The sequence below is a fragment of the Protopterus annectens genome, chromosome 9.part0, assembly GCF_019279795.1.
Source record: "Protopterus annectens isolate FY-2018-M chromosome 9.part0, PAN1.0, whole genome shotgun sequence".
In the NCBI taxonomy this organism is placed as follows: Eukaryota; Metazoa; Chordata; order Ceratodontiformes; family Protopteridae; genus Protopterus; species Protopterus annectens.
In genome coordinates this window covers 819065839-819137927 of record NC_056743.1, presented here as the reverse complement: position 1 = coordinate 819137927, position 72089 = coordinate 819065839, and positions in this window count along the sequence as shown.

Below are 72089 nucleotides of genomic sequence, written 5' to 3'. Positions count from 1 at the left end.
CATTAACATTACCATTACCATCACCATCATTGTCACCACTAACTGTATTTAAAGCAAGCGAACCATTTGCTTTATTGATTGATTGTAATAGTGGATTCTGGCATGCCACAAGCAACTCACTAAGAGTAAAGCTCGTTTTCACAAAACAGATTCACAAATAAAAACATAAAATGGAAAAGAATGAAGCAAATTTTATGGCTGTGTGGTAATACACAAGTACGTTTCTGATTTCAATAACGTAAAAAGTCCAACATACTATATGTAGGCAAAATAGAGCAGCACTCATATGATGTAATAAACAAAGCACAATAAAATGAAGCAAAAGTAACGTACCAACATACAATAAATGTCCAATGCAAAGCTTTCAGGTATACAACCCTTCTTCAGTGCTAGAAAACAAATTCAACAACCCTCATTTTATATCCTTCAAAAACATCACACAGCCAATAAAAGATGCCAGAAAATTAATCAATTAACATATAAAAATATATTTAAAGTCACACAATATAAAATATTAAACTTAAAAGACTATTTAAGGCATGATCATTTAAATTTAAGTACAGGCTTCTATGTTACAGTCTGGTTGACACCAGGAAAAACGTCAGCTTGTAACAATAAAATCCATTTACATTCCTTTCTTTCAAGTTTATTGTTAATGTCATTTCTCCTAATATTTTTATCATTAACCATACTGATGACCATAAAGCTAAACATGTGCAAAGGACCAGCTGCAGCAGTATGCTTGGCCAAAGAATTAGTCATAACTTGAAGTCTGATATCAGAATTATGCTCAATAATTCTCTCCTTCAGTCTTGAAACAAAGGAATTTAAATGGATACTGGAAAGCACCCAGGAGTCTGTTGATACCCTTTGCCAAACAGGAAAGGATAGACTTAACCTATAGGAAAGTGGAATCTGGTCAATAGAGGCAACTGAATGTCAGATGGAAGCAGATTTGTCAGGGGAAAGAAGTCTTTTCATTCTTTGAATCCTGTGAACATTTATTAGGGGAATCCTCTTGGAGGAATTTTTATGTTTAGAAGATTGTCATGGCTGCATCTGGACAAAGGAAGAGGGGTAATATCTCTGGAACCTATATATTGGAGACAGAGAGAGATTTGTTTCAGATCCTGCAAATCTTTCCCTTTGTCTTGTAGGGTCTTAAACAGCACAGACAAAGAGATTTTGGTTATCTACAGAAGACTCTTGGAGCTTTGATTTGATATCAGGGGGAGCATGCAAGCATAACTAAGCATACCATTTCTTCACAGGTCTTACAGCAGCTGCCCTAAAAGAGCCATAAGCATTATCATAATTGCACTTCATAGAATGACGAGCCATCTGAGAAGCAGTGCCCAACAAGGAAATGACAGAGGTCACTGTCTCAGAATCAGACTAACCAGAGTACCTCCAGGCTAAGACAGAACAGCCAGGACATTCCTAGTCATATGTCTCTGAAAGCTAAAGTGGCAGAAGTATACACTTTTTTTCTGCATGAGTGTCCTTGTCTGAGGGTGAAAGAATAGAAGGGGACAGCAATTTTGATGGTTTTTAGTAGATAAGGAAATCACAGCTGGGTCTAAAGAAGGTCTTTTATAAAAAATATTTCTGTGCTTCACGGACTTTATATTACTTGTCAGGCTTCTTTGGACTGGGAATCAGTGGCTTGAGAAGCTACAGAGAAGGTGTCCAAGAAGACATCCAACACAAGGGGACTGCAGAAGGACAGGATGAATTCATCTGAAAGGGCTCACAGTACCATTTTTGGACATAAGAAACTTGGGAACAATCCCATTTGAAATGCTCCATCATACATACCACAGTATCTCCAAAGAGTAATTATTCCACTGGAGAATCTGGATCTGGAGAAAGAATCCTCTTTCTCAGACCCTAAGGTCAGAGTAGAATGCAGTTGAAACAAGTAAGTCAAGGACTCTTCCCCAGAATCTAAATTCAACACTTCTTCAGAGGACTCACACCCCCTATGATGTTTAGATGGGGTAGAGGAAGGAACAGAAGAAGGTACAAACGAGCCTTGTGGAGGCTTTAAAGCCATAAGGGCATTAAAAAGAGGCTATGTGAAATCCTGCCATTTCTTGTGAGGATCCTTTACCACAAAAGGCAGATGTCTGGTCTTCTATTTCTTTTTCAAAGCAACATTAGCCCTAACAAACCTAGGCAGATCAGACCTCTGCCTAGATTACATACAAGTATCAGCGGATTCCTCCATAACTGGTATCTGGGGAACCCCCAGGCCCCTCTGATAAAATCTTAGGTTGGTACTAGGCTATTGGTCCTAGGGCCTATACAAGCCTAGCCATAATTCCCTGGATATTTCTTCCCACAATATTTACTTCCCTGGACCCCTGTCTAGCAGGGCGACTGATGTGATCCCTGGGGTGAATTTCCTATCTCCCATCCAATCGTCAAGGTTCCTTTTGAAGAGGGCCAAGGAGGTGCGCTGCTTGACATGTATGGGCAGTCTATTCCAGAGTATGGGGAGTCTCTGGATCAGGAGCCTATCCCTCCAGCATGTTTTGTTCATTGTGATGACAAGGTTTGGATCCCTGAAGCATGTGTCTCTGAGGGATTGGGATTTCTTTAAGTGGAGCATGTCCAACAGCTCAGGGTTTGATATGGCCTTGTATGGTAAGCAGAGATCGCCTCTGAGTATACAGTATGCCACAGAATATAGCTGGAGTTCTTTTAGACTGTCAGCATAGGGCATCTGCTTTAGGCTTGTGAGTCTGTTAGTGAGGTATTTCTGCGGCCTTTCCAGCTGTTGCAGATGTCTTATGTGGTACATACCAAACAGGGTGTTGTACTCTATAATGGGTCTAATGAGGGATGAGTACAGTGGGACAATGACCTCCTTTTTTTCTGAATGAAACGCCCTTAGTGATGAGGTGTGCCACATAGAAGGATTTCCTGACTGCTGTGGCAATGTGGTTATTGAAGGTGAGACCACTGTCCACCTGTGTCCCTAAGTCTGTCATCACACTTTCAGTGTTTAGTGTACTGCCACCTATGTGGTAATTCATGGGTACATGTTTTTTTTCCCATAGGGGATAACTATACATTTCTTGGCATTAAGCTTGAGTCCATGGCTCTGGCACTAAGCATCTGTTTCTGTAAGGCCCTTTTTTAGAATATCCACATCATTTGGGGATTCAGTAGTGGCTCCCAGTTTGCAGTCATCTGTGAGTTTGTTAGCCAGAGTCCCTTAGTGTTAGCCTGTACTTCAGAGAAGTAGATGCCAAACAAGAGCAGTCCAGGACTGAACCCTGAGGTACTCCGCTTGTCTGGAGCTGGATTTGGAGCAGGCTACATTTGCAGTCTGGGTTCTGTTATTAAGCCAGTTGGCAACCCATCGAGTGACATAGGTTAGTAAGTTTATCTATGATTCCAGAGTGGGAGATGGTGTCAAAGGCCTTGGCGAGGTCCAGATAGGCTGTGTGGACTGCCTTACTCTCGTCCACAGCTCTGGAAACTGATTTGAAGAAGTCAGTCAGGTTCAGGAGACAAGATCGGCCCTTCACGAAGCCAAACTGGGTGGGGTCCAGTGTTTGAAGTTTGCCAATGTCTTTGTTTATAAGTTCCACGATAATGCGTTCCATACCCTTGTAGATCAGGCTTGTCAGACTAATGGGAAGGTGGATCCCCCCCTTGTGGAGTGGGATAACTGTAGCTGTGTGCCACTCAGTGGGCATGAAGCCTGAGGTGAGGCTATGATTAAACATGACACTTAGATGAGGTGCCAGTTCATTTTGTAGTTCATTTAGTACACAGCCTGGGATGCCATCAGGTCCCTTGGATGCTGTATTCTTAGCTTTGGAGAGTGCGGTTTCTACCTGTATGGCCGGGATTACTGGAATGTGGCAATCTTTTGATATTGAGATGGGCCATTTAGGGGGTGAGAGGAGGATGAAGTTGGCACTAAATCGATCTGCCAGGATATTGACAATATCCTTGGGATCAGTGTATTTAATGCCATTTTGTTGTAGCTCTGAGCATTGCCGTTTGGATTCTTGACATAACTATAGAATGCCTTGTGGTTGTCTTTGGCAATTTTATTTTCGTAACTAGCTTTGGAGAATTTTATGAGGGATCTCAGCTTCTTACTGAGGCTGGTAGGGGATATTTTTGCATCCTGGGATTTTCCTCTTTTCTGCAACAGTTTCTTCCTTCTCTTGTATAGTTTTTTTTATGGCAGGGGACCACCAGATTGGCTTCCTTTTTTTGGAGGAGAGCGTCTTGGTTCTGTTTGGGATGGTACAATTCCTGCATGAGTGGGTGTGCTCGTACAGTGACTTAGTGTAGGATTCAGCAGTCAAACTTTCAGCTCCCATCTACATGGGTGTCATGAAGTTTGTCACTTCTGACTTGAGTAGCATGAAGTTGGCTTTGAAGAACTTTTTTACGGAGGTTTCCTTACTGGGGGTGGGGGGGTATGGATGTCGAGGATGATTTGCTTATGGTCAGACCTGACCAATGAGGGGGTGACCACTGGTGTGGACCATCTATCTCCCATGTTGGTAATGACCAAGTCTAGGATATTGGAGCCCCTAGTGGGGACAATGGTAGTTCCCCCTCCATGTCTGTATCAGACATAGACACAGCCTCAGTGGACATGTGAGTAGACATCCCCATGTCCTTCTCCAACTGGTTCGCGGCTGAGGGAGATGATTGCAACACTAGACATTCCTTGGGTTCTTCATCCAACCTGACAGGAGACTGGACAACAGTAGACTCAAGACATGCCTTCTCAGGCTTATTTTTTAAAAGATGGCTGAACATCAGATGGGCAGAAGCCATGATGCATCGTTTGGCCAAAAGCTGATTCTCCACGTAAACTGAAAGGAATGACAGACAACTGCAGAGAGTCTTTGGAACCAGTGCCTGACAAATCTTGCACTGGTTATGGTCATAAGAAGCACCTAAACAAAACAAGGCACTTGAAATGTTTGTCTTTATGGGGGGTCTGTCCCCCGCATTCAAATTTCTCCTTCCTGGATGACATGTAAAAATCCACAAAAGGAAATAAAAAAAGGAAGGAAAAAAACCCAATGGGGCACTTATCTTGTCAAGATTGTGGCTGAACCAACTTGGTGAACAACCTGCAGAACAAATTGAGGAAAAAACATTCAGACTGGTGGCAAAGAAGTTCTGAGGATTAGGTGCTCATATGTCACTTACGGACCTTACTCATTGGATGTAGGACATACATCTGATGTATGGCTCCTGGAAGCAGATAAGGCTTTGGTATGCTGGCTGTATGTATGGGGATCCTAGGCAGTATATTCCATCTGTAAAAAAAATACTCCAAAAGTTACAGGGAAGGACATCTATTTCTTAGCTTTTCTTGCATACTGCAGATAACAAATAAAATATATTCCATTTAATTCCATAAGCTTGTAAAATCGTCCATATTTTATGTTCCACACAATCAAGGGCTTTTGCTATACCTGTCCATTACACTATTTACTTACTATGCCATCCGCTTCTGTTATTAACCAAATTTCCTAACTTTGTTTCCCTCTAACTCCATATAATCCTTCAGTGATAAATTATTTTAATATTTTTCAAACCTTCTTTGTATCATCTTCATCAAAATCCAATAATCTGTATTGTTCAATGTAATAGGATGCCAATTCTTAATAAAACTTTTTCAAAAAAAAATAAAAAATCACTCTACACTCTCATACTTCCATGCTCTAATACTCTTTTCCAGTCTCTCACTCATAACTTTTAAGAAACCTCCTCTCCACTTACCCTTCATACATTCTGTAACTCGCACCATCTATTCCTTGAACTGAATTTCCATTTACAGTTTTTTTAATATCTCATATAATTATTTTTGGTAGCATTTTTCTGTGATATTTTTAAATAGCTCTTTTTTTATTCATTTTCTCTTTCCATCCTATAATACTGTCAAACGTACATCTCACATGTTAAACTACTATGCACATGATCTCCTGTTGTTTACATATTTCATTTCTTTCCATATCCCTCATTACTCTAAAATTCTCTTAATTTCTTACCCATTTTGCCAAAAAAGATCCTTCCCTCTCCTTTCCTTTCCTTTCATGAAATATCGCTGTTTATATAACCAAGACATTATTTATTTTTCTTATTTTATTCCCCTTCCTTTTCTAGGAGCAAGGCACTATTCTCTCCTAACAATCTATCCATATCAATTAATACAGCCACATATTCTTTCTTGCATGTCCTTCTAACAAATATTGCTGCATCTACATATTTCATACTTTTCTTTTTACACATGCTACCATTCTGAGAGTTATATAAAAACTTCTCATTGTTATGTTATTTCTCTAGAACTGCTTGATTTCTGCCTGAAATAGCTCATCTGAAGTATCACCTGCCATTTTCTTGTATTCTCCTGCTGCCCAAATTGTCAAATAATCTGGAAAAAAGAACAGTCATAAATGTCACCTTACCATAACAGTAGATGTTTGAATAGATTACTGCTGCAGTAGTGTTATATCCTGATTAGGATAGAATAGCCAGCCAGCTTCCAAAGCTTTAGGACACACACCAAGACCGCTGATGGCTCGAGCAGTCACTAGACAAAATTAGCAGTCTGGGCAAAAAACCCTTCATAGCTTTCATGACAACTGATGGAAGGAAGGATACAGCTCTGAAAAAAAGTCAATATTGGATATGTAAAAAGAAATGTCAACATCACAGAAAAAATATATAAGGGTATGGAGGGAGTGGCTATTGCAGCAGCGATTTATTCAAACATGTACATCATTTGGAAATTGTCTACTTTGACACTGGTTGTCCTTTTTTCTTACACTCATAAGAAATGAACTGATCAGAATTTCTGAAGGTTTTTATTCTATCAAGACATTACCCGAGTTGTCTGAGGACATCCAGGGTATGAAGAATTCTCTCTTCCCCCATTTTTAAATTCTGGAAAGCAGAAGGGAGATGGACAGCTTGACTCAAAGTAAGCTTGGATGTCACTTTATGCATAAATGAAGGATTACTTCTCAAAGTCCCCTATATTTGAGGGAAATGAGATGAGGTTGACCCACCATGTAAGTCTGCAACTCATCACCCTTCTTGAAAAAGTCAGAGCAATAAGCAACACAATTATCCACCCTAAGAACCTTAAACTATCCTGATGAGCTACTTCAAATGGAATTGCTAATTTTTCCTAAACAAATTATCTTTGGAGAGTTTGGAATCTATCTTCAAAATGACCCCTTCTTCCATATACCTTTATTCATGCCATTGCCACATCAATAAAATTCTATGTGAGAGTGTTCAATCTCGCCGTTTGTTCTTACACACAGGTTCGAAGCCGATCCTCGGCTCCGAGTCGGCCGCAAAGCAAAGCTCTGCATCTTAGAGAAGCTCGAGACCAGGCTATATCCCACAATCCTCCCTACCATTACTCAGATCTAGTTTGCTGCTGCAACGGATCACATCGATAAGAGAGCTCGGACCAGTGAAAATGTTGATATTCAGATAAGATAGTTATTATTTTTGTTTAAAGTTCTTATAGTTATTGAGAATTTAGTTTTTGATCTTACTATAGTGTGTGTGTGTGTGTGTGTGTGTGTGTAGTGTAGTTAGTTCTGTTATTTTTTCATAGGTTTCCCTTTGGGGCCTACCTCTTCTATAACTTATAGCTATATATATATATATATATATATATATATATATATATATATATCTTAATTATAGCTAGTGTTTAAATTTTGCTAATTATGTCTGAAAAAGCCAAGTCTGGTTTTAAAAGGTGTCAGTGTGGGCAGAAAATGTCCATCACTGACAACCACACTTCCTGCGTCTACTGTCTTGGCCCTCTCCACTTGCAAGAGGATTGCTCTATATGCCATTCCTTAAGTGAGAGGGTCATGACAGACAGACGCAGGAAACTTATAGACAGGGGACTTCTTAAGCCTGCTTTCCAGGAGGCTTTGAACAAGTCTGACCAGGCTTCTAAGTCCTCGAAGGAGTTGAAGATGTCGGAGCCCATGTCATCGGCTCCGAGTTCATCTTCTAAAGTTCGTTCGCCGGTTCCACAGACTTCGGGGCCGAGCGTCGAATGTTTATCTTTCACTGAGCCCCACCTTCCATTCTTCGGTCGGTGCCATCTTCGGCTCCTTCGACCCGATCTTCCAGACCGTTATCCGATACTGATGTGGATCGTGTCGTGCAGAAACTTATGGAGAACACGGCTCTTTCCAAGTTGATTGCAGTTTCCTCCCAATTGGTGTCGAAACTAGAAGGCCTCCCTTTATCTCCAACAGGTCCTCCTTCGAGACCCTTCCAGTCTTCGGAGCCGGGAGAGGATGAGCCGATAATAGTGGAGCCCTCGGTGCCGAAACCGTCCATTGCACGATTGACACCATTGACCTCAACTCCTTCGGAACCTATAGGTGAGTTGCGGAGTCGACGATCTCTCCTTGGTTCCGGGACCGAGAGTCGTACCGACCTTTCGGTGCCGACTCTCCCTCTCGGGGCCTCGGCACAGATTGACTCGGCCCCGTCCTCAGGGTTGAGACCCATGGGCCCCATGTCTGGGATTCTTCCATGTTCTAAGGAACCGGGGGAGTCCTCGACCCGAGGTTCAAGGGGTTTTGACCTTATGAGGAAGGTTTTGTCTACACAGACAACCACTTCATCAGAGGCGTCTTCTCCCTCCCCTAAGGAGCCGCTCTCTGTTTCTGTTCCCACGACACATCCAAAGTGTAGAGCACCATTGCCTCAGCCACCCCCAGAGGGTGCCCCCTGTTCCTCGGAGGCCTCACCGGAATCCCCCTCCGATGAGGTTCTGAGGAAAAGACTGTGCAAGAGGAGGCACTTGGATTCCCCGCAGGAATCTCTAACATCTGACACTGACTTGGGTGAGTCAGAGGGGTCCCCAAAATCCCCCTCCGAGGATGTCTCATTTGCGGACATCTTGGAGATTTTAAAACAGAGGGGTGATTGGCAGTCCCTAGCCCCCACTGAGGACGAGTCGGTGTTGCTGAAGGCTTTTGGTGCTCAACCTTCTACCTCATGGGTTACTCCGCCCTTCGATGAATTAATGGATTTGATTGCTCGAAGGGCGTGGGAGACAGTGGAACCGGTTCCTCGAAAACCAAGCAAATTTATTACCGCTCCCCAGGACAAGACTTATCTCACCAAAGGAGTTCCGATTGACGCTATGGTGGTGGCTGCAGCCACTAAAAAGGAGATGTCTGAGTCTTCCTCTTCTGTTCATCCTCCTAATAAGAATTCTAGGACTATGGACAGATACGGGAAGCGCGTTTTTAGTTCAGCGACTTTTTCCATGCGTTCGCTAAACTATTTGACACACTTTACACATCTACAGAGGGATCTCATCAAGGAGCTGAGAGATACCCTCCAGGGTAGCACAGATGCTGCTGTTTCAGATAAGGTAACAGCACAGCTTAACACCCTTACCTCCATGGTGAACTCGTCAATGAGGCTCATCTCGTATGCGGCTGAAGGGCCAAGTAGAGCCGCATCTTCAGCGATTGCTCTACGAAGACAATCCTGGATGCGGCTGTGCTCATTTGCGGAAGCCTTCAAGTCTTCCTTCGCCAACGCCCCCTTTGATGGTGCCACTCTTTTTGGGCCCAAAGTGAAAGAGACACTAACTCGGTGTGAGCAAGAAGGAAAGACTCTGTCTGCTGTCAGAGTCCGTTTTTCCGCTCCATCTAGACCGTACCCCAAAGGGCAACAAGGCGGAAAAATGTGGTTCCGTAAAACTCGGGGATCTTTCCAGGCCACACAGAGTGACCCCCCCCCAGAGGCAGGGGGGGCAGAAATGGAAGACGTCGCCCTGGCGGCAGAGGGGGTCCGCAGAACCAAGGCGACAGGGATCCTATCCCTGGTAAGCCTTTCCAGCACTCCTGAACAGGGGCCCGACTGTCCTGCTCTGGATGCAGTCGGGGGTCGCTTGGCTTTATACCCACAGGCCTGGCTAACTCTCACCTCAGACTCCTGGGTAAAAAGCATTGTAACCAGAGGATACAAAATCCCCTTCATGTCAACTCCACCCCAACAAAGAAGGTTTCCAGATGTGCCACCACGTCTGTGAGGCCCAGCAGCAATAGAAATTTCAAAGCTGCTCAAAAAAAAGAGTCATTCAGCCAGTCCCGGCGGACCAAAAAGGATCCGGAACTTACTCGAGGTTCTTTTTAGTTCCAAAAAAGACAGGGGACTGGAGACCCATTTTGGATCTCAGCAATCTCAATACCTTCGTGAAGAAACAAAATAAAACTCAAACCAAGAAACAAAAATCCACGGAAGGCTAATGACACACCAGCAACGACAAAAGAAGAACAAGTAGTGATTCAGGATGGTCACGCTTCAATCGATCCTTCCATTTTTGCAGAAGGACGACTGGATGTGCTCAATAGATCTCAAGGACGCGTACTACCACATCAAGATGGCCACACTGTCCAGAGATCACCTGCGCTTCAGGCTGGGAGCCAGTCATTTTCAATTTCGAGCCCTGCCCTTTGGGCTCACCTCAGCCCCCAGGGTATTCACCAAATGCATGGCAGTGGTAGCATTTCACTTGAGATGTCTAGGATTCTGGGTGTTTCCCTATCTGGACGACTGGCTCCTCACCGCCACCACCGAGCTTCGCCTCATACAAACTAGAGACTATACAGTCAACCTTTGTTCCCACCTAGGGATTTCCATAAACTTCGAAAAATCTGCCTTACTGCCCTCACAGCATATATCATTCATCGGAGCAGACCTAGATACGCGCTTAACACTGGTAAAGCTCCCTCCAGTAAGGGCTTCATCCCTCAAGGAACAGGTTCTTCTTCTACTGCAAAGCAGGAAAGCCCCGGCCAAACTGGTGTTGAAGGTTTTGGGACTCATGGCAGCGTCCCTGATTGCAGTTCCTATGGGGAGATTGCACATGAGGCTCCTCCAATGGCTGCTGTTCACGCAGTGGTCATTCCAGCAGTTACCCCTAACGCACGAGATTCTGATAACAGATTCTTGCAAGCGAGACCTCTCATGGTGGGTGTTCAGTCAGGATCTCACTATGGGTTGTCCATTTGTTCTACCGAATCCGACCGCCACGATAACCACGGACGCTTCCCTGATAGGGTGGGGGGGACTTTTTCAGGGAAGAACAGTCCAAGGGGAATGGTCCAACATGGAGTACAACATGCACATAAATGTTCTGGAAATGAGGGCGGTGTTCTTGGCGTTGCAACACTTTCAAACCCTCCTACCTCTAGGAACAGTAGCAGTTCAGACAGACAACATGTCTGTAGTCTGGTACATAAACAAACAAGGGGGATCCAGATCTTACCCATTATGCAGAGAGGCCATGAGAATTTGGCAATGGGCAGAGTCCACGGGACGCTTTCTGATAGCAACGCACATCCTGGGGTCATCCAACGGCATTGCGGACAGGTTGAGCAGAGCCATCCTGTTACCTCACGAGTGGTCCCTCAAACTACAGGTGGCGGAAAGAATTTTCCACAGATGGGGCCAGCCTTGCTGTGATCTATTCGCCTCCCCGATGAATACCAAATGCAGAAGCTATTTTGCCCTTCTACCCCCTCCAGGGGATGTCCCCAGGGACGCACTGATACACGATTGGCCCCTGGGTCTCCTTATATGCATTTCCACCTACCCCCTTGATTCCCAAATTTCTTCAGAAAGCCGTGAACCTGGAAAGGACAATTATACTCATAGCCCCATTCTGGCCTTGACAGATATGGTTCCCCTTTCTTCGAGCCCATCAAACAGAGGAACCGTGGATCCTGGACCCAGTACCAGATCTACTGACACATTCGTCGGGAGTTCCTCACCCGTCTCTTCTATCCCTCAAACTAGTAGCTTGGCTGCTCCACTTCCCCGCCTAGCCAGGTCTGATCTACTTTCTCCGGCAGTTCAACGCATTTTGCTTGCCTCTCATAAGGCTTCCACTACAAAACTCTACAGGAGTAAATGGAAACGCTTTGTGTACTGGGCAACTAGCCAACACTTGGACCCCCTGGTGGCTCCTTTACATAAAGTTCTAGAATTTCTATCCATCCTTTTCCACAAAGGAGCCTCTACTTCCACACTAAGAGTACAGTTAGCGGCCATCTCCAACTTCCATGTTGGTGAGGACGATACTTCTATTATGTCCCACAGGCTTTGTAAGGCTTTTATGAAAGGTTCCTTCCATCTTCGACCGCCCGTCAGAGACCCTTTATTCCCATGGAATTTAAATTTGTTATTGTCGCAACTAATGTTGCCACCCGTCGAACCAGCCTCTTCTTGCCTCCTGAAGTTTTTGTCGTGGAAGACTCTTTTTCTTGTAGCGGTTACTTCAGCTCGAAGAGTGTCAGAGCTGCAAGCACTATCAGTCAAACCACCCTACTTAATTTTCCACCCAGATGGAGTTACCTTACGAACAAACCCGTCTTTCCTTCCTAAGGTATGTTCTGTCATAAATATTAATCAGTCCATTGAACTCCCTACTTTCTTCAAAAACCATACCAGCAAGTTGGAATATATGCTGCACAAGTTAGATGTGCACAGACAGCTAAGATTTTATTTGGACAGGACTAAGGATTACAGAAAAACAGATCAACTTTTTGTTGCATTTGCAGACAATAAAAAGGGCGTGGCAGTTACAAAACCTACACTTTCTAAATGGCTTACTGATTGTATAGCTTTTGTGTATTCTAAGTCGAATCAGGCCTTGCCCACCAAACCTAAGGGCCATTCTACTAGCTCCGTTTCCACTTCCTTGGCTCATGCAGCTCGCCTGCCTTTGGACACGATTTGTGCAGCAGCCACGTGGTCTAAACCACATACTTTCATCGCTCATTATAGAGTTGACAAAGCCTCCAAAGACAGGACATCTTTTGGTTCCACTGTGCTCAGGAACGTTCTTCCATGAGTCACTCAGGGTGACGAAGCTAGGGATGCTACCCGTGTGTAAGAACAAACGGCGAGATTGAACACTCTCACATAAAGAAGTTATGTTCTTACCATAACGTTCCATGTGGAGTGTTCATCTCGCCTTTGTTCTTACATTCCCCCCTTCCCTCCCTCACGTGTTTGGAAGAACGAGTAGGACTAGAGTCTGGTCCACATGCCTTTACCTCTTCCAGGTATATTGCCTCTTACCTCATGGGGTATATTTCGTTACCCTTTAGTTAATTTATCAGTGAGATAGTGTCTCTGAATTTTTGTGGTTGTATGTAGCCTTAGCACCTCAGGTTTATGGTTGGTCTGGTTTGCTTGCAAACTAGATCTGAGTAATGGCAGGGAGGATTGTGGGATATAGCCTGGTCTCGAGCTTCTCTAAGATGCAGAGCTTTGCTATGCGGCCGACTCGGAGCCAAGGATCGGCTCCGAACCCGTGTGTAAGAACAAAGGCGAGATGAACACTCCACATGGAACGTTATGGTAAGAACATAACTTCTTTTTTCACCCCTTCATTCCTCCACTTTCAGACGTTCCTTATGTTTTTCTTTACAATCAAACCAAAACTGACCATTTTTCTTACATTCTACCTTACAATTCTGCATAGCATGCCCACTTTTCCACATCATTGCCATCTTTTTGACAATTAACCGTGTACTTCCTCTACAAAAATAGAGAAATAAAAATGCTTCCTCTTGGTTTGCCCTCAGTAACTCAACACAGCTATAAATCATGCAGTGAAAATAATGCTCGGTAAAATTTTAATTTTTAGTTTTTAGAACAACTTCACTTTCCCATCCACCATTCCACAAATTTCTATCATCACATTTCTTTAAATGACTTTTCACATCATACTTAATAATTTAATCAGAAATATATATGTATATTAATGTTTACCAACCTTTTTAACCGTGTCTGTATCCTGAAAAAGTAATTCCACAAATACATTTTTTTTCATATAAAAACTTTGAGGAACAGTACCAGTTTCAAATGTCACATTGAAAAAATGTCTCTCTCGCTAAAAGTTTAAAGGATCTTATATCCATTTTTTTAAATCCCACAGGCATTATTACCTTGTCTCACACAAAATATATTTAAGTTATGTACTTACCATAACTATGCTTCTGTGTTGTCCACTTTTATTTTTCCTCAACAGATGGGTTTGACTAATACTCAGACCTAACTCTGCCACTTTTCTTTTACAGTCTGGGATCTGACTCCTGAGCTCCTCCCTTTACCCATAATGTCCCTGATCATTGCTTCACCTCAGATCAAGTTTGCTGTCTCTAAACTATGTTAGAAAAAGGGTAATGCATCCATAACACTGATAGAAACAGATATAATAGAATGGAACAGGGGCTCAAACAGGAACAATGGTTCCTGACAAACTCCATCATGTAATTTCCAAAACTGAGGAAAAATGAAAGTGGGCAACACAGATGCATAGTTATGGTAAGTACATAACCTGCATATCTGATGTTGGGGTTTTCATTCATTTAACTGATGGATTAAAATCCCCAGCTATAGTAACCCTGGGAGGCCCTCATGAAAGGATGTTCCAGAGTGCAGCAGGACCAAAAGCATCTATATTCCTGGAGATGCTGTCCAGTTTAATGAGCTACAAAGGTATGAGCTTTAGACCAAGTGGCAGCTGCACAAATATCATCAATGAAAGTTCTGAACTAAAAAGCAGATGATACAGCCATTGACCTAGTGAAATGACCTCTTGGTTGTTTTGGTAAGGACAGGCCTTTTAAGGAATACACAAGAAATACAATCAATTATCCATTTGGCTGTTGTAGTTTTTGAGGCAGGTCTACCCAATTTGTTCTTAGCAAAGGAAACAAACAATTGATCAGTCTTTCTAATTTCCTTCTTTCTATGAAGATAGAAACAAAGATGTCTATGTATGTCTAAAGAGTGAAGCATGTATTCTCCTTTGTTCTCAAATTTAGGGAAGAAAACTGGCAAACTGATGACCTGGTTGATGTTTGCTTTTGATGCAATTTTGGGTAAGAAGGATGGATTTGTACATAGGCATCCCTGTCCTTATGGAAGATCAAATAAGGTGGTTTTGAAGAAAATGCTTAGAGTTCAGAGACTCGCCCTGCCGAAGTTATGGCTACAAGAAAAACTGTTTTCCAAGACAGAAACTTAAGGTCCACTTTTGCAGAGGGTTCAAAGGGTGACTGTATTAGACTCTGTACAACCAAAGTAAGATCCCAAGCTGGTATACGGGTTCTTAACAGGTGGCCTAAGTACAAAGATACCCTTAAAAAAGCCTTACACAGCCTAGACGAAGCCAAAGGGAAAGCATTATCTCTGATGTGAAAACTGGAAACAGCACTCACTTAAACTTTAATAGCAGAGAAGTTTGTCCCACTGGGGAAAATTAGAAGTTATGTTCTTAACATAACTTGGGATCTGTGTTGTCCGTTTTCATTCTTCCTCACTGATGGGCTATGGATCTGATCCTCAGATCTGATTTGGACACAGTTTTCAGACTTGGATATACATCTCGAGCTCCTCCTCCTACCCATAATGTTCTACACCATCCGTAACTCCTCAGATTGAGTTTGCTGCCTTATTACCCACTGGATAATAGAGACAGGACAGATAGAATAAGGACTGATGCTCAAACCTGGAACATGTGTGCCCCAAAACCTTCTAGGAATGACAAGGCTGAGGGATGGCTGGGAGGGAAATTGAGGAAGAATAAAAATGGACAACACAGATGCCAAGTTATGGTAAGAACATAACTTTTAAATCTGATGTTGTCCTTTTCATTCTTCTTCACTAATGGGTCAGAGTCCCCAGCTACGTGATTCTTGGGAGGCCGTCAAGGAAGGATATGCTGGAGCACTGTCAAGCCAAAAGAAGCCCTGCTTCTGGAGACAGTGTCCAATTTGTAATGTGTAACAAAGGTATGATGTTTTGACCAAGTGACTGCAGCACAGATATCGATTGACAATCTAGAGGAAAAAGCAGATGATGTAGCCATAGATTTGGTGGAGTGAGTTCTAGGAGGATGAGCCAATTCCAAACCTTACTGAGAGTAAATCAATAAAATGCCATCAGTAATCCATTTAGCCAAGGTAATTTTGGAAACTGCTTGACCTAGGCGGTTAGAGGAGGAGGACACAAATAGCTGGTCAGATTTCCTATACTGTTTTGTTGTGTGAAGATAGAAATGCAGTTGTCTATGAACATCAAGAAGCAGCAGCATATATTCACCCTTATTAGTAAAGTTTGGAAAGAAAACTGGCAATTGTATAGACTGATTAATGTTGGTCTCTATGGCCACTTTATGCATAAAGTAAGGGTTGGTTCGTAGAGATGTCCTATCTTTATGGAAAATAAGGTAAGAAGGCCTAACTGATAATTCCTGAAGCTCAGAAATTCTTTTTGCTGAAGTGATAAAGAAACTTCATATCACATTTGTTTGCCAGCTCAAAGGGTTTCTGAGTTAAACCCTGAAGGATGGCCGTAAGGTCCCAAGGTGGAAATGGATCTTTAATGGGCGGTCTGAGAAGGAAGATTCCCTTCATGAAAGCCTTACATAACCTGGAAGTTAATAAAGGGATTTGTTTCTAGCATGAAAATTGTATATGGCTGCTAGCTGAAGTTCAACAGTAAATAAACTTACTCCTTCTTTAAAAAAGAGTACTGAGGAAAAGGAGGCTGGCTGACGTATGGGCTGAAAAGGGATCAATATTCTCTTTGGAAGCCCATATATTGAATCTTTTCCATTTGCTTCTGTAAACTTTCTTAGTGGAAGCCTTCTGGGAGGATAAAATAATATCACAGACTGGGGAAGCCAGCCTGGACCATCTTACTATTACTGAAAGTGGAGGAACCATGCAGTCAGCTTGAGGGCATGGACACTGGGATGCTGGCATACTGAGAGGTGAGACAGGAAGTCCTTATTGGGCTCCAGTATCCATGGAGGATATCTGAGGTGAGACCAGAGGAAGGTGAACCATACAAAAGGGGACAATAAGTATGGCTGAGCTCTTCAGTCTGTTTCAATGGTAGAGGAGGGATTAGAGTGAAATAATTGCTGCATTTGTTGTTGAGGGGAGAGGCAAAAAGTTCACAGCAAGGCTGGCTCCAATGACTGAAAATCACGTTCACTACTGATTAGTTGAGGGACCACTCATGCAGAATCAGAATGGATCTGGTGAGTCTGTCTGCCAGCATGTTGGTTTTCCTGGTATAAGTTTTGCAACTAGAAATTGGTTTGAAGAGATCACCCATTCTCAGACCCTCATGGCCTCTCTGCACAACAGGTATGAATGGGTTCCTGTTTGTTTATTGATGTACCAAACTACTGACATGTTGTCCATATGGATTGCAGTAGTCCCCAGAGGAAGAAAGTCATGAAAGGCTTGCAATGTTAGAAGGACTGCTCTCATCTCTAGGACATTGATATGCAGCTCGGTCTCTGAGGGGGAGCACATGCCTTGGACCATCTTTCCCTTGAAATGCCCCCCCCCCACCTTAGTTGGGAAGCATCTGTGGTCAGTGTGGCTATGGGGGTTAAGAGAGAATGGTCAGCCCTAAAACAGATTGTCTGACTGTAATCAATTATTGAATATGATGTTTGCAAACTGGAGTGAGCTTGATGGAAAGAGGGAGAGGCTGGTAAAGAACAGACCACTGAACTGTCAAGGTCCACTGGAGGACTCGAATGAAGAATCTTGCTAGAGGAACTAGAATAATGGCACCTGACATTGATCCCAGAGCTCAAAACACTAGTTTTTCTGGAGGGGACGGACGAGACAGCAAGTCCCAATACCTGATTTCTCAGTGATGTAATACTGTGAAAAGGTAATGAAGCCACTTGATTCATAGTGTTCAGTTGAGTTCCTATGAATTCTAGATTTTGTACAGGAGGCAGGTTTGATTTGGACAGATTTATCGTGATGCCTAGGGAGTTGGAAATCTGAAGCAAGTAATCACTGGTTTGTAAAAGTTGATGCCTTGTTGGGGCAGTAAGGAACCAATTGCCTAGATAGGGAAACACTTGGAATCCTTTGAGCCTCAGGTGAGTTGCCACGACTGCCGTGCATTTGATGAACACCCAGGGGCTGTGTTGAGCCCAAAGGGCAGTGCCCTAAACTGGTAGTGATTGTCTTCCAGCTGAAAGTGCAGGTGTCTCCTGGAGAACTTGCCTATTTTGACATAATACACATCCTGGAAATCTGTAGAGCACATCCAATCATCCTTGTGCAGAAGCAGCAGGACGGACTGAACCATAACTATTCAGAACTTTGACTTCTTTACATAGTGATTCAGAATGCTAAGATCAAGAACTGATCTTAGGTCCTCTGTTTTGTTTGGCACCAAAAAATAGCAGGAGTAAGTTCTGAATCATATTTGTTTGGTTGGGACAGCCTGGATGACTTTTTTTTTTTAAGGAGCTTGTGATCTTTTTGAGCTGCATACTCCCTCTGACTGGGTGGAATGTCAGGAAGTTTCCTCCTGGGCCCTGGAGGTGGAAAGGAAAAGTGAATGTAATAACCTCTGTATATTATGTTCAACAAACTCCCAAGTGACGTTTGTCTAGGTGCATGAAAAGACAACCCCGACTGCCTCCAGAGATGGGCAGTCAGGCAGCACTTCAGGAACACTGATAGGACCTGTCATAGAAACAGTCTCTAAAGCCCTGGTTCTGTGGACCTCCTCTGCCTCTAGAGTGTCATGTACCATTGAAACCTCCTTCTCTGCCTCTGGAGGAAGTGTCCCAGTATGGATCCTGAAAAGGCCCCCAGAGATTTACAGAACCAAGTTTTCTTCCCTCCTTGCTGGTTTTTAGAAAAAGTCCTCTGAGGGGTAGAAAACTTGATTCCCACTGCAGACAGGGTCTTTCCTTCCTGTTTACTGTGGGTAAGCGTATTATTCACCCATCTCCCAAACGAGGAGCCATTGAATGGGGCATTAACAAAGGACGCCTTAAAAGAGTTCCGCAAAGTTGCATAGCCTCATCCAAGCACATCTCCTTACAGCTATGCCTGAACTGGCTATATGGGAGCTCAACCTCATTGAAGAATTAACAATAGATGAGAGATTAGCTATTTGGGGAGAGACCTTTTCAGAGGTCCTCCACTGACGTGGACTCGGAGAGATGAATAGCTCCTTGATCAAATATTTTTGGAAGTTGGTAAAGTATGCCAAATAATTTAATGACCACAGTGTGAATGTGGCTGAGGCGTACATGTGCTTTCCAAATCTATCTGGGACTCCCTGGTTGGTGGATGGACAGAGGAACTCTGCTCGGCTAGTTCCTTTTTAGTGGCTGCTGCCACAACAATGGCATCAATGGGGATACCTTTGCTCAAATGTGTCCTGCCTGCTGGGGGGACTAGAAACTTATCTGTATGCTTGGGGATGTGCTAGACCATGTCCGGTTCCTTCCCCGCCCAGCAGGAAACTAGGTCAGTAAGTTCGTCTGCCAGGGAGGGTCACCCAAGACGTAGATGGGCCTTCCCCAAAAGCATCCAGGAACACAGATGCCTCAGGAGAAAGAGATTGGGAGGACCAACGACCTTTCTGTTTCATGATTTCCAAAGAAGACATCAGATGGTGATCAAGGAGATCCTTCTCCTTTATCGAAGTCAGTGTCTTCAGTGAGGGACTCCAAAGGGGACTGCCTCCTCTTGCACATCTACTTCTGAGGAGACAGGTATTGGAAGAATGGGAGAATCCCTGTGGGGGATCCTTGTGGTGGCCTCCCTGAGCAGGCTGACCCTAATGGACAGAGATGATGTGGGGCGGGGGATAGGATGCAAGACTAGAGAGGACAGTTCTCTATGCATAGTTATTGGGTGGGTATCAAGACCTTCAATTAAATGCACATTTTCCTGTGAAATGTAAATTCTGTCTAGCCTAGCCCACTTTTATATCATGGGAATAATATGTAAATTCACTCCAAACTCCTATTACTGAATTCACACCTTCCATGGCAAATATGTTCATAAATTTCTTCAAAAATCTACTCTCCTATGTGATATTTTCCCTTCTGGGACCCCCAGACACATCTTCACTGCTGCAAATCAAGTTCCAATCCCCACCTATAAGTAATATTCCTTGCTGAAAACTGATTATTTCTCACAGACTTATCTTAAGCTCCATTACAATTTTAGGTAGAATGTAAATGCATGCCAGTGTAATCCTCCTCCCTTGCCAATAGCCCCTTAGCACTACAAGTCTGCCATTATTATCTTTTTTATCTTCTTCTGTCACTACTAGAGCTTCTCTTGGAATTAATATAAGTACTTATCCTTTCCTCTGTCCCAGGTATTCTGCTGAATAACCATCTTGAAAATGTTTCTTTACAAAATTCACATGTTCAGTTCTTTCTAAGTGTGTCTCCTACAACATAGCTGTTTGCACTCTACATTCTTTCATATAGTTCACTACTCTTTCTTGTTTGTATTTATCTGTGAGGACATTTACATTTAAAGACATTAAAGAAAACATCATTGTATTAAAAAGCTATTCTCACCTTTTATGTACAACACATTTTTTGTTAAATGTTTAGTTCTAGCTTTTGTGTTACATACATATACTGTTTGGCAGGTTGAACTTTTATACAGTTGTTTCTTGTAAAATACATTTGAGCCTTATAAAACATTTTGTTTTATTGAAAGCCCTTAAACAAAAGAAACAAACAAAAAAAAACAAGCACATCTCTAATACCTATTAACTTAATACCAACACACAAAACCATGTACACCTTCAAATATTGATGTTTTACCCTAATAGGAACAAAAGTCCCAATCAGACAGCCACACTCAGACTAGAATTAACCTAAAAGAAACGTCATCTATGCCAAGACACATGAGGCAGTCTGTGCTTCTACCAAGTGCTGATTGGTTTTGTCTTGTCTTTATAGCTCTCCCAGCTGAGAAACCATTGAATGTTTTCAGTGAACATTATCTACCCTGGGAAAGTCCCTGAATGCTTTCAGAGAATATTATCTACTTTGGGAAAATCCCTGAATGCTTTCAGAGAACATTATCTCCTAGCCAATTTCTCTTTTCTTTCTTTATTTCCTCAGTCAGTCACTCTCCAGCAGACTGTAGCCAGTTTCTCTTTGTCAGATTGTTTCCACAGAAACATGAAGACCAACTGCAGAATTGTTACTGAGCATGCATGTATTTGCTAGAAAAAAAGCCTTATAATATTCAATGTTCTTTTCATTTACTTGCTGTCTCTTAAAAGTTGTTACTAAATCAATCCAACTCTTTAATCCAGGCATTTTCCCCATGCAAGAATGAGAAAAAGCACATTATTTATTCTTATATAATGCTTTTTATATACACTGCAGTGGCTACATTTTGTAAAACTGAATAAGGAGAGAGAGTGAAGGGAGAAAGAAAAGAAAAAAGAACAGTAGCACCTGTTTACAATTACCATTACACTTAAAAACAGAAAAAAATGTTACCTTATAGGATGTAAAGAAAACCATACGTCACAAAACTGGTACTATTTAAGAAAAAAAAATCTTTACTTAGTTAACTTTTTCCAACCTCTTGCCTCCCACAAAGCAGTTTTCCAAACATTAATGACATGAAGTAGGGCATATGCTTTAGAGTCCCCCACAAGTCCAACAACCTCTGAAAACGTCCAATACTGTTATATTTCAAAAATATAATTGTTGCACTATAATCCCATGTTAAGTTACTGGTTTTATTACTGTTCATCTCTGAAATCCTGTCTTTGCTTCATTTCCAACATACTCTAAATTCTATTGGTCAACTCTCATGCTCCATTCCTTCTCTGCAACATTTTCTGTTGAAAATTTTGAAATGGTTTCACAGGTACAGTCCATCTGTGGTCTTTATTACCAGAAGAACAAGCAGCAGAATCTCCTGTTTCACAGTTTACTTTTTGGTGGACAAACCTTTGTATTTCCTCCTTAGTATGTACTTCATCAAAAAAAAATGTCCCTCCAGGAAAGAATACTTTGAAGACAGCTGGGTGCAGCAGTTTGAATCTTACACCTGCTTCTCAACATTCCCTGAACAGTGTAATAAATTTGCTCCTCTTCTGTCACTCTTGTCTCCCAGTTTTAGTACTTTGTCCTTCTGTCACAATTTTGTCAGAATCAACTCATTCTACTGGTAGTATTGCATCTTTACTATTAAAGGGCTAGGTAGCTTTCTATAGCCAGGTTTGGAGCATACACAAGATGTGCCCTTTCAACTAATAACTCCTGCTGTGGAATACCAGTCCAGTTGCTTATTTGTGCTTTAATAAAGTTAACGCAGTTTGTTTCTTCCAGCTTCTCTGGTAGAGCTGAAAATCTTAGGTTTTCCCTATGTGCTTTGTCCTCTTATACTACTATTTTTTGAAACATCTCTTCCTGAGCAGTCTCATATTCAGCTAGCCTTTTCTTTATTTCAACCTCTGATTTTTGCAGCTTTCTCATCTGAATATCTGTTTAAAGCTTCTTCCACTTTTTTCCAGCCTTTGTTGATATAACCTACTAGTGTTTTGTTTGTTAACCAGGTCTGTAAGCAGTTGTCTTGTATCTTCATGTAGGTTACTGGAAGTCACGTCTGAAGAGTGTATTGCTTTTTGCTGAACAGCTGCAGAACTCTCCTCAGTCAGTGTTTCTTCCCCATGTTTTCTAGCTGATTTTTTCCCAGGTCTTCTGTATTTCTTTATTCCTGGTATCTAGACAGTGCACTTACTAGCTAGTTATTGAAATTTACCCATAAACATAAGTCTACTGGTCTTCTCACTGGGAGAGCTAGAAATAAGCTGTTACCCAATATGCAACCATCTTGGAAACAATCACAAAGCTTCTAAGATCAGTTTGGCTAGGGAAAAATGAGGAGACAAGAGCTGATTGACATGTAACCTTAAAGTAAGAATTCTGCTCTGTTGTAAGAATGCTTGAAGATTTGCTGCATCTAGGCAAGCTCCAATGAACTCCAAGACTACTACTGCCTGAATTTTGGATTTTGCAAGATTCACTGTGATACCTAGAGAGAGTGAGCCAACTGGAGAGGATAGTCCCTGACTGCTATCAATAGATGCTTGGTTGATGCAACGAGAAGCCAGCTATGTAAATAAACACCCTGAATCCATGCAGTCTTAGATGAGCTGCAATCACTCCCATACACTTGGTGAACACCTTGGGGATTGTGGTGAGACCAAAGGGCAGGGCTCTGAGCTGATAATGACTGGCTCCCAACTGGAAGTGAAGGAATCTTTGAGATCATCTTTTCATTTTTATGTGATACTATACATCCTATGACATGAACATAGATGCGGTTCATGTAAAGCCTGTAATTTAATTAACTTTATGAACATTTTTGAGCACCCAGTGACTCATAGGAGGTACACATTTCATGGATTTGCAAACTGTACAAGTAAAAATGTCATTTATGCCTCCACATGTAATTTGTGCCCTTCCTATTATAGAGGCAAAACAAATAGAATGTTTAAGGAATGGATTCTCTGTCATCAACGAGACATCAAGAACAAAGTGAATATGAATGCTCTCTATGGGCATATACGTGGCAATTTGTGGCATTCCTTTAAATTTATGATGCTTTCCCATTTAAATGTCAACATGCATGGAGGAGATATTTTCAACAAAACAGAGGTAGAGGAAGTTAAGTGGCTAGTGGATCTAAGAGAGGACCAACCACCGGGACTTAACCAAGGTATTCCTCTGAAATCATTCCTAAAAGAGAGAAGCTTGGACAGGAAGAGCTGAGCTACTTTGATTAGAGAAAAGAAGGTTGTGTGAGCTATGAGTATTATGTTTGGTCCAAAATGAATTTGATTGACGCCATGCTTCCTGAATTGTTATTGGATGTTAAATTTTGTTTTAAAAGTCATGCTCAGGTTTTCACACTAGGATCCTGATGAAGGCACAATACTGAAAGTGCTTATCCTGACTTTTGACCTGAGAACATCTGATTTTTTCAACCACACATTTTAAAGTTTTCTAATAAAAGATAGCTGTTTTATTGCTTGTCCGCTTTGGTGGGAGTCCGTCTTCATTCCAATACATTTCGTTTTAGTAGGGCTTCCTTTGGAGGTGCTTATCATGTTGGAGGTTTTTTTTTTTTTTTTTTTTGTCATTTTTAACTAAGATGTGCAGTTACATTTTATTTAGTCATGCATTTTTACTTTGCATAAGTTTTATAGCTGTATCTTTTTAAGAATTTCAATGGATGACTGTGAATGTCTTTGATAGGTAGGGTATGTCATGTAATTAGTTTAAATAATAGTTATGTACTCACCATAACATGGTACCTGCATTATCCCTAGTCACCTTTATCATGTATAGGTCTAGGATCCAAGCCAGCACACTTAGGCAACAGCTTTGCTCAAGCTCCTCCCCTCCCATCTTGCTCTGCTGCCCTCTAACCCCTCAGATTGAGTTTGCCCTGGAGAAAAAAGACAGAGAAGACCTGCCACCAGAAAAGGTCCACCAAAGTCCTGCCAATCCCTCAGGAAGGGGGGGAAGGAGGGTAGGATTGTAATGAAGGGTGACTATGGATAACACACATACCAAGTTAGGGCAAGTATACAACTATTAATCTGATGTTATCCTAGTCACCATTCATCGCGTATAGGTCAGAGTGCCTAGCTATCCAACAATCTCAGGTGGCCTCATGGAAGAACATGCTGAAGAACAGTGGAGCCAAAGGAAGCCATTCCCCTAGAAACTAGGTCAAGTTTGTCATGAGAAATGAAGGTATGAGAAGAAGACCAAGTTGCCACTGCACAAATATCATCCAAGGACTGATGAGCTGAGAAAGCAGCTGATGTAGCCACTGACCTGGTAGAGTGCTCCCTAACTGATCTAGGCAAAGGAGAATCACAGGAGGAATATATGTAAGAAATGCACTGAGAAATCCAACGAGAAATGGTAATTTTCGAGAGAGCTTGGACCTTCCTGTTGACTGAAAAAACCACAAGCAATTGGTCTGAGTCAAAAGGACTTAGTTCTGTGCAAATAAAAATGAAGCTGTCAGTGAATATCTAAAGTATGAGAGTGTATTTTCCCTTATTAGCATAATTAGGAAAGAGCACTGGAAGTTGGATAAACTGACTGAGGTTCGATTCAGTGGCCACCTTTGGCATAAAGGAAGGATCAGGTCTTAAGGCCACTCTATCTTTACGGAATATCAAATAAGGGGGCTTAATGGTAAGAATCTTCAATCCTGATACTCTTTTCACAGAAGTTATAGCCACCAAAAAGGCAGTCTTCCAAGAAAGAAATTTGAGATCACAGGATGCAGCAGGCTCAAAAGGGGGCCTAGTTAGAGACTGCAGCACCAGAGCCAGTTCTCATGGTGGAGAAGGGTCCTTAATTAGAAGACGCAACAAAAAAAAAAAATCTTTTCAAGAAGGCTTTGCAGAGACGAGAAGAGAAGGTGTGTTCTTTATTGAGATGAAAGTTAGAAATTACTGCCAACTGGACTTGAACAGTAGAGAAATTAGAGCCCTCCTGAAAAAGGGAAGCCAGGAAAAAAAATGTCAGTAATAGGAGCTGAAAATGGATCCAGATTCTGAAATTTAGCACAAATAAAGAATCTCTTCCTCTTACTTGTGTAAACTCTCTTTGTAGAAGACTTTTGAGAAGCAAGGATAATGTCCTTCTCACAGGGAATGCAAGGCTGGACTTAGCAGGAATCAGTGGAACTGGACAAACCAAGCTGTCAGATGGAGGGTCTGTAGATTTGAAAGTGGACAGAGCGATGGATGGGAGATCAGATCCAGCACCGGATTGAGCACCTAAGGGAGGTGCTTCAGATGAGACCGTAGAAGAGGGAAGCACACCTGCCAAGGCCAGAAGGGGGCAATGAGGATTAACGGCATCCTGAAGTATCTTGCTTTTTGAAGAACCTTTGGAATCAATGGTAATGGAGGAAAGGCATAAAGGAATCCCACAGTCCGATCATGAGTCAGAGCATCCCTGGGGGGACTCTCCCTCTGGGGTGATCAGGGAGAAGTAGCTGCTGCATTTTGTGGTTGAGAGGGGAAGCAAACAGACTGCAGCTCAGTTGGCCCCACTGATGGAAGATCTGCTTTGCCACTAATGGATTCAGGGACTAATCGTGAGGGATCAGAATAGTCCTGCTCAGCTTGTCTGCCAGTACGTTGGATGCTCTGGGAATGTGCGTTGCAAGGAGAATGCACCCCAAGGGCATCACCCACTCCCAAACCCTCATGACCTCGTGACAAAGCAGATAAGAATGTGTGCCCCCTTGCTTATGTACCACACAACAGCCATGTTGACTGTGGGAACTGCTATTGTCCCTAGATGAAGGCACTCCTGAAATGCTTGCAACAAAATAAGTACTGCTCTCATCTCCAGAAAATGTATGTGCCGTTTGGTCTCTGACTGAGACCACATTCCTTGAACAGTCTTCCCCTGGAAGTGCCTCCCCACCTTAGGAGAGAAGCATCTGTGGTAACAGTGGCCATCGAAACTGGGGGAGAAAAAGACCTGCCTGCTAGGAGGTCTGGAGAGAGTATCCACCATGGTAGATGTCTTCAGCATACTGGAGTGAGCCATATAGGGACTGACAGAGGGTGAGAGAGAGAGTGGACCAATGAACTGCCAGGGTCCACAGCAGAGCTCTCATGTAATACCCGGCCAGCGGAATCAGATAAATAGCTGCTGTTATAGAACCTAGAGCCCTTAGAATGAGTGATACTGGATGATGAGTTTGCTCCAGAAGAGGCAGTACATGAGAATGGATAAGAAGCACTTGCTGGAGAGGAAGAGCTGCAGTCTCCGAGGTAGTGTCCAACTGAGTGCCTATGAACTCTAGCTGTTGAGATGAGGTCAAGGAAGACTTGGCAAGATTCACTGTTATCCCCAACTGATCAAAGAGACAAAGAAGAAAGTGTGTTGTCTCCACCAGTTGATGCTGTGTGGGAGCTGTGAGGAGCCAATCGTCGAGACAGGAAACACCTGGAATCCCTACAGCCTGAGGTGAGGTGCCATCACTGCCATACATTTGGTAAACAATTGGGGGGCAGTGGTGACTCCAAAGGGCTGGGCTCTGAACTGGAAGTGTTTGGCTCCTAGGCAAAAGCAGAGACATCTCCTGGAATGCCTGTCTATTCTGATACTATAGTAAGTATCCTGGAGATCGACAGAGCACATCCAGTCATTCTTGTGCAGAAGGGGCACAACGGACTGTACACTGACCATCCAAAACTTCAACTTCTTGACAGATGGACGCAGATCTCATTTTTTTTTGGTACCAAAAAGAAGCAGGAGTAAATTCCAGATCCTCTCTGTCCTGTGGGGACCCTTTGGATGGCTCTTTTTTGAATGAGGTTGGTCACCTCCAAACAGACTCTCTCTGACTGGGTGGCATGTCGGGAAGAGTCATGCTTTTCGGCTGGGGTCAGAAAAGGGAATACAGTAGCCCTTGGATATGATTTTTAGCAGCCATTGACCAGTTGTGATGTTTGCCCAGGCCGAAGGGTGCAATGATAAATGACCCCCAACTGCCTCCAGGGAGGGATAGCTGGGCAATACCTCAGGGGTGCTAAAAAGCTTCTCAGAAATAGGCTCCCTGGAGCCCTGGTTTTGCAGGCCTCCTCTGCCCCCTAGGGCAGCATCAACCATTGAAACCTCTCCCTCGTCCCCTGGAAGAGGAATCTTCTGGAGCCTCCTGAAAGGAAGACTATGACTTATGGAACCACATTTGCTTGCTCTCCCACTGGATCTTGGAAAAGGACCTTTGGGGGAGTAGAGAGCCTGACCCCTATAGCCGACAGTGTCTTCCCCTCTTGCTCACTGCAGGTCAAAGTTTCCTTAACACTTAGTCCAAAGAGGGTTGAACCATCAAAGGGGGCATTGGTGAATGATGCTTTAAAGGCCTCTGCAAACCCACCTAAATGAAGCCAGGCATGACGCAGGATGGGATTGCCTGTGCCCGCCACCTATGAGGTACCCTCCGCAGCATTGGATATCACCCTCATGGATGAATTAGCTATGGGCGTGAGAGTGGCCAGGTTGGGAGAAACAGCCTTAAAGTCCTCCAAAGGCATAGACTGAGAAGGAACTGGTAATCTCTTTTATCAAATCCCTCTGAAGATGGGTGAGATGTGTCATGTAGTTTAAGGCTCATATGCTGAAAGAAGCTGATGTGAACACCCGCTTTCCAAATCTGTCAATCACTCTTAATTCATGATTGGGAGGATGGAGAGATGAACTCTGTTCCACCGGCTCTTTCTTGGCAGCAGCTGCTACCACAATCCCATCAACTGGAACTGCCTTGGACCAAAAAGCCTTGTCCGATGGGCTCAAAAACTTGTCCACTCTCTTAGGTACTGGCTCCACTGTATTGGATTCCATTCAAAGCCCTGCTGGCAATAAGGTTGATCAAGGGGTCAGCAGGGAGGGACACCTAAGAGGTAGATAGGGCTGTACCGAAGGCCTCCAGCAATACGGCTTCCTCAGACGAAGGGGGCTGGGCAGACCAACCGCCGTTGGCCTTAATCTCCAGGATGTCTCCAAAGTAGACATCATTGAGCGATGACCTTGGGGACTCGTCCCCTTCATCAATATCCATGTCCTCTGTGACAGACTCCACTGGGGAGTCAAGATGTCTCCTCTTACATGTCCTGATAGGGGTAACTCCCCCCTGGAGGACAGGTCGAACAGGCTGACCATGAGCAGGATGAGAGGGTCCACTTAAACTCTGGGACTGCGATAGAGCATGATGAGCAGGAGAGGCCACTCTGGTAGCACAGAGATCTTTCCACCATCCAGAACACAGAGGGACAGGGCGAAGCCCTCTCTCCCTCCCCCGCTGAAACCACCACAATGAAGGACCAGACCCCGCCAATACCTTCAACCCTTTGGAGAAGGCCAGCCCAAAACCATCAAAAACTAAAATCCTGAGGGGCACACAGTGGTCTGAAAAGCCCAGACCCGAACCCACCTCCACAGACTCTGAAGTGATAACCCGGACCAGTGCCCTGTCTGCCCCGGGGAAGAGGAGCAGAACTAGCCATACACTCTGGGGTACGGACAAGGAGTCCCAGAACCCCCCACTGCCTCCATGCTGTGCACCGGCTCCCCTAAGTCCAAACCCTGTGAAGTCAGACGAGGAGACATTAGTTGAGGAGTGGGAGAAGACTGTGGGTTGGGGAAGCCAAAAGTCCCAATTCAATTTGAGCTTTCAAGAAGGGACTGCATCATCCTGTCCATGTCAGAAGGAAGAATGCTCCGGGAGGAAATAGAGGACCTAGCTGGAGACCCTTATCAGAACCCCAAGGGTCTTCTCTGATAGGGGAATGGAGCCTACATGGAAGGGTAAACAAATGATCCCCTCCCGAAAGATCCGGGGGAAGATCCTCAACAACAATAGGTTCTTAGATCAGACTGTTTTGAATACTAGGAGAGAGCTCTCAAATCCCTCTGTTCTGAAGGAGTCAGATCCATGACAGGTGTGCTCTGGCTCAGATCAAAGGCTTTGATCCAGAGGGCCTGGATCTGGGAGTCGACTCAGATATCCTCGGATCCGAAGACCTGGAACCAGAGGTCTTGGATCCGGGTGCTGACTCTCTAGAGGTTCTTGGCTCCAAGATCCTCGGATACAACACTGCTACAGCTGGAGTCGGAGCCGGGGATCTGGGATCCGACAGCCTAGCTTTCTTATTAGAAGCCTCCCCTGAAGAGGAAAAATAGGAAGCCTTTCTTTTATGGCCAGAGGGGCCCAACTTTGTCAAAGAGTCTTTGACCAAGGGACCCCCTGAACCATACCTTTTAAAAGCAACTTATTTCGGCGGTCAGCCAGGGCCCTAGAGGTGAATGTGGCACAAATGCCGCATTCAACCTCCAGGTGGCCACTGCCAAGACAGTATTGACACTCCTCGTGTGAGTCAGAGACATGCATCTTCTGACCACACAAGGAGCACCTCTTAAACCCTAAAGGCTTCTCCAATATAGAGAGGAGAAAATGCAACCAAGACCTGAGGAAAAACCCGAAGAGTATTCAGACAACCAGGCAAGAGACCAAAACACTAAGGTCCATCATACTCACAAGCACATCAAAATACCCAAGCAATTAGCATTAAAACAGAATACACAAATATCCCAAGAAAAGGTTTAAACCACTACACTAACTGTCCAAACAAAAAAGGGTGCTAAAACCCAAACAAACCAACAGGAGGGCAAAGGGAACCACAGTTCACTAAACAAAGATTAGCAAGGCTAACAACATAAGATAGGAACTTAAGTAAAGTAAGAATGGAAAAAAAAAAAAGCAAAATCTACTTGCTAGCAAGTTGTAAAATCCCAAAGAAAAGAGCTGAGCAATCTGCGTCTGTCAGGTACACACGGCAAAAAAGATCTGAAGGGTTAGAGGGCAGCAAAGCATGATGTCAGGTGTGAAGGCTGCCAGCCTAGCTACATAGAATTTTGTAGATAAGTCTGTGTCATTGTAAATATGAATATAATCCACAGTCTTGTCCTCTTAAATGCAAGAAAACTGTGTTAAATATTGAACTTCAAAAATGCAACCACAGTTCACTCTGCTGGAAGAAAGCTTATAAGTCCAGCATTGTATGACTGATCTCAAAGCTCGGAGATGATGTCTGGACTGAGGAATTTCTTCTATTGTTTTGAGACCAGAGTTAATTGCTAGATTTTACATACATAATGTCTTTTGTTGCTGTAGTTTCCTGGCCAGGTGCAAGATCAAAGAAATGTTAAAACTCTGAGTTTCTGTTAGCCTGGGAACCAGAGAAGAATGATGTAATCTAAAATGAGTCAGCAGTGATGTATTATTTTTAAGACTTTTTCAGAGAGAGAATCAGAGCATTTTTGGATTTTGTCTGAAGAACATCACTCACCAGTACTCTGCTTTGCTCTAAATGTAAGTTTATTTAAAACTGTGATTGCTCTTAGAGTTAGATAGGAATTTAGTCAGATTTAGTCTAGCTGTTTTCTATATTTATGTCAGACCACTGTACAGTATTATTTTAAGTATTTTCCTATGATGTATGTGAACCCTTGACTAACACTGTGTTGAACTGAGATTATTTGTCTTGTGTTTTCATGATTTATTAAATATTTTTAAACATTTCAACTGTGGCTGTTTTGTGTAGAGATAATTTAAGCTCTAGAGTACATTGCATAGTTACACTGTACAAAGCCACTCCAAATAAGCCTTGCAGTTCCTCACACTTACTAATTGGATAATAATATTGTGCAGTAGTAATTGGACATCCATTGGTAAGGGCCTTTTTAGTAGCTAATAAAAGTAATTGGTGGTAGTGATTACTATCGTATAGCCTGGCAGGTGGGGGCATAGCTGGAGAACCTGTGCCAGCCTTCCCAGGAGTGTCTGTCTGTTTATATATAAACCAAATCTCAAAGTGTGTGTGTGTGTGTATCAGCTACTTGGGAAGGGACACAAAGTACTGGTTGGACAGAGATGGCACCGGAGGTTTTGGCTCGATTACTCGGTTGAGATCTGTACCCTATAGCTGTGCCAATGGGGAGGGTTATTGGGTATCTGGAGAGAAAAAGGGAGAAACCAGCCCCAGGCTGACTGTGCTCTTAAGGGAAATTGTACTTTACTGTGTGTGTATTTGTTATCCCTCCCAATGTGGACACCCCTTACTGGTGAGGATTGAGGCTCCTTGATTACTGGGCCACTGCATGGATGTCACAGGAGGGAAGGAGCTTGAGCAAAGCTGCTGACCAATTATTGTGGGTCAGATCCTAGACCCACAAGTAATGAATGGTGACTAGTATAACATCAGATTTTTATATTAAGTGATTGTGTTTATTTTTTCAGTTTGATAAAATTGCACTGAGGAAGAGTTTATTTTGCCCAGAAGCTTTGCTGTTTTTTGATATTTGTTTGTTTTAAATTGTAAACTACTAGCGTTTCCGTGGTCCATAGTATTTGTTTTGATAAGTCATGTTTATCTCATGGACTAGGTTAACCTTACAGTTGGTCCATTTTTTTCACATTGTTTCTCTTTAAGAAACTTTCTCATCATCCTATCCACAACGAGTTTGGGAAGACCTGATGGAGAAGGATGCTAAGGGAGGATGAGATGTCTTTTTAGGAGTCTCCTGCAAGAAAGGGGACCTCAGTCTGGGAAAACCTGGAGATCTGCTTGGGAATGTGACTGGATCTGAAAAAGTCAGATCCAAAATCTTTTTTGCCTTAATGGAGGTAGGTTCTGATAAGGTCAGATCAGAGACTTTTTTTTACTTTAGACAGCAACTCCAAACTTGGAGGAGGAGACCAGACAGGTGAACATTTATTTGACTCCCTGGTTTCTGAACATTTTTGACTTCTCGAAGGCGCTTGAGCTTCAGATGAAGAGACTGGCAACATACCCTTCAGGATAAGTTTATTACCTCTGTGACTTATGCCCTGGCTTTGAAACCTGCACAGATTTCACAAGATATCTGAAGGAGAGCTGGGCTTAAACAATACACTCCCTCACTGTGGGCATCAGAATTGGGTATCTTATGCCCACAGGTAGTGTATTTCTTGAAACCGGTAAGTTTGTCGGCCATACCAGAAAAGACACTACTCCCAAAAAAGGACAATCTGCAGAAACAAAAAGAGTTATGAGTACTTTTTTTATTAAAGGAGAAAGAAAGAGAAAATATCAGCAATGCTATGAAAAAAATTACCTCAGGAGAGATAAGGAAATGGAAAAGAGTATCAACGGTGGTAGAAAAGAAAGTACACTAGTAGCTCTAAAAAAGAAGTTATGTCGTACCATAATGTTCCATCTGTGTTGTTGATCTTCTTCTATTCATCACTGATGGGTTCGGTACCGAGTCGGCCTAATACCAAGCTCACATACACCAAAAACTCTCGAGCTAAGCTGCTCCCCACAATGCCCTTCTCCCAGTTACCTCAGATCGAGTTTGCATGAAACATATAGAAGTAAAAGCAGAGGCCATTTCTGCGCAAAAAACACTGAAAACACAAGGACCCATAAGATCCACCAGGAGCCTTTGGTGGGGGATAGAGGGTGGGATATGATGAATGGAAGAAGATCAACAACACGGCTGGAATGTTATGGTAAGACATAACTTCTTTATCTGATGATGTTAATCTTCTTCCTATTCATCACTGATGGGACAGATCCCAAACTACTTGAAAACCTGGGTGGCCCTTATGAAAGAACATTCCTGAGTACCATCTAGCCAAAGGACGCTCTTCCCCTGGAGACCATGTCCAATTTGTAATGTTTGATGAAAGGATGGGGTTTAGCCCAAATGGCTGCTGTGCAAATGTCATCCATAGAAGCTTTGGAGTGAAAAGCAACAGAAGTTGCTATGGCTCTCATTGAATGTCCTTTGATATTGACAGGTTTAGGTAAATTCGCTTGTGAGTATGAAAAAGTAATACAATCTGTAAGCCATTTTGATAAAGTGACTTTTGATACAGCACATCCCATTTTTGGTTGAGAGAAGGAGATGAAAATTTGCTCTGACTTGCAGATAGATTTAGTCCTAGCCAAATAAAAATATAATTGTCTATGTACATCCAATGGCTGTTGACAGTATTCTCCTTTATTTGAATAATTTGGGGAAAAACAGTGGGAGCTCAGTGGACTGGTTGACAGAGAAATCAGAAATCACTTTGGAGAGAAAAGATGGATTAGAACGAAGCGATGCTCTGTTTTTATGAAAGATTAAATATGGACTCTTGATGCATAAGGCTTGTAATTCTGATATCCGTCTAGCTGATGTGACAGCCACCAAAAATAGAGATTTCCATGACAGAAATTTAAGGTCACATTTTGCAACAGGCTTAAAAGGGGGTAAAGAAGAGAGACTGTAATACCAGATAGATATTACATGTCTCTAAAGACTGCCTGATTGGGGGTCTGCTATGAAAAACTCCTTTGAAAAAGGTCTTGCATATGCAGGTGGAGATAAATGGAATGCCTTCTAGACCATTATGAAAATTGGAGATAGCTGCCAAGTGGACTCGAATAGTAGAAGTTGATGCTCCATTCTCAAAAATCTCAGAAAGGTATTGAAGTATAACAGATACAGGAGCTGAGAGGGGGTAAAACATCTGTTCTTTAGACCAGAGAGCGAACCTTTTCCAGTTATCTCTGTAGAGTTTTCTGGTGGGTGGCTTATGGGAGGCCAAAATAATATTGCAAACAGGTGAGGAGAGAGTTTCCTGTCTGGCAACTAACGGAAGTGGAGAAACCAAGCTGTTAGCTTGAGAGTAGACATATTTGGGAGAGTCAACCCTTGGGGTGAGAGATTAGGTCCAGACAAGTGTCCAGGATGCATGGAGGTTGTAACAGGTGAGACCGGAGGAAGGGGATGGGAACCACACTTGTCGAGGCCAGTATGGGGCAATGAGGATCACCTTACATCTCAACCGAATTGCTTTCTTCAAAAATAGGGGTATCAAGGGAACTGGAGGATAAGCATAGAGGAGACCTGTGGGTCAATCATGAGTCAAAGCATCTCTTGGGGACTCCCATTCTGGGGGGAAAAAGGGCAAAGAAGCTGCTGTATTTCTTGTTTGAAGGTGAAGCAAAGAGATTGCAGCAAGGCTGGCCCCAACAGCTGAAAATTTCTGTCATGTTCGGATTGAGAGACCATTTGTGTGGAAGGAGAATGCATCTGCTCAGCCTGTCCGCAATCACATTGGAGCTCCCTGGGATATGCATTGCTATAAGAAAGCAGTTGGAAGCTATCACCCAATGCCAAATTCTCATGGCCTCTTGACACAGAGGGTAGGATTTGGTCCCTCCTTGTTTGTTTATGTACCGGACTACTGACATATTGTCTGAGTGAATCGCAATCATTCCCGATGGAAGGAGCGGATGTAGTGCCTGCAATACCAACAGCACAGCTCTCAGGTCCAGAACACTGATGTGCAAGTTGGCCTCTAAGCTGGACCATGTGCCTTGGACTGTCTGTCCCTGAAAATGACCCCCCACCCCATCAAGGAAGCGTCCGTGGTCACTGTGGCATTGGGTTGAGGGATCTGGAAGTGGCAACACCAACATTTTTCATCTGGCCTCATCCACCAAAGGAGCTATTGCTTGCAAGATTTGGTAATGAGGATCTGTGAGTTTAGGGGGTGAAGATTTGCCAACCATTGGGATAATAGGAGCCATTGTAACAGTCTCATATGTAATCTTGCCAGAGGAACAATCAGAATGGCCGCAGACATAGACCCCAGAGCCTGGAGAACTTCTCTTGCTGACGCCTTTCTTTGACTGAGTATCACTTGTACTTGCAATCTTAACCTCTGAAGCTTGTGAGCTGGTAGAGATACCAGGCATGTTTGAGTACTGAAAACTGCCCCTATAAATTCCAGTTGTTGGGTAGGTTGTAGATTGGATTTCTCCCAATGGACTGTGATGCCTAGAGACTCCACCAGTGAGTGTGTGTAACAGAGGGCTATGGTCAGGAGAGGCTGGGATGGGGTGGAGAGGAGCCAGTCGTCTAAATATTGAAACACCTGGAATTCCTGAAGTCTCAGATGAGCTGTCACCACTGCTAGGCATTTCATGAACACTCTGGGGGCCGTCGAGAGACCGAATGGCAGGGCTCTGAACTGGTAATGATTGGCTCCTAGCCGAAGGCGAGGGAGACTCCTGGAGCGTTTGTCCATTTTGATGTAGTAATACGCATCCTAGAGGTCTATCAAGCACATCCAAACATCCTCCAGTAAAAAAGGGAGAATGGATTGTATAATGACCATGCAGAATTTGGTTTGAACCACTGACTTGTTTAGATGGCTGAGATCCAAAATGGGTCTCCAGTCCCCGGTCTTTTTTTGGCACTAAAAAGAATCTTGAGTAAAAACCGGATCCACACTGGTCTGGGGGGACTGGTTGGATGACTTTTTTGACACAGCTTTCTTATCACTGAAGCTGCTTCTTCCCTTTGATTGGGTGGAACATTGGGAAGATTCTTTGTAGGTTTTGGATGTGATATTAGAGGGATGTAATAGACTCTGGAGATTATCCTCTGTACCCACCGATCTTTTGTAATAAAGTGCCAGGCAGTTTGGTGCAGAGAAAAACGAGCCCAGACTGCTTCCAGAGGAAAGCAATTAGGCAATGCTTCAGGAGCGTTGATAAGACCACCCAGAGAAAGAATCTCTGGAGTCTTGATTTTGGGGACCCCCCCCTCTGCCCCTAAAGGGGCATCTTCCACCATTGGAACCCCCTCTGCCTCTAGGGGAATCCTCACCATGTGCATTGTGAAAAGGACCTTGAGATTTTTTGTGCCATATTTTCCCACTCCTCTAGTTCCTGGAAAAAGAATGTTGGGGGTTGGAAAAATGTAGGCCAATGGCAGACAAGGTCTTAACATCCTGCTTGCACCTGGCTAGTGTGTCCTTTACTTTAGAACCAAACAAGGAAGCTGGTTCAATAGGGGCATTCAAAAAGGAGGACATGAAGGAGTCTGCAAGGTCATAGATGCGCATCAAGGCATGACGCCTTATGACTATGCCTGCACCCACATCTCTAGCCACCCCTTCGGTTGCATGGGAGAGCAACCTCATGGTCAGGTTGGAGATAGACTCAAGGGTGGCAAATTGGGAGGCAACCTTGTCTCATGCCCCATCAGAAACTTGACCCGCGAGAGCTCCAGAAAGTTCGGAAATCAGATCCCTTTGGAGCCTCGTAATATGTGCCAAGTAGTTCAGAGACCTGACTGCAAAGGTCGCTGAAGCAAAAACTTGCTTCCCTAGTCTGTCCACCACCCGGGACTCACTGTTGGGCAGGTGAACAGTAGGACTTTCCTCCACAATGTCCTTTTTAGTGGCCTCCGCCACCACCATAGCGTCTACTGACAAGCCTCTAGACCAGTGGGGATGCTCCTCTGGTGGGGAAAGAATCGTGTCTTGGCTCCGGGGAATGGCCTCAATAGAATCAGGGTTCTTCCATGCATGCTGCATGACGAGCTGAACTAACTCGTCGGAAGGTGGGGTCACCCAAGAAGTAGAAGGCCGAGAGCAGAAAGCCTGCAGGAAGACAGACTCCAAGGAAGGGTTAGAGGGCTTCCAGCCACCCCTCTGTTTCAATATTTCCAGAATGTCTCCAAAGGAGTCATCATCAGGGGGTGACCATGGGTACCCTTCCCCATCATTGTAGTCCATATCCTCTGTGAGAGACTCCTACAGAGAGTCAAGGTGTTTCCCCTTACACGCCTTCTTCTGAGGGGGTTCTTCAGTGTCTGAAGAAGACTCTGAAGAAAGAATACCTTGAACTGGGGTTTCCTGAGGCTTGTACTCTCTGTGTTCTGGGGAGGTGGCCTGTGGTAGCTGTAGCTCAGAGGGAGCAGGGGGAAGATCTGACATAGGAGGAGCATTTCCAGAAGCAAGCACCCTCTCCATCACCTGGAAAGCAGGCCCGCCAAAGAGGAATGGGAGCCCAGAACTGAGTAGGACAATCTCGGAACTGGGGTCACCCCCCACTCCGTCAGACCCACTCCAGGGGATGGACCCTCAAGCAAGATCGGGGCAGGCATTGCCCCTGGATCTCAGGACAGAACCGATAAACTTGGAACCGTGCTCAGAACCACAGGTTCCACCCCCCAACCATGAGACTGAAGAAGGGACGGTTCCGATGGAATCGAAACTTAAAGGGGTGGCCTCGAAGGCTCAGTGAGGGTCACTGTCAGTGCCGAGGAATGGGTTCCCAGCAATGATGTCGGAGCTGTGGGCCTTGGATCTGAGAGAGGAGTATAAGTGGGAGTCCTGGGAGCAGTAGACCCAAACCTCGAAGCGGGATGAGTTCTAGGAATGTTTGTTATCCCTCTGGCTGTCAACAGCTGGTCCAGCAGGCGCACCACATTGAATTCAGAAAGACTCCTAGTGGACCTTGTAGACACTCCCAAAGAGGAGTCAGGGCGGTCCAGAAAAGGACTATAAGTCTGGCCTAAGAAAGGATCCAACGAAGGGGAGTACTGGGTCCGTGGTGTTTGAGATGTCGGCATCGAAGACTCTAACTTGGAAACAAGCAATAGAAGAATCAACAGCGTCAAGAATGGACTCAGCGCCGAGGAGGCACTTGGAGTCGAGGTTATTATGAGCTCCAAAGGGATTGTCGGAACCGCCTTCGGTGCGGTAAAAGGTGAAGTCGGTGCCGAAACTATGGAAGACAGTAAGGTCAGAGCCGTAGTTCTTACAGAAACTTTGATGTTGCAGCACATGTCATAACTACAGTAATGTCTATGATATTGGACTTCGAAGCAACTAGAGCTGAGCTGAGAACAGAAGCAACAGTTCTAGTCAGAGCCAAGAAAGCAATCCTGTGTTCGGTAGAAGATTTGTGGGCCTTGTGTTTGTGGGACTCACCTTTATCACCAGCCGGTGAAGAGGGATCGGAATGTGGATGTTTTTTGTCCTTCACTGGAGGGGCTGAGACCTCTAACACAGAAAGGGCCTCTGAGAAAGGTGAGGTTAACAGGCCTTTCAAGATAAGTTTATATTTTTTTCTCGTTCAGCATCTACTGACTAAAACTCAGGCAAATCTGGCAAGGAGGTTTCACAGAGAGGTAAGAAATCCCCAGACAATAGACGCAATCATCGTGCAAGTCACTATTGGGGAGTTTGGGGTTCAAACATTGCACTTCCTGCAATGGCAAAGTCCCTTTTTTTCAGACATATCCAAACACACAAAAAAACATTACTACTAAAAAGTGAGAAAAAAGAAGCAGAAAGGGAAGATACCAACGATGGTGTCAAACTATACCACAAGGGTAGGAGAGGGCTTTACCAACGATGGTATAAGAAATACCCAATGGGTAGAGCTAGATAGATAAATAGGGTAGAAAAATAAGTTAGTTTAGAAAAAAAGGTTCAAAATACACAAATATTTGTAAATATGACACTTAGCTGAAGAGCTCAGTGAAATGCTACTATATGGCTGTGGGGCAAATGAGATCTGAGGGAACTGGGAGAAGGGCATTGTGGGTAGCAGCTTAGCTCGAGAGTTTTTGGTGTATGCGAGCTTCGTATTAGGCCAACTCAGTTCCGAGGACTCAGAACCAAACCCATCAGTGATGAATGGGAAGAAGATTAACAATATCAGATATAATTGTATATTAACTCTGAAGGTAGAGAGAGGGAGAGAGTAAAAAAGAAAGATATTTGGTAAAGATATCACCAAAAATATATAACTCACAATTGAAAAATAACTCCCAGAGCTACAGAATGAGAAATCCTGACCAATCACTAGACCAGCAAAGGAAATCTGAGGTAAAGCAGTGATCAGGGTCATTATGGGTAAAGGGAGGAGCTCAAGAGTCAGACCCTAGAATGGAAAAGAAAAGTGGCCAAGTTGGATCCCAACCCATCCATTGAGAAATGCATGAAAATGACATCATCAGATTAGTGCTATTCTTACTTGTTAGCCACATCATGGGGTCATGGAAACTCCTTAAACATTTGCTTACTCTCCTTTCTCTTCTCTATATGTTCCACAACACTTGTATCTTATTAACTGGAAACCTTTCTAAGCATAGCCGATATGTGCCATTATTCAGGCCCTCCTGCTGCGTGTTCCTGAAACAGTTTATCTGTAGCATCACTACAGGGTAATACTGAATCCTCCCCAAGGTGTGTTTTTTTTTTGCAAAAGTTCCATTAAGCAATAACTCTCCAACTCTGCCCACTTGATTCTCCTTTTGTCTAGGTACCAAATCAGCTGTAACAAACAACTCTTGCAGTATTCTGCACATCTGATTTATCAGCCATCTTCTCAATACTTTTTAATTTACTCTCATTCATATTTTGAATCATTTGTAGCATCTTGTCTCTTAAAATTAGTCATTCATATTTCCTCTCATTTGCAGTGTCTCGTCTCTTAAAATGAACTCTTCTAGTACCTCTATTTTGAATTTCTTCCCAGCAGCCTTTATGCTGAGAACAAGAAACATACACAATCACAAGTAGTGCCCTGGCAAAATCTCCCCTTGTCAGTATAAAATATCACCTCAGGTCTCCCCTGAAAACAGCCTACTGGCCTCGTGGAACTAACAAACAAATTCCACTGTAATCCTCCTCAGATTGATCCCATTGCTAAAGCTGCTACCTATGCCTCCAACTTGTACACTCACTTAAATAGCTGTATTTATATATATTGTGTTGGATTCAACAGGGTCATGGGAGTTCATGAGTCCAGCTGTATAGTTGGTAATGATGTGGACTTATTTATAACAGAATAAACAGTAGTTCACAGTTATCTTGCAGAATTAATGAAGAGGTGATGAATATTTCCCACTGGGGGAACAGCTACTGTCAAAGGAGGATATAAATTAGTAAGCATTAAACCTTGTTAGACAGAAGTGGTATCGTTAAACTGGGACCATGTTTTAGAATCTATACAAATGTGGCTGTTTTTAAGGGCCATGAAGGCTTCTAGTACAAGTATCTTTTTTTTTCATGCTTCTTGCATTTAGCAGTGCCATGGTCTGATGGCAATCTGTTAGTTTAGAAGGTGTAAGACAAACTACACCTAAAAAGGCACTGTGAAATTATAGAAGGGAGAGGTACAGGCAATCCTTAGAGAAGTAGGTAGGATTGACACTTATCTTCCCCGTTGCTGACATGCACTAGACTCCCCCCAAGAATGAAGCCAATTGTAGAATTTGATTTTATGCTTACATTGAGGCATAATGCATGGTGACAGTGCAACACTGCTTAAGACCAACTGTTTTCCAAGCTCAAATATAAATATATATATATATATATATATATATATATATATATATATATATAGACAGCTCAACCATGTCCATTTATCTTACAATCTGGAACATTAAAGATCATTCACTCCTACATGTATAATGACAAACCTGGAATGCTTATTTGGAAAAAGGTGTGTAAGTGTCACGGTAACTGCAAATCCAGGTAGCTGAAAGTTATTGTGTCTTTGCTCAGACTGGGAGTGAAACATCACTAGATAATCAAATCACTTATAACAAGAACATTACTGTGTGCACTAGCTCATGCAACATTTCTGCTTCTGCATATCATTTTAGTGACCCATGTTTGTGATAGTAACATTACTGAATTTGGGGGGTGAGGTGTAATTGTGCTGCTGAGGTCTGGATACAATGTTATATGTTTTCAGGGGACCTTGGAAACCTGGGAATGGGATTTATATAGTACCCCAGCATAAGCAGGTTTGGTGCTAATGGTGTGTGGCAGTATGGGTCTTGAGCACTGAAAGCTGCAACAGATTGTCTCCAGTTCATATACATACCTGTAGTTCTCACAAACATTCATGTGCAGCAGAAATTGGAGGTTTTCAGTGAGTGTAATGCAGTTAATACACTGCTTCCTAGTACCTAGAGCAGAGAGGCAGGTGACACAGGAAATACATGCAGGTTGTAGTCTTACAGTGTCAAGTAAACAGACATGACAGTTGGAATACTTAAGTTTAGAATAATGAGTTGGTTAGCTCAGATAACCACTACATAATTATTTGAAATCATAACAAGTAGCAAGGCTAATTAACTTTAATGTCTAGCATAGTATATGCTCTTTATTAATGACATGTCTGGCAGGAGAAACCTTGAAAACTGATATTTCAATCAGGCTCAGTATTTTGAGGCATGTTTTGGCATAGACTGCGAGAGTAGTGAAAAAGAAAGTACAACTGTTTAAGTAAAGTTACCATAACAGATGATGTTCTAATAAATCATAGTTACAACAGCCTAAACTATTTGATTTATAGCCCTCCTTAGGACAGGACCTCCAGCCTGCTTTCAAAGCTTTAGGGCACCTTCAATGAACCCAAACTGCCACTGACTTGAGCAAAGCGACATAAAAAGCAGTTTGGGCATCAAAAGTTTTAGAACCTTCTTGCTCTAAAGGCAGCTACAGCCCCAAAAGGGAAAACAAAATGTAACTACATGCACAGGAGTATATACAGCCATAGCCTGGCCAAAAAAAAAAATGGTGGAGGAAGGTGACAGCTATTTTAATAGTAATCTATTAGAACATCTACTATTATGATAAATTTACTTGAACAAGTACACTGTGTTCAATGTTTATATCACTGTTGTAGCCTAAGCTGTTTGGGTTGATTCCCGTATCTTAGAAACATATAGGGAGGAAGAAGGAATTCAAGAACTCAGGAGTCCCTGAGGAATGGTCCTAGCAAAGCCTGTTCTGGACCTGGAAAAATAATCCAGTTTGTAATGCTTTGTCAGAGTAAATACAGAGACTCAAGTTGCTACCTCTGGAACACTAAGTTTAACACTTTCCAAAACACCACAGATAAAACCAATGCCCATGTAGAATGGGCCACAACTATGCCCAGAAGTGGCTTGTTATAGTGGGGATTGTAAAACTAAATAGCATTTGACAATCATCTGGGAACTGGCTGCTCTGACACTGGCTGCCCTTTGCTCTTACTCTCTCAGGCGACACAGTTAACTGGGTTTAGCTCTGTCCAAGTAGCATCTGAGTGGCCTGTAGACATTTAGAGTACATGGCATTCCTTCTCCTTTGTTTTTAGGTTCTGAAAAAAATACAGGGAGATTAATAGTTTTGCTTAAAGTACTCTCTCCAACTGCTGTAGGCATAAAATGAGTAGTTCTCCAAGAAAACCATATTGTTATGGAAAATGACATGTCCAAGCAATGAGTACCACAGTTTTCCATGTTAAGAACCTCAAATCAGCCTGAGAATTTGGTTCATCTAGCAGTGGTGTCAATTTTCAAGCACAAAATTAAAATCCAGATGAGGGGCCAGATGTTTTCTAGGTGGGTGGATATGTAAAACCCCTTTCAAAACTGACTTGAGGCCAGGTAGAAAAGGGGGGGGGGGTTCTAATGGCTGTCTGAAAGATGAATCTTGACAGAAGAGGCCAGAAGGTAAACACTCACAAAAATAGTCAAGAACCAGAGGGAACTGGTCTTGAAAGGGTCTTGATTCAGAGTGGCACCAAACAGAAACTGTTTTCCATTTACACATATGATTTTCTAGTAGCATTTTTCACTTAGTTTAATAGTTGTTGCACATCCTCAGAAGAAAGGTGCCTAAAAGTATTAAAACTCATCTTTCAGGCTGGGGTGAACTTTATCTGTAGGAACGCATGTAATTTTTCAAAAGATGGGAGAACCATCACTACCTGAGCCAAAGCTAGTCAATAAATCTCCTTCCAGGTTTTTAGAACCCTGGTTTTCAGTGGAAAGGATGGAAAAGCATACAGAAATATTCCTGTCTGTGGGAATGAGAAGATATTGGTCTTCAATGCTTGTTTGCAGGGAATCCTGGAGTTGATTCTGTTTTGAAAGGAGGCAAGACAGATCTGTTTGAGCTGTTCCCACAGTTGGATCAATTACTGGAAGACTCCCAGGTTCAATTTCCATTCGTAGGGGGGGGGGGGCTCTGTCCTGGTCCTGCACACCTTGCCTGCTACAATATTTTGCTCTTACAGACTGTATGTATCCTGAAGGGCTAGACTGATCTGAGTTGCTACCTTTCTGGCAACCATAACCAATCTGCAAAGGGGTTAAGATCCGCTTCCCAACTGTCTGTGTATGCATCACATCACTGTGGTATTGTCTGTGATAACTTGAAGAGGTCCAGGAGACCAGAAATTATTTAAAGTCTTTAAAGCATTGATAATTATCAACATCTCTAACATTTATGTGCTTTTTGCCTACCCTTGGAGTTCCACAGACCTTGCACTTCTACTTCTTGTAAAACTGCTCCCAAAGCAAAGCCTGAAGTATCCGTTGAGATTGACCAAGAGTAGTTTGAAGGAAGAAGGAGAGGCCTGGGTTGAGAGGTAACTGGTTTACCAATAAAAATAAATACCTTCTGACATGTCCAAGGACTGAACTCTGAAAAGATAAGGGGCGATGATACTAAGTCCAAACTTGAGATAATACTAATTTTTTCTCATGAAGTCTGGGTAGCGAAATCATACAGGCCATGAAACCTAGAATCCTGAGAAATTCCTTGGCAGAAGCCTGAGATTTGCTGGAGAACTCCAAGAGGATTTATTTGTACTGTTCTACCTTATCCAATGGAAAAGGTCATTCTAGGTACAAATCTAGAAGGCATCCCAGAACAAAATAAGAGAATGTCTTCAGGATCAGTTGAAACTCCAGATTGAGCAGGGGTTTTATGATCCACATCAGGAAATCCTGACAACTGGAAACATTTTATTTGTAAACATAAGACAATTGTCTAAAGATGAGAATGCCTTGAAGCCTGCAATAAGCAATCAGTGGATCCAGGTACTTCACAGACTAAAGGTAAGAACAAGAGAACTGATAATGTGCGCCAGACACACACACAAAAACCTCAGTTCCTTGCAAATTGGAATGTGGTGATAAGCCTCATTTAGGCACAATGTTACCAAAAAGCTGCCAGAGGGAATGAGTGGCAACAGAGTTTGATGGATAACATTTTGAATTTTGTAATTTGACCAACAGAATAAGAATGTAGGTGTATAGGTCTGGTCTCCAAGTTCCTGATTTCTTTGGCACCAGAAAAATTACAAAATACAGAAACCTTTGTCCATCTGAGTTGAGGGCACAAGTTCTATTGCCCTTTGATCCAATGTTTACTCAAGGATAAGCAGAAACAGGGACATGTGGTTTGTAGGATGAGAAAGAATCCCTTGAAACAGGGGAAGCAATTCACACTGCCACCTGTACCTCTTTTTGATAAGTGGCAAAACCCACTTGCCTGACAGAATCTGATGCTACAGTAGAAAATGGAGATCAAGACTGAGAGAGAGAGATTCAGACATTTTGGATTGTCATTGGGTTTGGGAGGCACCCCCTTTTTTTTCAGCCTCCCTGACACTGTTTTACATTTTGATGGGACTGCTTTCTGTTTCCTGGGAAAGGTTCCTGGAAAGGAAGGAAATATTTTACTGACAGGAGGGCTGAAAACAAGAGAGACTTTCAATTTCCATCTTTCAATAAATTTTAAGGACTTGTATAGCAGAGGGCCCAAATGACAGATCACTTTAAAAATCCCAACTTTAACATCTTCTGGTAGTTTCTGAAAATGTAACCAAGGAAATGTTATAGCTAAACCAGTAGTAGTCGCCCTGTTAACAGTATCAGCAGAATCGTAATAGCCATTTAAAGACTGGTTACCTGAGAAGTAGATACAGTTAGGGAATTTAAAGAAATTTTAAGCTTGTAAGAAGGAAGGCTATCAGTCATGTTTCAAATCTTCTTAAACAATAAAAAATTTAACACGACTCGGCAGTTCAAAATTCTAAAAGTTAAAGTAGCTGAAGCATAAACTTTCTTCCCAAATCTTTCAAGACCTTTCTCATCCTTGTCAGAGTGTAGAAGATTTAGATGAATACATCACTGCAGAGTCTTACTTGGGAATAGAAAAGAAAAACTTATGGGTCTGAGGTACTTTACATAACCTACCAGACATACTAGAGGCAGGGGGTTGACCCTGGCATACTGCAAGATGTTTAAAAAACATCCTCTAGGGTAGGTAATGCAAAAAGAATAGCAGTAGGTTGTAGAAAATCTGGTTTTAGGTTTTAACAAATCATAATACTTTTGCTGGGACATGGGGATTTCATTAGGTTTCCAATACAATAAAGAAGTTATGTACTCACCATAACATTCCATCTGAGTAGTTCTACTTCATTCGTTTTCAACCTGTGGGATACCAGATCTGAGCCAGCAACTTTACTAGTATCTGCTCTGAGCTCCAAGCTCTTCCCCTTACCCATAATACACCTCCACTACCTTCCAACCCCCAGATCGAGTTTGCTGAACTTTATACTGATAACCCGACCTGAAAAAATACTTGTGACCTATAACTGCAGCCTGTAGGCTGTTCATATACCAAGATCCAGAGGGAGGGACAGTTGAAGACAAATGAAGGAGAACTACTCAGATGGAACGTTATGGTGAGTATATAACTTCTTTATTTGAAGTAGTTTACTTCATTTGGTCTTCAACCTGTGGGACAAAGTCCCCAGCTACTAAACTCCTGGGAGGCCCTCATGGAAGGATATTCCAGAGCACCATGGAACCAAAGGATGCTCTACTTCTGGAAGTCAAGTCCAATTTGTAATGAGAACTTAAATGTATGAGATGAGGACCAAGTTACTGCAGAACAAATATCATCCAAAGACACTCTAGATCAAAAAGCTGCAGATGTAGCCATTGATCTAGTGGAATGAGCTCTCACCTGACCCAGAGGAGACATGCCTCTGTCTTTATAGACCTGAAGGATGCATGAAGAAATCCATCTAGCAATAGTGACCTTGGAGATAGGTTTTCCCAAAAAGGGTTTCTTGAAGGATACAAACAATTCATCAGGTTTACGGAAATTTTTTGTCCTGTGTAAATAGAATCGTGACTGTCTATGAACATCCAGCAGGTGAAGTTTGTATTCCATCTTGTTAGTAAAATTAGGAAAGAACACAGGCAAATTGATAGTCTGATTGATATTGACTGGTGATGCCACCTTAGGAAGAAAGGATGGATTGGTCCGAAGGGAAATCCTATCTTTGTGAAAAATCATGTAAGGAACTTTGACAGACAAGGCCTGTAGTTCTGAAACCCTTTTGGCAGAGATAATAGCCACCAGAAAAGCTGTTTTCCAAGATAAGTATTTCAAATCTGCCATAGTGGCAGGTTCGAAAGGCAGTGTGACCAAAGCTTGAAGAACCATAGTAAGGTCCCATGGGGGAACAGGATCCTTGAGCAGGGGGCGTAACAAAAAGGTGCCTTTAATAAAGGCTTTACACAATCTAGAGGAAGCTAGAGAGGCAGAATTCTCACCCACGTGAAAATGAGAAATGGCAGCCAACTGAACCTTGACAGTAGAAGAACTAGCTCTGTGTTGAAAAATATCAGCTAGAAAATCAAGAATGGTGGAAATAGGGGCCATGAAGGGGTCTAAACTCCTTTGAAAGGCCCAAAGGGAAAAACATTTCCACTTGCTGCGATAAACCTTCCTGGTCGAAGACTTATGAGCAACCACCAAAATAGACCTAACTGAGGAGGATAATCCAGGAGTCCTAGCAATCACAGGAACTGGAGAAGCCAAGCTATGAGCTTCAAATTGTCCAGATTCGGATGAGGAACCCCCGAAGGGTGTGAAATCAGGTCCTGAATGGGATCCAAGATCCAAGGAGGAGCAAGAAGGTGAGAGCAAAGTAAGGGAAACCATACCTGGTGAGGCCAAAACGTGGCAATGAGGATCACTTTGCTCCCCAGTCGATGAGCTTTCTGTAGAAACCTTGGGATAAGAGGTACTGGATGGTAAGCATACAGAAGAGCGGGAGGCCAAACATGAACTACAGCATCTCTGGGGGACTCCCCCGGCAGGGGGTTCAGAGCAAAAAACTCACTGCACTTCGCATTGGAAGGAGATGCGAAGAGATCGCAGCAAGGTTGGCCCCACATGCAGAAGACCTGCTCTGCTACTGAAAGATTCAGAGATCACTTGTAAGGCATCAGAATAGTCCGACTTTGCCTGTCCGCTAGGATGTTGGACCGTCCCGGAATGTGCGTTGCGATGAGAAAACGACTGGTGGAGATTGCCCATTCCCACACTCTCATGGCCTCGTGACAAAGGGGGTAGAGATCTGGTCCCTCCCTGTTTGTTGATATATCAGACCACTGACATGTCTTACTGAATTGCAATCATTCCCAGAGAAAGAAAGACATGAAGGGCCTGCAACACTAGAAGGACCACCCTCATTATCTAGGACATTTATGTGTAAGCTGGTCTCTATATGGGATCACAGGCCCGAACAATGCCCCCTCACCTGAGATGGGAGGCATCCGTGGTCACTGCGGCATGGGCCGGGGCTGGAACAAAGGGTTGTCCCTCCAAAATGTCCAGAGAACACATCTACCATATGAGGGACGACCGACAGACTCGACTGAGTTGAATTGGATATGCCAATGGCAGTTCCAACAGGGAACATTGAACAGCTAGAGTCCAGTGTAGAATTCTCATGTGTAACCAGGCACATGGGAGAAGAGTTATGTTTGCCGCCATTGAGCCTAAGGCCCTCAACACCAATTCTGCTGTTGGGAGATGAGAATGGTACATCAGGGAGACATGCATCCTCAGGTTTTGTACTCTCTCCGTGATCAGGAAGATTTTGCACTGTAAGGTATTTATCATGGCACCAATGTAGTCTATCACCTGTACAGGATCTAGGAGTGATTTGGATGCACTGACTGTGATCCCCAAATGCAGGGCAAGGATCAGGAAATAATCACTGGTTTGGGAAAGTAGACACCTGGTGGGAGGAGTGAGGAGCCAATCGTCCAGGTACGGATAGACCTGAATCCCCTGAAGCCTCAGGTGAGACGCTACCACCATCATTACTTTGGTGAACACCCTGGGAGCTGTGGTGAGACCAAAGGGTAGGGCTCAACATTGGTAATGATTAACACCCAGCCAGAAGCGGAGGAACCTCTTGGAGCTTCTGTGCATCTTTATGTGATAGTAAGCATCCTGGAGGTCTAATGAACACATCCAGTTGCTCTCCTGCTGGTACGGCATGATGGACTGTAGTGTGACCATCTGGAACTTCGCTTTGGCAACTGACAGGTACAGGGTAGAAAGGTCCAGAATAGGCCTCAAGTCCCCCATTTTCTTTGTCACCAAAAAGAACCTGAAGTAGAAGCCCAAGCTGGACTGATCTGGGGGGACGGTTTTGATGGCTTGTTTTTCTAGCAGCTTGGAAATTTCCTGTGCTGCTGCCTCCCTTTGAGTGGGTGGTATGTCTGGGAGGTGTTTGGGAGATTTGGGGGGACCCACAAAGGGGATAGAGTATCCTCTGGATATGATCTGAAGCACCCAGCGGTCTGATGTTATGGACTCCCATACCACTAGGTGCAAGGGCAATAGTACCCCGACTGCCTCCAGAGTACAGCAGTTGGGCCACCCCTCAGGGTTGCTGTATGTGTCTGTCAGAGAAAGGATCTCGAGACCCAAAATTCCTCGGACCCCCTCTGTCTCTGGGCCGGCGTCCATTCTGTCCCCCCTCTGCTTCTGGGGGAAGAAGAGCCCTGACTGTCCCAGGAATACCGTGACTTCCGGAACCACATCTTCTTTTGCCCTCTCTGGTTCTGGAAAAAGGACCTTTGAGGGTACGAGAAGCAGATCCCGATGGCAGACAGTGTCTTCCTGTCCTTCTCACTCTGGACTAATGTCACCTTGACGGTCTTACCAAAGAGAGTAGAGCTGTCATAAGGGGCATTGGCAAAGGATGCCCTGAAAGGTTCTGAGAATTGACATCTAATCTAAGCCAGGCATTGTGCCTCCTGGACATGCCTGACCCAGCTTCCCTAGCCACTCCTTCAGTAGCATGTGAAAGGAGTCGCATGGACGTGTTGGAGACTGCTTTCAAAGTAGACATCGTCGCGGAGAACGAGACCCTGTCCTCCTGTGACATGGACTTAGGGGGAGACTCCTCCAGCTCCTTTATCAGGTTGTGTTGGAGTCTGGTGACATGGGCCAGGTAGTTCAGCGCCCTAATGGAAAAGGTAGCTTAAGAGTAGACCCACTTCCCAAGGCGGTCCATCATCCGGGACTCTCGGTCAGGAGGATGAACTGAGGAACTCTCCTGGACAAGTTCCTTCTTTGTGGCTGCTGCTACCACCATAGCGTCTAAGGGGGAGGGAGCTCTTGTTCCATGCTGGCTTGTCTGTGGGAGGACTCAAAATTTTGTCGGGTCTTTTTGGAATTGGTTCCATGGTGTCCAGCTCCTTCCATGCCTGAGAGGTGACCAGGTCCACCAAAGGATCCGCAGGAGGGGACACCCAGGAATTAGATGGGCCCATGCCAAAAGCCTCCAGGAACAAAGACTCATCAGAAGAAGGTTTGGGGGCAGACCAACTTTCCCGCTGGCATAGGATTTCCATGATATCCTCGGGAGGTGACCTGGGAGAACCCTCTCCATCATCCAAGTCCGTATCCTCGGTGAGGGACACGGGGGAGTCCAAGTGCCTCCTCTTGCATGTATGCTTGCAAGGCACCTCTCTGGTGGGGCTCTCCGGGGAATCACAAGCCACTTGTTCCTCAGGGGGAACCATCTGGAGCTCCTCAAGCATGGGCTGTCCCTCTGGTAAAATGATGGGGAGCCATAGAAGGAGCCGAGGGGGTCTGGGTGGAGTCCAAGGGGACAGTCAGGGATCTCAATCCAGCAGAGAGAACCCTTTCTACCACGTCAAACGCTGAAGGAGAGCGAACCTCCTGAGAAACCAATAAGGAGGCCAGTCTCCCCGGGTCCGATGAGAGAATCAGAGCCGGTCCCAAAGTGGACGGAGCTCCGAGGGAGGGAACTTGGCCTGACAAAGTTGGAGCCGATGAAAAAAGTTCTACTCCCTTGGCTCCAACACCCAAGCTCTGGCTCCAAGAGCGGCTTGGATCCGACATGCTCCAGGCAGCTGTCGGCATCAACCCCCTGACTAAAGCCATCCTCGGATCTGAACCCAATGGACCGATCAGAGAAGGAGATATCGGCTGGAAAAAAGGAAGTGAGCACCCCCCTCCTGAGGGAGAGGGGGCTGGCAAGACCCTCATCTGGATCTGAGTACGGATGAACCTCTTCATTTTACCCGTATCGACCTAAGACACAGACAGGGTGGACCTCGATGGTTGGGGCACCGAACCCCTAGAAGCTAAATGCATCTCCTCCGGCTCCGGGGAGAACCTCGGAGATTGGAGCCGAGGGGAGTCACAAATCCGTAGAGTTTTGACTGGTTAAGGGAGGTCCAGAGACCTCTTATGTTTTTCCCTGTACTTTGACACTCTCTCCTTCTCTCTGCCCCTTTTCTGCTCCACTTCCAAGGCTTTTCCACAGGAGGTCGAGTCCCAGCCTAGGAGGGAGGAGAAGCCAGGGGAAGATAAGGAGAGGTGGCCACAGCAGCCGCTGTGACCGAAGCCGAAGACAAGGCAACTGTCTCAGAAGGGGGAAGAAGGCCTTTCAAGGCCAACTTGGCTTTCCTATTTTTAATGGCACCTAGGTTAAACCCTGCGCATATATTGCAGTCTGTGCTCAGATGGTCCACACCCAAGCACATAACACACAAAGAGTGGCCATCTGCAGGGGATAACTTATGGCCACACTCAGTGCATCTTTTGAAAATAGGCTTGTCAGCCATGGTATCATAAGAAAGAATAACTAAAAAAGAAATGTTATTTCTTTCTTGTAGTGAACACCCACTCACCACACACACAAAACACACTGAGGGGGTGGGAAGCAAAAACACACACAACTACTCTAAGCTGACTGCTCTAAAACTATAGCACTCGACGCACCAAGCGAGTGGAGGAGAAAAGGGAACCTACACTACCACTACCTAAAATATTTTTGAAAGAAAGAGATGATCCAAAGTTTTTTACCCATTAATAACCTGGAGCGCTGGAGATCACGATGCTTTAGCTATTTGCGGCAAACGAGATCTGGGGGTTGGGAAGGTAGTGGAGATGTATTATGGGTAAGGGGAGGAGCTTGGAGCAGATGCTAGTAAAGTTGCCGACTTGGATCCGATATCCCCCAGGTTGAAGCCCAAATTAAGTAAACTACTTTATATCTCTCATTTTTTAATTGTGTCAAAAAAAGTCTTCTGGAGGGAAAGCTGAATAAATACTTTATTTCAGAATCTTCATCTTCAAGAATTGCAACCCCCCCCTTTCCTGATCTAAATTGTCATTCTGTAAGAGAATTATTTTCCTTTTCCTATTAGAAGACAGTGAAGAAATATGATTTAAAACATTAAAAGCAGAGAGTAGTCTGTTAAATCCCAGTAAACCTTCCCTATTCATAGTTAAAGATAAAAAAAGAGGCTTAAGTTTCTTTTTTTTCTTCTTGGGAGATTCCCTGGAGAGGGACTAACCTCATGATAGGGACACTAACCTGGGAATCAGGCACCTTACCCCAGACATGCAGTATACCTTCACCCGCTCCCCCATCACCACTAAGACTGACAATAAGTGGTTCTCCCTTGCCAGGTGACAGCAACCCTAGAGCCACAGAGGACATACCTCAAAAACATATTTAGACCTATGAAAACCCATGAAGGTGTGACACCTCTAATGAAATTGGCCTCAACGTAGCTGCTTTCCACTGAAAATATATCAAAAATAGAAACAATTTGTTTAGAAACAGGATTCCCCAAATTTCTGCCCTGGAAAGAGACAAGCAAATGACCAGACTTCCTGACAGCTCTGGTTTTGGCTAAAGAGAACCTAGGCTGACTACGGACACCCAAATAATGTAGGATCCATTCCATAAATTCTGAGGGTAAGAAAAAATGTATGCAAATTAACAGTCTGATTCAAGGATAGCTAAATTAATTATTTTTGGCATAAAAGAAGGATTAGTATGAAGCTTAACACTATCCTTAGGAAAAATGAGAAAGGATGAAATAACTAGTAAGACTTGAAATTCAGACTGTTCAAAGACAAACTTATAAGTAAGGCCTAGGTTCTGTCAGTCCTGCAGTGACAAGATTTCAACATCAGAGCCAGTGTTTGATGATTTTACGATAGCTATTTGTAAAGCAAAACAACTGAATTTAAGATGTGCCTTTAAAATTACCTGCTTCCTCCACTGCTGTATGTAGATTCTGTGAGGTCATCATTAAAACTAACATACATTCCAATCTCCTGATACTTCAACCACTTAACTTGAAAAGAATTGCTGGTACCATTATAGTGAACATTTGCAATCTGACAACGTAATACAGTTCACGATTAATGTAGTGACAAAATGTTGGAAAACCACAAAACAACAAAAACTTAGTGAATCATAACCACCTACTTTTTATGTCTTATTTTAATTGTTCATTTTCTTTTATTATGAGTGAGGTCAAAAAGACCATATGAAATCTTCATGTGTTTATATGCAAATTCACACACACATACTTTAAGAATATGCAAAAAAGAGAGTGGTCCTTATTTGCACTCTGGTACAAATAAGTGATTTGTAAAAAAAAAAAAAAAAAAAATGCCCTAGCTCTGGTAGCAGATCTTCCTAGTTGATGGCTTGTAACTCTCCAATTAAAATAATAAAAAAAATAAAATACTCATTTGTCAACTAGACAGGTCTACTGGAGACAAAATCCTTTTTTCACAGGTGACCTGGGAGCAATGTCTGATTAAATGACTTCCTCAAGGTTGCACAGGAGGCAAATGAGAGCTGTGGAAATCAAATACTGTACCACAGAAAATCAAATACTGTACCACAGGAACTATAGCTTATAGCCTTAACAACTTAAGGGCATCACCTCAATATTCCACTTTCAGCCTCTTAAGTACAGCCTATGGATGTTTTGTTATTTATTCCCCCTCCCCACAAATGACAGTCAGCTCTTCATCTCATTCACTGGGTTAACCAGACCCATCTTAGCTTCTCCTGGGTTCAACCTCACCCATATCCGTAGCCAGTGAGGAGATACAGGACACTAGTGCACCATCACACTACTGTCAGGGAGTGTATATCCTAACCCTCTCTCACCCCACAGCACCCTGGAGAGCTCCACAATAACTGCCTACGGGAGGTGAGTGTAAGCTTCTGCACGTTAAACCTCCCAACCAAACAGTGCACTACTTGCAGCATGGAGCTCACCTGGTTCTCAATGCTGACATTGCAGTCAGTCTAGGCAGCCCCTCATCCCCCTGAAATAGGTGAGCCAGCATCACAACCTTAACACTCCATCATCTGCTCACTTCCATCCTTCTACCCAGATTCAGCACCTATGCCACAAATCAGACACAGTAACCTACAGCACAGTAAGGGCTTTATCCCTCTAGACCTTCAATGCTAATTGTTCAGTTTTTCACCAGCCCAAACTGGCAGAAATTATTCCCAACACAGCTAGAACTTTGGTATACAATCTATAATGTCTTTCTATGTCATGGTGAAACCAAAACATTTTTTTTGGGGGGGGCAGGGGTTGAGGACAGCTTGCAACCTTAATACAGCACTTTTAGCCTCTTAAGCACAGCCTATATCAAAATTTCACTATATACAATATCTGTATTCAAGTTACACCTTTTGAAGGTTTGCTGAAATAGTATTAGTTTCTTAGGTGTAAAGATTTCAAACCAGCTACCCCATAACTAAAAAGTTTGTGAAAGATTTTAAGTACAAACCATAACCAAATGCCTCAAACAAGTTTGTCATATACCCTGATTGCATCTGTTAAAGAAGTGCACTTACAAAAGGGATATGTTTGGTAAAACTGGAACAAATCTGATGTTAAATTACATTTTTACAAAAAAGATAATTTTACAGCCAAAATTTGTTTACATCTGTTATCCTTGTTTATAGTCAGAGAGGGAGAAACTGTTCACAGTGGAGCACTGCCAAAAGTGGTTCTCAGTAATTCGATAGCTATCTAACACACAAAAATATCATCTCAGCTTGACAATAAAATTTTGTATTTATTACGGAATATAAATATTTACAAATAAGAAAATGAGTCTCTCAAATGATAGCCCAAAGAGTAATTAAAATCACATTTCACAAACCTGTACCATAGTAAATTCATGCTAGGCTACAAAACAGTTGGCAAACGTATTCATGTCAGTTAGCTATTATTGTCAAGACTTGCAGAGTTCTGAGACTACTAATTTATGAAATGCTGAACGATAGCTGAAATTCTCAAAAATGTAACTGTGGCAATAGCAGATATGTGGGAGTCTGCTGCTTGTCTTAGATGAAAAGGTGTTGACTGCTTTTCCACATCAGTGTACCGCTAATACAGAAACTGGGGATTCCATTGTAAGGGACACTTATGCTCACCTTACCAGGATAAACAAGGAGATCATCACAGTGAGCTGTCTTGATCCAGGATCCGCCAGATCACACATGCACTTAGATTTTTATACACAACTACCAGTATGACATGATCATAGTCCCATGTGGGCATAAACAGCCTAAGACATACTTCACTGGACTATATGAACAGAGACATGATGAGCTCTCTGAATGTGTCCCCCAGGTGAGTATGAATCTAGCCTTGTGGAGCATCTACCTTCACCAATGATGCCATAGTACCAGCAAAAAATGATTGACTACAATTGGCTTAGTTTTTGGTGTCAGAACAAGGGGATCCAGTATCTGTCAACCTGGAGAGACATGACTGACAAACCACGATGCTTTGCGAGAGATGGTTTACACTTGTCATCACCTGGCTTCCAGATATGATCAAAAACTTTATCTATCCCCATAGTGCCTTTTTTAAGCTGTGCCAAGTTGTTAAACCCTCCAACATAACAAAAATCACTCATGACTACCTAAAGGTACTGCTGCTCAACACTAGGCATTTGAATAAAAAATGCACTCCCCGAAAGCACTCCTCATGCTGAAGAATGCACAGACATATGTGCAGTCACAAGCACCCCAGATATCAAAGGGTACATTGCCTTTCATACATTTCAATCCCCCTCAGCTCAATATAAAACAAAGGGAGGGGGTGTTTCAGTATTTATTAAAGACAAGTACACCACTAGACTGGTGCAACAACATGACTCATTTGAGCTACTCCATGCCCAACTAACCATAGGTGCTAGCTACAGATCCCCTAACATGAGTCTGGAAAACCACAACTCATATCTAAACCTACTGGAATCTCTTAACATTCAGCCTGACACCATAGTTATGGGTGACTTCAACTACCCCTTCATAAACTGGGAGACTTGCACAACCCATAATTTACTTGCTGAAAGGTTATTGAACTTCATCAATGCAGACACCCTGGAGCAACCAGTTAGCTCCCCAAACGAGCTGTACAAATATAGTAGACCTAGTACTCGTGAACATGGGGGATGCTGTTCCCTCCTATGCATTAACTCCTCCCTGGTAACATCTGACCACAAAATTATTTCCTTTAGTATTAAAACTAACCTAGAACCTCCATCAAACTCCAAGCTTGTTAAGAACTTTGCTAAGGCCAATTACCTTAAACTAAGTGACAGCTTATTAAATTTCAAGCTCCTCCAAACCTGGATGATACTGAGGCCTAATCTGAGCTGTACACAAAAGCACAGTACAACCATTCATAGCTGCACAGAGAAGAAAGTACCTGTCCGAATCAAACATATTACTGGCAAAAATAAAACACCTGATGAACCCCTAGGATAAAAAGCTATTCAACAAAAGGAAAAAAATCCTTTCCAATGCCAAAAAGAAACAGACAAAACTATGCAAAAAGACACACCAGTCTAAACAAATCGGAGAGCTGGTCAAATCTGTTAAAGCAAACTACGAGGCAACTGTAACCTTAAGTTTTTTTAAATTATGTTCATAACCTCAGGGGAAATGCTCAGCAATGTACCACGTTAATCATGCATGTCAACACTTGCACTCAGCCTGAAAATACAGCAAACCTGCCAGCTGACAAGTTCAGTTCAACCCCCCACCCCCATCACCTCCTTCCTCACCCAAAGAAATCTCCGTGACCATCCCCCTAACTATCATTATAAGGTAACAGGTCCTTACTGCACTCACTATAGCCAAAAAACATCCTCCATACGTTCCAATAACATTTTAGGATGCTTCTTAAATATCTTAAAACAGAATCTATTTGGGCCAATAAAAACCCTCTAACCACAGCCTACAGATGAGCTTTGTTCCAGAGGAATGGAGGACTGTAACATTCGTACCTCTGCACAAGGGGGACCCATCAACTGACCCAGGGAACTACAAACTCATAAGCTTGATCAGTCTCATCTGCAGGGCCATGGAGAGAATCATCATGGACCTGATCAATAATGACATAGGAAATCTCCAAACAATGGACCAGACCCAATTTGGCTTTGTCAAAAGAAGGTCTTGCCTACTGCATCTGGTGGACTTCTTTGAGAAAGTTGTGAGGGCTATGGATAAGGGTAAAATGGTACACACCACTTATCTAGACCTGGCCAAAGCTTCTGACACAATCCCCCATTCAGGGAGCATAGATAAACTTACTGAGTCAGGCATATACCCCCACATCATCAGATGCTTATCAAACTGGCTCACTGACAGGACACACATTGTCCAGACAGGTAAATCCACTTCCAATAGAGACCAATTAGTAGCAGTATCCCACAGGGCTCAATGTTGGGGACCCCTCCTGTTTAGTGTACAAGTCTCTGAACTGAAGGTCATCATTGGCAGCGTCTGGCTCACCAAGTTTGCTCCCAGCTTACAGTCATCTGCAATCAATGAATCACCAAACATCCTACAAACAGGCCTAAAAATGACAAATGACTAGTGCCAAAAATATGGTCTAAGACTAAATGCTAAAAAATGCATAATCACACCCTTCAGTAAATCGGAAATCCTCGCAAATTATAATACTGACAGCACACCACTAAAAGTAGACCCAGTGGTGAGGGCCCTAGGAACACAGGCAGACAATAACCTAAACTTTGACTTGGTAGCTACTGTAGTGAGGAAATCCTTTTGTGTGGCTCAACTTATAACTAAAGTCATAGCATCAAGATCAAAGGAAGTTATAGTGCCATTGTATTCAGCCCTCATCAGGCCCATAATTGAGTACAGTACTCCATTTTGCATGTACCTAACCAACAGGCAATACACTAATTGGAGAGGTCCAGAGGTTTCTCAATAAAAAATACAAAGCGTTAAGACACACGTCTTATGCTGATTGACTAAAGGTCCTATCCCTGTACTCTGTCTCTATTGTTTACGGAGAGGCAACTTATGCCTGGGCCTACAAGGCATTCTCTGATCCATCCCTGATGAAAATGTTACATAGTCACAAGAGAAATTATATGAGGGTTACGCATTCTATGGACCTGAACAGTATTTATTTATTTTTTAAACAAGAAACATCTTTATTAAATTATCACATATGACATAGGTAATCTTACATCTACACAAATGAAAATAAACCATTCTGACACTATTTCAGTTGCCGATATTATACATTACAAACCATGCTGACAACTGTAACTGCAAACATTATACACAACTTACAACATACCCAGTCAGTGTCGGTCAAAAAGTACACAGCGTTTTCAAATCCTGCCTTCTTTTACACCTCTTTCCTCCTCTGCATGTACTGATCCCACAATTCCCATTTTCCTATGTAATTTACTCCTACCCTTTTCTAAACATCCCAATTCCAGTTGTTTTATCTCTGCTACTACCTCCGGTACTTCTGGTAAAGTTGGTACACACCCTATTTCCATTTTCTAGTAATTGCTTTTTGGCAGCCATCATAATTAGACCCAGCAAGGCTTTACTATGTTTAGACAATTCCAAGTCTGTATCATAGCTCAAAAAATAACTTACTTAGTTACACCAATTTGCTCACCCAGCATTTCCAACACAGCAGTTTGCAGGGAATCCTCTCCCAGAAAAATGTGTTGCCAGCTACCTCTTTCTTCCCCATTACACCTCCACCATTTGCTATCTACCGACAGAAACATTCTTTGGTGTCTACTTGTGGTATAAAAATACCTATGTAAACACTTCCAAGCAAAGATCCTAAATCTTCTAGACTTTGTTATATATTTGGGAGACATACATATACCCCCCATTGTTTCTTTGTGAATTGCTTATCCAATCTCTCTTCCCAATTCTTTCCAACCTCATCTGATTGATTCTTACAGTTACCATACAATATTTTATATGCTCTAGTATTTAATCCTTTCTTAATGGCAACTTCTGTTCTAGATTCTAATAGAAGCTCTATCAGTGCTGGTCTTTTTAGGACTCCCCATTTCTTTCTCTTTGCCTATACTCTGATACTAATCCTTGATAGGGAAGGCAATCTCTAACCTGTATTCCAAATAACTTCTTGGCCTCTTTCCATTTTATTACCTTTCCATCTAGTTATTTGCTCCCAATATCTTGGTTCCTTTGCCAGTTTTCTCTAATAAATTCCAGACACTCTTGCCTATTGTCTGTATCCCTAATTGCAGTTATCCCTGTCGACAGAATCTCCTTTCTCCATGTTGGCTTAGTTCTTAGAATACTTTCTGCTACTTTAAGAATATAACATTCTGTATGAATATTATTCTGCTTAAAGGTCTGCATCCAAAATCCCAGTCTCTCCTTGTTTCTCGAGCTTTCACCTGTTTCATCATCATCTCTTTCCACTTTGAATTACAGTTTTCTGCTTGTGCTATGTATAGGAGACTTAACTGTGTTTCTCTGAAATATCCTTTCAAATCGGGCAATCCCAATCTGCTCTGTTCTATTGGAAGAATAAGCTTATCCCACTTGACTCTTGCTGTCTTGCCCTCCTTCAGTTCTTTATTAACTGCAATCCACAATTTCTCCACTGCTTGATAAAAATATGACTGACCTGTGTAAAAGACTAAAGGGACTAAAAACATTTTAATTGCTTATATATTAATATCAATATTCATAAAACACAGCTTCCATTTGCTCAGTTTTTACATTAGCTTTTGTTTAGTCTCTTCCCACATATCCTTAGCTGCCACACTGGAATCATTTTAATCCATACTCCTAAATACTTAATTTTATCATGTCCCCAAAAATATGGATATTGCTGAACCAATTTACATGTGGGTAAATAATTTACCACTATTGCCTTTGTTTTAGCTTCATTAATTTTGTATCCTGAAAATATTTGAAACTGCCTCAATATGTTCCACAGCACTTGTCCCTTTCTGGTTTTGTCAGGTATAAAATATCATCTGCAAATAGATCCAGCTTTTCTTGACTACCATACCAATTATATCCATGAATTTTTGAGTCCCTTATTTTTCTTTGCCAATGGTTCTAAATATAATGCAAATAACAAAGGGGAGAGAGGACACCCTTGCCTGGTTGCTGTGCTCAAGCAAAAATTATCACAGAGGACCCACCCCACTTCAGTTTTCACCTCCTATCCCTCATATATCTTTCTAATCAACCTTAAAATTTTATCAGGGAATGGAAATGCTTCCATTGCCCTGTTCATAAATTCCCAGCTTACTCTGTCAAATGCATTCTCTGCATCAAGACCCACAAACAGTGGTACTTTTTTTTTTTTTTTACATTCTGCTTCCCTTTGGATTATCAGTGTTTTATTAATGTTAAATATTTGCCTTCCCTCCACAAAACCACATTGATCTATATCTATCAATTTGGGCATCATATCTGCCATTCTTTTAGCCTTTATATACAGACATTTTATAATCATGGTTTAGTATTGAAATGGACCTGTATGAAACTGGATCTGATGGATCTTTACCCTCTTTAGGTATTGCAACTACCACAGCTTTCTTCCAGGATGTTGGTACTTCCCCTACTCTTAAAGATGTGGAAGGTTTTGTTTAGCAGCGTTTTATCAGTTTTTTCCCCTCCTAGCTTCCAAACTTCCACAGGAATACCATCTATTCCTGGGGACTTTCCTGTAGATTGGTTATACATCACCATTTTTACCTCATCTCCTCCTATCCCGTTAGTAAATAATTGATCCTCCTCTAACACTGGTATATTTAATTCTTCCATAAACATTTCTATTTGTACCTTTTCTTGATTTACATATTTCAATGCTTTATACAGACATTCACATAATTTCTGAAATATTCTAATACTTCTACAGCCTCTCTTGTTACCTTCTTGTTGTAGGCTCCCTAAGCTTAGGACAGCCCTTTCTACTTTCTGTAGCCTGAGCCATTGTGATAAAAGTTTTTGTGCTCTAGAGTTATCAAAAAATAGTTACTTAACAGCAATCTTTATAAACACATGCACGTTATTGAGGTAATCCTTTATTTTCTGTTTAGCATTCTGCAGTTGCTCCTGTTCTTGTTCTGTGGGATTCCCCTTATTTTGCAATACTTTAACTTTTGTAAGTCCCTCTAAATAATTCTTAACCATATCTCCCTTTCTTTTATATCCAGCCTATTTTTAAAGTAAACTAATTTTATCCCACTTCCTAGCTATATTTTCAGAAGAAATTTCCATCTTCTCTAATAGCTCCTAGATAATTCACACTACCCATTCCTTAAACTCATATCTTCTCAACAAATAGGTGGGAAAGCACCAGTGTTTAATTTTTATTTCCTTACCCTGTGTTTTTAATTTAGTTATTATTATTGACGCAAGACCTGAAATAGTTATTGGATGGTATCAAGACCTTTAATTAAATGCACATTCCTGAGAAATGCAAATTCTGCCTAGCCTAACCCAGTTTTTATATCTTGTAAATTCACACTGAAGGCCTAGTACTGAATTCACATCTTCCATGCAAAGTATTTTCATAAATTTCTTAAAAAAATTAAACTGCTACATTTTCCCTTCTGGACCCCCCCCCCCCCCCCAACGCATCTTCATTATTGCAAATCAAATTCCAGTCCCCACCTATAAGTAATATTCCTTGCTGAAAGTGGATTATTTCTCACAGAATTTTCTTAAGCATCATTATTCCAGTTTTCGGTAGAATATAATACATGCCACTATAATCTTCCTCCGTTGCCAGTAGCCCCTCAGTACTAGAAATCAGCCGTTATTGTCATTTTTATCCTCTTCTATTACTACTGGAGCTCCTCTTGCAGTTAATATAAGTATTCCTCTCTTCCTTTGCCCCAGGTATTCCACAGAATAACTATCCTCAAAGCCTTTCTTTGTCAAATTCATGTTCAGTTCTACTGTATCATTGGTATTTGCACTCTACAGTTTTTAATACAGTTCACTACTCTTTCTGTATTTATCTGAGACCATTAACATTTAACAATATTACAGAAAGCAGCATATTCTTGAAAAATTGTTATTCTCACCTTTTATAACGATCTTTTTGTTAGATGCACGTTTGGCAGATTAATCTTCTTTACAGTTATTTCTTTTCCTCTCCGTTTCAGCCTATGTAACATCTTGCAGAGCTTTTTGTTCTACTGAAAGCCCTGAAAAAAAAATACAAACACACTGCTAATACCCCCCAAAACCTGTTAACACACTAAACTATGTACATCTTCAAATATTGAGGTGTTACCCTCCTAACAGGAAAGTGCAATTGTGTACACTTACAATAAATGTAGATGTTCGAGTGTATTCACTGTTGCAGTCATTACATTTGGGTTATCTGCCTGCAAGTAGCCCTCAGCCAGCCTGAATACCAGAGTCTTGGATTCCTGCGTCGGATGCTGTCCCTCCTTCCATGACATCAGGTCGTCAGGGGTATAAAACATGCAGCTGATGCCATTACATCAGTTTTTCGTGCCCCCATAATGGGAAGCAATTATATGTTATGTAACACCTCCAACAAAAAGCAAATACACCAGTAAGCTCAAATACACAAAACAAGAAGGAATGGTAGAGCCAAGAGAAGTCAGGGTGCTGGAGGGAGGGTAACCAGGACTGCAAAAGTGAATACACTCGAACATCTACATTTATGGTAAGTGTACACAACTGTACTATGTTCTTTGTGTTTCACTGTTGCAGTCATTACATTTGGGTAAGATTCCCAAAGTTAAAAAATGGAGGAGGAAGTTAGAGAGCATTAGGACCAGCTATTAAGCCCTGCAATACTGAAATGGCAAAACCAGCGCTGGATTTAGAAAAAAATATGCATGTGGTAATGCTTGGTGAAGGTATAAACAGAGCTCCAGGTAGCAGCTTCTAGGATGTCCCTGGTAGGGACCCCCCTGAGAAAGGCTGTAGAGGTAGATGCAGCCCTGGTGGAATGTGATCTTATCCCCTGTGGGGTAGGGTTTTCCATGGTGCTTATAGCAGAAATTAATGCAATGGGCTATCCATTTAGAAATGGTTTGCTTTGAAATGGCCTTCTCCTCTGCCCCTGCAGCAAAGCCAACTAGCAACTGTTCAGATTTTCTGAGAGGCTTAGTCCTGTCCAAATAAAATCTAAGTTGTCTGTGCACGTCCAAAGAGTGCAGAATTCGTTCTCCTTTATTTTGTGGATTAGGAAAAAAGGTAGGCAAATGAACGGACTGATTTAGGGCCACACTAGACACCACCTTGGGCATAAAGGAAGGATTGGTCCTGAGGGAAACCCTGTCTGCATGGAAGATAATGAAAGGCTCCACTGCCATAAGGGCCTCTAATTCAGACACTCTTCTTGCTGAAGTGATGGCTAGAAGGAAGGCTGTTTTTCAAGAAAGGAATTTCAACTTTGCAGCTGGTTCAAAAGGAGGGAGAGTGAGCTTTTCCAATACAAAGTTAAGGCCCCAGGCTGGAGTAGGGGCTCACCTGGGGGGGGGGGCTTAAATTTTTAGCCCCTCTAAGGAATTGCTTTAACAGGGGGTGATAAAAGAGGGGTGGTTCAGTATTATAATGTGTTGAAATTGCAGAGGCATGAATTTTGATTGACGAGAAGGATAGGCCCTTGTGGAGCATTTCTGTTTAGTACTGAAGAATATGAAGTAAACTGGGCACTGTAGTGCCCATACCCTGGGTTTGGCTCCAGGAACAGTATCTTTTCCAATTTTCAGCATAAGATTTTCTAGTACTAGGTCTCCTTGCTTCCAGAAGGACCTCTAGCACCTGCTTACTGAGGGATGCTATTGGAGAGCTCAAGGAATTAGCCAGGCTGCAAGGTTCTGGGTTTGAAGCTGAGGGTGCAGAATTTGGCCCACCTGCTGGGACAGCAGGGAAGGTGTCTGACGTAGGTGCCATGGATCCAGCAGTATCTTGCTGCATAAGAGGGGGCACCAGTGCAAGGCTAGTCTGGTGCAAAAAGAATTGTCCTTGGTCTGTCCTGTTTGATCTTTAGCAGAACCTTCGAGAGGAGAGGCAGAGGGGGGAAGGCATAAACCGAGAGGCCTTCCCAGGTGAAGGACAGGGCATCCACTTTCCAAGCTTGACTGTGGGGAGTTCTTGTGCAGAATTTGTCCAATTGGTAGTTATGGGGGGGAGGCAAACAGGTCTATCTCTGCAATCCCCCATTTGTTCAAGAGGTTGAATATTTTTGGTTCTAGTTTCCATTCGTGTGGGTCCATGAAATTTCTGCTTAGGTCATCTGCCAGTGAATTTAGCTTGTCTGGCAGGAATTGAGCTTGTAGGTGCACTTGGTAGCTCAAGGCTGTGTTCCACAGAGCCATGGCTAATCTGCAGAGAGGGTGCGTGTAGATTCCCCCCTACTTATGTACCACATAACTGTGGTGGTGTCTGTCTTTACCAATAATGGTCCTGGAAGGATGTGGTCCTTGAAGACCTGTTAGGGAATTCTGTACAGCTAACATTTCTTTTTGGTTGATATGCATGTGTATCTGAGTCGGGTTCCATTTGCCCTGAATGCACTGCCCTGCCAAGTGAGCCCCCCATGTATAGTCTGATGTAGCTGTAGTCAGGGTTTGAGCGGCAGGGGGTAGATTGAAAGGGAGCCCCTTGTTGAGGTGGCAGGCTTCTGCCCACCAAAGGAACTCTGTCTTTATACAAGGAATGATCAGAATCATTGATTCCAGGTCCTGAGAATGTTGACACCATAGGCTTTTTAGATACCATTGTAGTTTCCTCATATGCAGTCTTGCATATGGAATTAGTAGAATGCAAGAGGCCATGAACCCCAGGGCTTGCAAGTTTTTCCTTGCAGATAGCTGGGTCTTTGTGGCCAGTAGTTTGAAGTAGGCTGTCATATAAACTTGTTTCTCTGGCATGAGGCAAGCCATCTGGGAAGTTGTGTTGTTGTGTTCAAGCTTGCTCCCATGAATACAATCTGTTGGCAGGGTACCAGATGAGATTTATTTTCATTTATGGTATACCCCAGCGAGGTTAGAAGTTTCTTTACAAATGTCAGATGTTTTAATAGCATGTCCTGGCTTTCTGCCTGAATTAGACAATCGTCCAAGTATGGGTATATTTGAATATTTCTCTGCCTGCAAAATGCAATGGCTGGAGCTAGACACTTTGCGAATACCCTGGGTGCAGTAGATAAGCCAAAGGAAAGTGCAGAGAACTGATAAGTGCATGGAGAATGCTCTGAAGCATAGGTATTTTCTGCAAGATTTCCTTATTGGAATGTGCAGGTAAGCTTCCTTTAAGTCTAAGGTTGCCAACCAGGCATCTTTGCCTAGCACAGGAAGCAGCTGCTGAAGTGTTAGTATTTTGAAGTTTGGGATTACCAAAAAGGTGTTTAGAATAGAGAGGTCCAGGATGGGATACCAGGAGCTGTCTTTTTCGGGTACCAGGAAAAGTCTTGAGTAGAAACCATGTCCTCTTTTCTTCTGCTGAGACAGGTTGAATAGCCCTGATACTTAGAAGAGAAAGAACCTGCTGTTTAGCCTCTGCCCACTGATTTGGGGGTAGATCTGGCCAACCATCTGGGGTTGGTAAGGTGTAGAAGTGGAATCTGTATCCTTTGGAAAACTATATTTAAAACCCATTTGTCCTGGGTAATGAGTTCCCAGTTTTTTGCATGCAGGGTGAGCTATCTTCCTAAAGGAGCAAGCAGTTGAGCAGGGCTTGGAAGGGTTAAGGTTAAGTCATTGTGATATTTCTCCATAAGGGGGTGTCTTACTACTTCCTGCTTTGGAAGTGGGAGCCCCCCACTGCTTTGGCCTGTGTGTAGTCTGAGACTGTAACCTAGGAGGTCTGTTGTTCCTGGGTTTGGACTGAGAAGACCTGGAAGAGACTGGAAAGAACCAATTCTTAGAAGGCCAATGCCTACTAAATCTGGGAGGCTGTACTTGCAGGAAATCTAACAGTTTGCATAGATTTAGCTTTTTCCTCCATCTTTTTAAGGACTTCTTCTGCCTTGCTGCCAAACAGGTGGTCTTGGTTTAAGGGAGCATCCAGTAATTTAGCTTTAACATGATCTGGCAAGTTTTGCTCCTTAAGCCAAGCATACCTTCTAAGTACAGACCCAGTGACAGCAGCTCTGCAAGATGCTTCTAAAGAGTCAAAACCACATTGCAAAGTATGTTTACCAACTTGTTCAGCAGAATGCATTAAATCCTGTAATTCTTTATGTTCGGCACAGTCAGGAATCAACATAATTTTCTGTTTAAGTAGTCCCATAATATGCTGCTAATACTTTAACATATGAAACTGGCAATTTAAGGCCCTAATGGCCAAAGTAGCAGAAGTGTATATCTTCTTACCCCATCTGTCCAAGGCCCTGGAATGGCTATCCGAGGGGCTAGGGTTTTTGGCAGCAGTAGCCTTAATGCCCTTTGGTCCTTGGGAAATGGTGTCTGGATCCGCAGTAGTATTCCAGAAGAGGAACTTGTGAGAGTCAGGTACTCTAATACCTGTCAAGTTTTCTGGGAGCTGGAGGTAAAGTGTCTGGGGCCAGGCTAGATTCCAAGAAGGAATCATCTACAATGTCCAGAACAGGAGGGATAGCTAAAGGCCTGTGTTGAGGGAGGAGTAGGAATTCCCTAAGCCTCTTTTTGGAGTCAGAGTAATCCTGGCTTTCCCAGCAGAAATGCTTCGTAAGAGTGTGCAAGGTTTCACCAAAAGAAAAATCTTCTGGAGGGGAAGCAGCGGTAATGGAATCCTCTGCATCAGAATCCTCATTGGTAGATAAGGGCAAATCCTGGTAATTAGAAGAAACAGAAATTTCAGAATCCTGATCAAAAGAATCAGAAGGAAAATCAGTTCTAGGTCTCGGAGGGGGAAGGCTGGCTTCCCCTAATTAAAGTAATAAGGTCTTCAGCCATTCTAAGCATTTGTTTTTTAGGCATATGGACCTGATCATGTGGTTTGGACGTCGGTTTTCTAGGTGCGGGTCAAGTTTTAGGCCGTGAAGAAGAAGATGGCGTCGGTTTAAAATGCAAATCTGTAGCCCTGAATACACCCTCAGAAGCCGGTGCCCTGCAACGGCTCCGGACCCATTCAAGGTAGAGACATCCGCAGGTTTTATAGTCAAAGAAGCATCTCACGGCATACCGGACTCTGAATGGGTCGCAGTAGAGGCCTGCGAATATGAAGTAGCGGGTATCAGGGGCTGCGAAAGCACCTCACTGAGACGGGCGACTAGCTTAACGGAAGCGTCATCAGCAGTTTTGGACTTATGCGGTCTGTCTCTGTCTTTATCCTTGCGTTTTTTTGGAATATCGGTAGTCGGATGGCTTACCGAAACCATATCTGGATAGTTAAACCAAGTACCAAAATAATTTGCTGCGAAAATAGACGACGAATAGTTTGGCAGTTCAATAAGGCACAAAACCGACAGCGAGGGACATCGTGGTCTGGGCCTAAGCAAGGAATGCAGTATGAATGAAAATCTTTATGAGGTATTTGCTTTCCACAGGTAAGACAATTGTTAACTTTTACTGACATCAGTAAAGAGCAAGAAAAAGGATCCCCAACAGGGTACTTACCTTTTTTAGAAGACTTCGGTTATGAAACTTGAAAACGAAAATTACAGGAGTCTGCCAACTGACACTTGCAAACTGCTACTGCTTCGGGCACCGCGCAGCAAGAAAGACTGATGTAATGGTGTCGGCTGCATGTTTTATACCCCTGACAACCTGACATCATGGAAGGAGGGACAGCATCTGACGCAGGAATCCAAGACTCTGGTATTCAAGCCGGCTGAGGGCTACCTGCAGGCAGATAACCCAAATGTAATGACTGCAACAGTGAAACACAAAGAACATCAAATGTTCCAAACTGACAGCCACACATACAGACTTGAGATAACCTGAAAGGTTATCCATAATAAGACACAGGGTACAGCCTGTGGTTCTATTAAGTGATGTCTGGCTTTGTCTTATCTTTATAGCTCAGTCAGATGAGAAAACACTTGAATGCTTTCAGAAAACATTTTCTCCAAGCTATTTCTCTTTATCAGATTGTCTGCTAGAGACATGAGAACCAGACACACAACTGATTTACTAGAAAGAAATCTTATAATATTCAATATTATTTTTTTATTTACTTGCTTTCTCTTAAAAGTTTTTACTAGATTAAGTTAAAGGCCTTAACCCAGTTAGTCCCCTAAGCAAGAATAAGAAAAAGCACACTAATTTTTCTGTCATGCTCTTAACAAGATCTTTTTTTTACAATGCAGTGTCTACATATCTTAAAAATGAACAAGGAGAAAGAAAGAGAAAACAACAGGAGCACCTTTTTACATTCGTATCCTCATTACACAAAAATAACTGAACAGACTTTATAACAAGAAAATCATGCACTATTTAAATACTACTAAGAAAAATGCATTTTACTTACAGATAACTTTCTCCCTCCTCTTTCCCTCTTCTGATATTTTTCCAAACATTAATGACATGTCTAAGCACCGGCTTCATCCCAGCTGAACGGAAAAAGGCCACTGACATCCCTTGCACAAAGGTGGTGCTTCCCCTGACCCCAGGAACTATAGAACTATTAGCCTAACTAGCCTTATCTGCAAGGCCATGGAGCATATCATTGACCTTATCAACAAAGATATAGGTCATTTCCAAACATGTGACCCTACTCAATTTGGATTTGTCAAATGGAGATCATGCCTGTTAAACTGGTGGACTTTTTTTGAGACAGTCACCAAGGCCCTTGACGAGGGGAAATATATGCATACAGCCTACCTAGACTTAGCCAAGGCTTTTGACACAGTCTTTCACTCAGGCATCATTGACAAAAATCACCCAACTAGGTATCAACCTTTATATCATTAGATGGGTCGATAAGTGGCTCACTGATAGAACCCATAGTCAAAATAGGGGAATCCACCTCCAACAGCAGACCACTAATCAGTGGTGTTCCATAGGGATCAGTCCTAGGACCTCTACTGTTTGAAACCTATTTCTCCGAAGTACAAGCAGACTCCAAATCCAGCTCCAGACAAGTGGTGTACCTCAGGGTTCAGTCCTGGGACCACTCTTGTTTGGCATCTACTTCTCTGAAGTACAGGCCAACACTAGGGGACTCTGGCTAACAAAGTTCACAGATGACTGCAAACTGGGAGCCATTACTGAATCCCCAAATGATGTGGATATTCTACAAAAGGGCCTTACAGAAACAGATGCTTGGTGTCACAGCCATGGGCTCAAGCTTAATGCCAAGAAATGTATAGTTATCCCCTTTGGGGAAGAAACATGTACCCATAAATTACCTCATAGGTGGCAGTACACTAAACACCAAAAGTGTGATGAGAGACTTAGGGAGGCAGGTGGACAATGGTCTCACCTTCGATAACCACATCGCCACAACAGTCAGGAAATTCTATGTGGCACACCTCATCACTAAGGGCTTTTCATCCAGAAAAAAGGAGGTCATTGTCCCACTGTACTCAACCCTCATTAGACCCATTATAGAGTACAACGCCCCATTTGGTATGTACCTCAAGACATCTGCAACAGCTGGAAAAGCTGCAGAAATACCTCACTAAAAGAATCCCAGGCCTAAAGCAGATGCCCTACGCTGACCATCAAAAAAACTCCAGCTATACTATGTGGCACACTGTCTACTCAGAGGCGATTTCTGCTTAACATACAAGGCCATGTCAAACCCTGAGCTGTTGGACATGCTCCACTTAAAGAAATCCCAATCCCTCAGTGCCACACGTTCCAGGGAGCTAAACCTTGTCATCATAATGAACAAAACATGCTGGAGGGATAGATTCCTGACCCAGAGACTCCCCATACTCTGGAACAGACAGCCATTACATGTCAAGTGAGTGCCTCCTTGCCCCTCTTCAAAAGGAACCGTGACGATTGGATGGAAGATAGGAAATTCACCCCAGGGATCATGTCAGTCACCCTGCTAGACAGGGGTCCAGGAAAGTAAATATTGTGGGAAGAAATATCTAGGGAATTGTTATGGCTTGGCTTGTATAGGCCCTAGGGCCGATAGCCTGGTACCAACCTATGAACCAGCTAAAACTAGAGGTCTGTGGCTGAGAAACTTTGTTGATGACTGCAAACTGGGAAGGGTCACAGAATCTCCAAATGATGTCAGCATCCTACAAGAGGGTCTTACATCAACAAATGACTAGTACGCAAAGTCATGGCCTTAAACTCACTGCAAAAAAAACTGTATCATCATCCCTTTCAGTAAGAGCAATATTCCTGCTAAATAACAACACCCTAAGTATGCACTCAGTGATGACAGATATGGGCACGCAGGTTGACAGCAACCTTATCTTTGATCACCATGTTTCCACAGTGGTAAGAAGGGCATTTTATATTGCTCATCTCATAAGGGCACTGCTTCCTGAAAAAACAAAAAAAGTTATAACCTCCGTGTATTCTTCCCTCATCAGGCCAATAATTGAGTACAATGCCCTTTTTGGTATGTACCTTTCCAAGCACCTGCAGCAATTGGAGAGACCACAGAGATTCCTCACAAGGAAAATTCAAGGTCTTCAGTATCTGTCCTATGAGGATTGTCCAAACTCACTATCACTTTATTCTGTTTCATAAAGACTACTCAGAGACTATCTCTGCCTTGCATACAAGGCAATCTTTGACCCTGCTTTATTGGAAGTGCTGCATATCTGCAAGTCAAATGGTACATGGGTGACTCACTCTAAAGGCCTTAACCTGGTATGTGACATTAACAGAACTTGCTGGAGGGACAGATTTGTGTCTCAGAGGTTACCACACCTTTGGAATAGACTCCTGCTTCATGTCAAGCATCGCACCTCATTGGTCCTGTTCAAACAATCTGGACAATTGGATGGGTAACCCTAAATTCACCCTGGGGGTTCCATCTGTGTCCCTCTGGGACAGGGGTGATAGGTGGTGATAATGGAAATAAGGGTAAAATTTGGCTAGGCTTGAAAGGGCCCTAGGGTGATTAGCCTAGTAACCATCTATGATCCTGTGAAGTTACGCAAATACTTTACAATACCCTACAAGTCATGTTTCACAAATATAAAGAATAGTTGTGCAAGAACTTACCATAACCATAGATGTCCTTCTCTTCTATGTTGCAGTATTCATAATATTAGGGAGTTGCTGCCTGCATCGGACATCCGGCCAGTATACCAACGTCTTTCATCCAGGGGTACATATGACGTAGAACACAGGGGCCATAAACTGATGTCAGCTAGAACTGTGACATCTGCACATCTTCAGTATCCCAGGCACACCCCAGCAGTGTTATGAAAGTGGCCAATCAGGAGAAGAAAAAAAGGGAGGGTGGTGGGTGGGAATGAACACTGCAACATGGAAGAGGAGGACATTATGGTTATGGTAAGTTCTTACACAACTATTCTATGTCCTTCTATTCTCATGTTGCCATATTCATAACATTAGGGAGAGAATTGGCCCTAGGCGTGAGTGCGTGCATGTGTGTGTCTTCTGTGGAAGTTTGGACGCCAGGCTGGCAACTCAACACCATAAAAATCTCCACTGCCAATCATGCGTGGACAGGTGATCATCTGTGGCGACCCCTAACCGGGAAAAGATGAAAGAAGGGAGAGTACCACAGCTCTCTAGGAAGATGCATGGGAGGTTCGAAGGGGACCAGAGTCAATAAAGCCCTGCAGGATAGACCTGTCAAACCCTGCTCTAGCCCTGGAGATCAGGTCCAATTTGTAATGTTTTGTAAAGGTGTGAACAGAGGACCAAGCTGCAACCTCTAGGCTAGAGGAGTAATCAATTCCCTTGAAAAAAGGCTGCTGAAGATGAAGCTGCTCTAGTGGAATGGGCCTTGACTGGTGAAGTCATTTGCTTTCCATGAAAGAAGTAGGAAAAGGCTATTGCATTAGAAATCTAAGAGGCAATGGTGTGTTTAGACACTGCCTTGCCAAGGGCTCTGAGATGAAGAGAGACAAAAAGTTGGTCAGAGTGTCTGACAGCTTGTGTCTTATCTAGGTAGAATCTCAGGTGCCTGTGAACAGCCAGAGAATGCAAGGCCCTTTCTTAGGAGTTCTGTGGTTGTGAGTAAAACACAGGTAGATTAATGGGCTGGTTTAAGGAAATTTCATTGTCTAGTTTAGGCATGAACGAAGGGTTAGTTCTGAGATAAACCCTATCTTTATGAAAAATAAGGTAGGAAGGAGAAGCCATAAGGGCTTGGATCTCGGAGACCCTCCTGGCAGAAGTAATGGCCAGTAATAAAACTGTTTTCCATGTGCAGAATTTAAGTGAGGACTGGGCTGGCTCAAAAGGTGGCAATGTAAGCTTTTCTAACACAAAGTTGAGGTCCCAAGGAAGGGGGACTTGCTTACGGGGAGGTCTTATATGAAGGACCCCTTTCAGAAACAGCTTGACTTCCAGTCTGGAAGCCAAGGAAAGGGTCAAGGGAAGACGAGCAGAAATAGCAGATAGGTGTACTTTTACTGAAGAGTAGGTTAACCCTGAATGTAGTAACTCACGCAGGTA